At 37.7% G+C, this 60,948-nt stretch overlaps 3 protein-coding genes and 1 non-coding gene across 18 annotated transcripts; 3 read left to right on the top strand and 1 right to left on the bottom strand.

The window, feature by feature from the left end:
- Positions 1–2,470: 2,470 nt before the first annotated feature.
- On the bottom strand, positions 2,471–11,434 carry LOC114256744 (uncharacterized). Of its 15 annotated transcripts, none has more exons than XM_028196422.2 (9): positions 11,267–11,434; positions 10,830–10,975; positions 9,646–9,769; positions 8,918–9,152; positions 7,549–7,659; positions 7,029–7,277; positions 5,601–5,681; positions 5,236–5,336; positions 2,471–5,063 (listed from the first exon to the last, which is right to left on the bottom strand). In XM_028196422.2, exon 9 carries the CDS (start codon positions 4,946–4,948, stop codon positions 2,666–2,668), a length of 2,283 nt encoding a protein of 760 aa, XP_028052223.2. In that variant the 5' UTR covers positions 4,949–5,063; positions 5,236–5,336; positions 5,601–5,681; positions 7,029–7,277; positions 7,549–7,659; positions 8,918–9,152; positions 9,646–9,769; positions 10,830–10,975; positions 11,267–11,434; the 3' UTR covers positions 2,471–2,665. The 15 variants fall into 15 exon arrangements, with proteins under 15 accessions (XP_028052223.2, XP_082755613.1, XP_028052224.2 ...); XM_082899487.1 differs by having other exon boundaries at positions 7,549–7,670; positions 9,052–9,152; positions 11,267–11,387; XM_028196423.2 differs by having other exon boundaries at positions 9,052–9,152; positions 11,267–11,387.
- LOC114256798 (U1 spliceosomal RNA) lies at positions 11,259–11,419 on the top strand. The gene has a single exon (XR_003627325.1). It is a non-coding gene; the product is annotated as a U1 spliceosomal RNA (small nuclear RNA).
- Positions 11,435–33,352: 21,918 nt separating the features above from the next.
- LOC114316500 (cytochrome P450 94A2-like) lies at positions 33,353–35,403 on the top strand. The gene has a single exon (XM_082899482.1). The coding sequence runs from the start codon at positions 33,648–33,650 to the stop codon at positions 35,187–35,189; it is 1,542 nt and encodes a 513-aa protein (XP_082755608.1). The 5' UTR covers positions 33,353–33,647; the 3' UTR covers positions 35,190–35,403.
- Positions 35,404–41,402: 5,999 nt separating this feature from the next.
- On the top strand, positions 41,403–42,236 carry LOC145803790 (uncharacterized). Its single transcript, XM_082897137.1, has one exon. The coding sequence runs from the start codon at positions 41,403–41,405 to the stop codon at positions 42,234–42,236; it is 834 nt and encodes a 277-aa protein (XP_082753263.1).
- The last annotated feature ends 18,712 nt before the right edge of the window (positions 42,237–60,948 follow it).

The following is a 60,948-nucleotide window of genomic DNA, read 5'->3' as shown; positions in this document are numbered from 1 at the left end:
TTTTTAAGAATATCAATGTCATAATTGTACTTTTTATATTATTTATGAATTTAAAAGAAGGGCAAAATGGGAAATTTATATTATTTTTGTACTTGATTTTTGAAGAGGGACTAATATTTTGGGACAATGAAAAATGGAATAAGGGACTAATATTATGGGACGGAGGGAGTACATCTAATATTTTTCCAAACAAACTCATTAGTGAAAGTTTCATGCACTAAAATTATTTTTTTGTTAATTTTACTATAAGGTCAACGGAAATAGCTAGCTTCTAATCTAGTAAAAATAGCATTACACAAAAGGCTACATTCTACCCTCAAATAGCACTAACCTCTAGATCTGAATAATGTCTCATAATCACACAAGTGTAAAGTTATTATTATAGTAATTTGATTGATACTGCCATAGCAAAGTCAATAACAAAATAATTGATTGGCATCTTTGTCAGTTTGCCTAAGATTTTTTTGTAGTAGGCATGTTCCAGTGCATTTTTAAAAGATTTACTCACCTAATATAGTTATTTTTTAGCAAAATTTTAGGCAAATATCACAAAACAATGCTAATGCCACAGCTAAAGTTAGCTATTGGTATGGGCTGCTGTGGCTTTTCCAATCTTGTCTTGCGCTTAAGAATTAATTATGAAATTTTGTAAGGGAGTTTCAATTTGCATATTACAAAAATCTTAATTCACACTAGTTTTTGTTTGAATATTAATTATTAAATAAAATTTCAAAGTTCGAATATCAATTACCAAATAAAAGGACTTGTTTGATCTCAACAAGCAAGTGGTGTGAATTGAGAAAAAGATTGGTGTGCTGTTAGAAGCTCTCAATTTTCATTGCATATGATGAGAGGGGGTTTTGCATGTTTCTAAAAGTCAGTTAGTTTCCAAATGTTTGGAACTTGAGATTGTGAAACAGTGAAAGGATTTGTGGATAATTTTTTGAGTAGTGCTAGAGATCCCAAATATTCTACCAAAAGTTTTACCAAATGTCTCACATGGGTGTGGGACCCACACAATGTGGGTCCCATGTGGGTCCCACACCCATGTGAGACATTTGGTAAAACTTTTGGTAGAATTTTTGGGGCCTCTAGCATTTTTGTAATTTTTTTTTTTGAATGAAATAAATTCCTTCACAAAATTCATATTCTAAATTTAAAGACAACTTTGATGAATTGGGGAGAGGGTGGAAGGGGTGAAAAAAAAGGAAAGAAAACTAAATACTATGGCTTCATCTAACCTAGTCAAAGAGTATTGTTAAGTGCATTGTTCCATTAGATGCATTTTCACAAGCAGTTCTGTCAAAGAGGCAAAAAGGCTTCTCCAGCATACTTCCTTCTTGATGGTGCATGGAAGCAGGAAATGAATGAAAGTGGAGCGCATGGGTATATACGAATGATGGTGTGCAGATTCTGGCTTTTGAATCTGCAGCATTGCTCGGGCATGCCTTCTAGCAATGCAATGGGCAACAAGAAATGGCTTTGGTCGGATAGAAATTCACACTGATTGCCTGTTCATGATTTGGTGACTGAGTGTAACGAAGGATGGAACATTGGACCTATCATGGTTGATATTGAAGTAATTTTGGTTTGTGCGCATCAGCTAAGTTCCCAGGAAGGAGGTAAGATTCACTCACGATCTCGCCAAGTCAAGATTGGTGGCTGCTTCGGTGTGGTTCTGGGATCTTTTGTGTTGTTTTTTTTTTTTGTGTATGTGTTTTGGCTGATGTTGTTTGGGTATGATGTCTACTGTTATTGGAAGAGAACTCTTTGTATGTTGGATGGATTATCTGCTTAATATATTCTATAACCTTTTACTCCAAAAAAACAAAAGAGAGAGAAAACAAGGCTGCCAATGTCTCTTCTTTTATTTTTATTTTATAGATTTGCTGCCAATGTCTTAGAAACATAATTACTGAAATGACAAATTCCAATAATCCAAGAACAATAACAGGGGATGATTAAAATTGTGTTGACATATTTGTTAACTGACAAACAATGATAGAAGCAGAATGTGATTTTGTGTGTCTTGAGTGTAAGTGACTGAGTACTTTAATAATATAGTTAAAATGTGTGTTAAACAGATATAATAAAAATTTAAAAACATAAATTGTCGATCCTCTCTCTCTCTCCTCTCTTTGTTAAAATACTATTCACTATCACTCAACACAAAATCATAAATCTCATATTTTTTACCAATCACAATACTTTTAAAATATCACGTGACCGTACTCCAGGAGCACCAATAACTTCCCTTGCATAATAGGTATTGCTAAAAGCATCTAAATGTAGCATAGACTACATATATCACTTCATTTTTCAAAATATTTTTTCAGGTATTTTTTCCGGTATTTTTTCAAAATACATATATCTTTTGAAAACTCATAAGTCAAAACACCAAGAAGAACGTCTCAAGGTGAACATCCACAAGAATGAACATCATAGCACTAAAAAAACACAAAACAAAGCATGATGAATCATCACATTCCTCTAACAAATACACCCCATTGGGTAGCTATGCCGAAATTTATGCACTACTACTTCAATCTCCAGTTACATATAACAATTAAAAATAATAAAACTAAAAATCAAGGTAAATATAAGAATTTAAAAAAAGACCTAGAATTCTTTACAGAGAAAACGCAAATAAGCAGACAAATGAAATCTATATGGGAGCTGCACATGTTGTTCTAAAATGGCCTGTTTGATTGCAACGGCTACAATGGACAACCCGTTTTGCCCGACCTCGATCTTCTGTACGAACTCGCCTCTTCCTTGGTCGACCTGGCGGCCTAAGCGATTTTGGTGGGTTTATGACAATTTCAACTGCATTGGCTTCATTCTGAGAACCATCTGACATCTCCTTCCAAAGGGTTCTATCTGGAATTGGGTGTATCGTTTGAGAGTATGCCCTACGATACGTAGCCACGGTGAAACAACTTTCGGTGAACCGATGGACATTCTGCCTGCACGAAAGGAGAGCTGCCACGGCATGAGCGCAAGGCAGCCCATATAGTTGCCATCCTCGACAAAGACAACAACGATTTCGAATATCCACAACATTTGTTCCTTCATGGGATATAACTTCAAATTCAGCTTCATTTGCTCGGAGGACCTGGTAGGTACGTGCTCGCTCAAGAGCCTCCGACACATGCTTCTCAGCAGAAGGAACTAATATTGATGCCCACTGCATACTTGCTTCTCGCCGCTCATTGAACCAAGTCATCAGTTGCCGACGGATAGATTCCATCATTTGAATTATTGGAAGCCCAGAGGCTTCGAGTATCCAAGAATTTAAAGATTCGACTATGTTAGCAGTTAAATGACCAAACCTTGTTCCCTCAAAATATGCTGTGGCCCACAAGCGAGGTGGAACCCGACGAATCCAGTAAGCAGCTTCCTGAGATATCTCCTGAATTTCAAGGACTTTTGCTTCAAACTCAATAACAGTGAGAGCATTGGCAGCTTCCCAGAAAAGATTGACGAGCATGGTATTGTTGAACTCCTTTCGGAAACTGTCACTGAGATGGCTCATACAGAACCCATGAAAAGCAGTTGGGAAGTTTGTTTCCACTCCCTCTACAATACCCTTCTGTCTGTCAGACAAGATTGTAAGCCTTGGCATGTTTTCTGTGTTGGTTTCAAGCAGGTTGTGCAGCTCAGAAAGGAACCACATCCAGTTATCATCATTTTCCTCATCAACCACCCCAAATGCCAAAGGAAACAGGCCACCATCTCCATCAAAACCAGTGGCAAAAAGCAATGTCCCAAGGTACTTGCTTTTCAGGACACTTCTATCAAGCCCAAGAAGTGGGCGACATGCATTCAAAAACCCATAGATTGATGCTTGAAATGAAACAAACAGACGTTGGAAGCAGTTATCCACTGGATTCACATAAACTGATGAAATACTTCCTGGATTTGTTCGCCTAATCTGGTCACAATACATAGGAAGGAGGCGATAATCATCTTCAAATGACCCACGAACAGCTGCTATGATCCGTTCCTTACCTCTCCAGGCTTGCTTGTACGATAATGTTATCCCGTGAACACGATGAATCTCCTCCAATATCTCCTTCGGCTTGTAATGGGGGTTTTCCCTAAGGCTTTGTTCGACAGATTTCGCAACCCACTGGACTGAAGCTTGTTGATGGCCTAGATGGGTAATTCCACCACAGGTATGCTCCTCATGGATAGTCCTAATGGTGAAGGTAGGAACACCTGGAAGCTTTGCAGCATGAATCCGCCAAGGGCATCCCTCACTCGCACATTTGGCAGTAAAACGAGTCTTGTCAGACTTAACAGTCTGTATCTCAAAGTGCAGAGCAATTGCCGTGTCCCTTAGTGCCCTCCGGCAACTCTTGACATCAGGAAACTCTTGCCCAACAGTCAATTCATGTGTTGGAGCAGGAACCAAAGTTCGGGACTGAATGAAAGGAGTGACTACAAGGTGGGCATGCTCATCCGACATATCTGGAGTCAAGTCCTGATTCTCATCCAAAGCAAGCTCTAAGTTATCATCTATGTCATGGTTCTCAACAACAGCCAATTCATCATTCTCCAATAAACCCAATTCGGGATTCTGAGTAGTAAGAACCAACTGATGACCGTGGCTTTCAGGGTCAGTGTTGTCTTGATCAGCAGCCATTTTATCATCTTCACCTGAATTAATTCTATCGTCATGACTTTGTTCATATCTGTTCTCATGTTCATTGCCTTGAATTTGGGCATGCTGTAGAGCCATTTCATGGTCATGGGCCTGACCTAGCGCTAACTCGTGATCATGGGCATGCACTAAACCTAGATCATCATGATCATGGGTTTGTCCAAGTCCTAAATCTTGACCCTGTCCAATTATGAGATCATGATTATGCCCTAGTCCCAAATGTTGGTTCTGTAACAGTGAAAAATCCCGACTTTGCCCAAGAATCATATCATGGTTTGCCATGAATAATCTACTCAAAATATCGCAAACAATCTCAATACCCAAAAAAGAAAAGAAAAGACAAAGGTGCTCAAGCAACTGCTCAAAACTCTCGTCTACTAATTACGTCCAAGAAAACCTGTTCAAATAAAAGCTACACACCAATCAGAATCCACCTTTTTATTTTTATTTTTATTTTTATTTTTTATTCCCCTCTCTCTTCCACTCCCATCAGTTACAACAAACAAGCGAAAAAAAGGAAAAACAACTCTAGCATAACATATCGTCAAAACACAATATAACTTTGTTACCTAAATTTGCTTGTTGTTTGTTACTTTTCACAACAAATCAGGGACTTTGCAGGAAAAAAAATCTTCGAACTGCCCTGAAGCTTCCAGTGGTACATGAATTCCTATAATTCAAGCCATTCAATTAACATAGTTAACATGATAATCACAACTAAGAGCAAATGCTGGGTTGAGTTGCCAGTAAAAATGTAATGCAACTACATCAATTTTTAGAATCCTATGTTAATGTCAATAAGTGGGTGTACTCTAATAATCAAAACCATGACCAAATTCAGCTAAGTCCGGTTAAAAACATTAGATCCCTCATTTTCTCAGCAACCAAACAGCGAACAACGAATGAAAACCAAAAATCACGCAAAGAAGCTCACCGAGAAGCAAAACCCTAATTCTGAATGCACAGGAGAGAGTTCCCAGCACAACTTGTAAATCAGGAGGACAACCGAGAAAACCTGCAAAAATTGAGATAAAAGGTAACATATCATTAGGACAGTGATCAACCAAAGATTTCAAAATCACAAATTAGGGTTTACAGATGCATTGATATTGATGGGAGTGTATATAAATCCATAGAGAGAGAGAGAGAGAGAGAGAGAGAGAGAGAGACAGAGAGACAGAGAGCAGATAGTTATTTGTTTTGGTGGAGAAGAGAGAAGAAAATACCAGAGAGAGAGAGAGAGAGGAGAAGAGAGAATTGGGGAAGGGCAAAAGGGCAGAAGATGGGGTATCGGAGTTTTCCAAGGTCAAAATCTAGTGCCGCTACCAAAAACGGGGCATTTAGGTCCTCAAGGAATCTGATTAGGTTGAGTTTATTTTTATTTGTATTTTTATTATTATCAAGAATTGTGCCTCAAAAATTATACATTGAGTTTTCGTTTGGCAAGTGACTTTTTTAGTTAAAAAATCAAAAAGTCAACAATTTATACTAAAAAGTCAAAGATTCACTTTTCTCTCTTGTTTTTGCATATCTTTTCGTAAAAATTCAAAAAATAATCCTAAATATACTAGTTTTTTTACATAACATTTTAGTTAAAAAACCAAAAAGTTACTAAAAAAACTTGTTCCCAAACGAGGCTTGAGGCTCTTAAAATTTTATTTCACATAATAATTAATTATTTTTTATTAAAAAATATACATTAAATCATATTTATCATATATTATCTGAATTTTTTCTTTTTCTTTTCTTTTTTATTTACAAATATAATTAAAATTTTATTAAATTAAATCTATATTTATTTTTTTAATCTTTATTTTTATGATAAATTACACATACCTCCTTGAAGTTTAAAAATAAATATTAATGAACTTTACAAATTTAGTATAATTACATTAGACTCTCTTAATATTGTCATTTATATAACACTTTAATCTCCTTTCATTAATAATTCATTAGTTATATGTATAAAAATTGATAATATCCCATCATTTAAGCTGAAATGTATAATTTACCTTGTTAACATTTGTGGCATAATTTACCTTGTTAACCTTTGTGTTTTTATACCATATGTATTATTTTTGGTCAGTTTTACTAGAAGGAATATTGATATAATTATGTCAAAACTATGAAATTTATTGTATTTTCTCTAAAACTCAAGGGAGATTAGTGTAATTCACCCTTACTCATTAATAGGATTGGGAACCAAGCGAGTTAGTCGAGTGGTAGTTCATTTAAGTTTAACTTTTGTTTCAATAACGTGAGGTTGAGGATTACATAGAATCCAGGTCAGGTACCAAATTTGTCTAAAACCATGCTAAACCAGTGTCTGGGAATCTGTCGAGAAAAAGAAAACAGAACCTACAGCAGATAAACCACACATAGCAGAATTTAGTAATCTACAACTCCTTAAGTTGGCTTTGGAGTGGTGGTAGCAGCTTTACAGGTTTATCTCCGGTCAGAGTTGCAGTTGCTCGGACAATTCTTCAAGTTTGCTGCAATTTTACGAGTCACGTCATTGTATGCTTTGGAGACTGCAGGATCAGGATTTGATATTTACTACAGGGACACCTTCATCAGAGAACTACTCTTGATCTTCACTTCCAATGGTTATCTGAACAAGTAAAATACCGAGACACAATTCTTACTGTTTGCAGAAGTGCATTTGTAAGGAATGGAAAATATATCAAAAGCAAAGTTCTATGGAGATGCTGCTGTGATTTGATCCCAAATTCCCTCCTAGTGAAGCTTTCAAATTCCAATTTTTTAAAGGGATTTAAAAGATTCAGCAGAAGAGCCAGAAATTTACATTTGGAAATCATGGATGAATGGTGTCGGAACATAACCTAAGCAGTACTACAACAATCTTAAATAGGAACACATACCTCACCAAGAAATGGCAATCCCATTTCATCCGCCATTTGCGAGCTCCTCCTTTCCCAAAATTCACCGCGGTGTGGACACTTGAAGCTCATGCTCTACCGGACAACCAAAATCTGAAAAGCGACTGAACGTTTCAGAAAATGAAATAAACAGAAGAGATCAATTCATTTACTAAAAAATCATAACAGCCTATCATTGTATGAAAAATTTATTGCCATTATCAACAGACCATGTGCAAAAGTAATTATAAAAGATGACAGATTTATATTACACTAAAACATAAGGATATCCCTTATACTGATTGTGATTTTTGTCATTTGATTGTGCAAATGAGTTCCTTTTTTGTGCCTGATACTCAGCGTATTTGGGTTCTACCCCCTTTGTTTCTGTTCAGTGACTGAAATTAGATTTTGGAAGAAATTCTCCAACACTTGAAATATACAAGGTGTAAAAGTGTAATGTAATGACATGGATTTACAGACAAAAGGCATTATACCCCTAGGGAAGAAAATTTACAAATCCATGAGATGTAACAGTAACCATTCACATGTTTCACCCACAGCATTACAATAGAGGTTTAACTCACAAAAAAGCAGCCAGAGTTATACATGAATAGAATGTACTGCTAACTACTGTTTCAATTGTGAAAAGGACTGAACAAATGAAGGGAAATCAAATGAGAATGAAATCATCTGACTAAATACTTCTATTGTATTGAAGTACGCAATTTTAGTTCAGTAATACTATGAACCCACCCTTATCAACTCAGAAATGACTCAGAATCTTTAACTTGTAGTTCAGATTTATTCACACATGACTCCAAATGAACCCCACAGTACAAAAATTAATCTCTAGCACACAATCACCCACCTAGAATTTTCTGGGTGGATTAATCTGGGTCTCTAGATTAATTCATTTTAGTTATCTATAGCATTTGAGGAAAGTGCAATTAGTACTGAAAACGCAAAATCTCCAGGAGATAATAATCTCATCTCATCTATGGTTTTCAAGAAATTTGGGCTAACTCTTCAGATGGTCAGAAAAAAATAAAAAAAAGTGATTTAAATATCGCAGAGATGCCAGAGTCAACCTTTGCTGTAAGCTAAACACACAAAATCCCCTAAAACATCCTTGTATGGCAATCCCTGCATTAACTAGAGGATGTATAAAATTTCAAATATGATAATTCTAATAAAGGCATTGCTTCTTTGTGTGTGTGTGTGTGATAAGTAAATGAAGCATCACTCGCAACTTGACTTTTGATAGATTGGTAAACTAAAAAGAAGGAAATATATCAGCCTATGACATTTGGCTCTCTCAATTTCACACATAATCTGACTAGTAAATTCAGTATTGAGTATAAACCAAGACCTGAGACATGAATCTAACAAAGGTAGAGCCTTTGAGCCATAAATGTGTTTCCATGTCACTCTCCTGTGCTAATTGTTGATCCTCTAGTTGAAGCATCAAAACCTCTAAAACTGTATTCATATTCTTTTATCAACCTGATAATTGAAGCCTCTGAGAAATAGAAATCTGAGTGTCACTAGAATATCAAGTTTCCCCAATCCACTCCCCTTGACTCATGTTCAAGAGCTTTCATCACCTGCAAGAACAAAATCAACATAAGTTTTGGATAAAGAAACAACAATTAATAGTAAAATACATTTAACAGGTTAACCAAAAAAAAAAAAAATCACCAAATCCTTCAAAAGGAGTTACAGTTTGAAGCACAAATACTTCAAATCACATATGTACAATAAAATAAGAAAGCGGAAGTAACAGGTAAGGGAAGACAAGAAACCCCATTTACATACACACCAGATTCCATAGTCTTCAAATGGAATCATTTTCAAAAGGTACCAAATATGTTCAATCCAGCACCAATGTGACATAAGCAAGGCATATTCACATTAAAATGTGAGCAAGATGGGGATATTAAATTAACCAGTAAATCGTGAGCAATAAGTTAAAAGCAAATCTATATCTTTTAGAACTACCCTTAGCAATTCACTATCATGCATTCAGTGTACTTCACATCATTGACAACATAGATTGTTGGAACATGTCAGAAAGGATTCAGATGATTAAAGAACTACCTTCATATAATTCAGGCCCTGCCATTGAGTTTAATCATGGTAGGCATAGATGGCCCATACAAATCAGCATCAAGCAGCCTACTATTAAGGTTACACTTGTTGGCAAGTGCCACGGCCAAATTAACTGCAAATTCCACAAGTATACAAAGGTATATTTGCAATCTTAGTTAAGTAAAAATTTTCAGAGGGCACTTCACTCATTGAACATGCAAACTACATGATATATATATATATATATATGGAATATGGAGTGATAGTATTAGTGCCCCGATACATATACAAGAGAAGGTTCAACATATTGTTGTTTTAATACGCTTCATAATTTCCCAATTTGAACTCCTCATTTGTGTTGAATTGAATCTCAGTTGGATAATGAACATCATAAACTTTATATTAAGTACTGCGCACACAACTACATTTCTACTCCCACAAGAACTTTACATAGTATAATCCCCAAGCACTCAAAAACAAATTACACAATCAAACAAGAGAATGACATTAAAAGGGGGGAATCTAAATACTTCTCTAGTGAAAGGCATCATGAACTAAAAATCATGACATTTTGACCTCCTGTCTCCGATTTTTGGATATGTTAAGTTACTGCTATTGCCAAAGAAAGGTACAACGATCTAATGAAGCTGGCAAAAACCAATATTTTTTTTAAGTTGTGTTTGAATCTTGGATTGAGGAAGATTTGCGAAGGGAAAAGAAAAGTGAATGAAATAGATGCTAATGCGTGCGTGTGTTTTTTCCCCCACAAATTCCGCTCCTTTTCTTTTCCCTCCACAAATCTCTTCACAAATTCAATATCCAAACAGAACATATAAGTATTTTAAGGAGAATCAAACTTGAGCCTCTTCATTGGGTCAAGCGATTTAAGCCATTGAGGTGTCCTATTTTAACCCTCTAACCCAATAAAGGGAACACTCCAACACTTCACAGTGATGCGAAGAACTTTAAAGAACTGATTGGCAACACCCCACACATCAGATTCTAAATTCAAAAACAATTACTCAAGCTCAGCATCTAATCTAATTATCTGAAAACAAATTAACATTATCAATAATCAGGAACATTGCTTATTCCACCCAAATCGATCATCTAGACAGAAGCCCATATCTAATATAAAAAATCTTGATCAAGAACCATAAAAGAAAAACAGTTAGATAGAACCCAAAAGTCACCTGAAATAACTGTGAAGACCAAAACAATGTTTGCCCAACCAAAAAAAACCCAGTTCTTTATCTTCTTCAAAATGATGTAACCACGTGATTAGAACGAATGACAACACTACATCAAAGGACACTAAAGTCACAAATTCTTCTCAACCCTACAGCCAAAAAGCCCACTAACATCAGCAAGAAGCCTTGAATTTTTGCTTATTCCCCCAAAATGTAGCGTGTAAACAAGAACCCACATCATGTATCAAAGAAATCAAAAATCATTGTAATAAAGAGAGAGAGAGTTTTGGAAAGAAGTGAGCGAACAACCCCTTTGATGAATCGATCAAAGTTGTTGAAACCATATGTTTGGTTTCAGTCCCACATCGGTAGAAAGAGAAAATGGGAGAGGAGGGAGAGATGTGAAAAAGGAAGGGGGCGGGGAAGAGAAACATACTTACCTGGACGGGGTCGATGGGCGATCAACAAGGCCCATGGCCTAGGTTGGCGGCCTCCATTGCACGCAGGAGGGGCGCCCGCCTAAGGTCTACCCAAGTGGTGGAGCCTACGTCATAATTTGTGTTAGTGGGGGCCTGCGTTCGCGCGGCCCCTGCCCAATATTCTGAAACAAAATTTACTGTATTCTCCTCTTTGTTCTATTAGAGAGGTAGTTCGAAGTTAGAGCCCTAGGTCTCAACAGAAGCGGGCTAAATACGTTCTTTAATTTTAAGCCCAAAATGGCATCTCTATCTACTCCACAACTAGTGTAGACTTGAGATCCGAAGTCCCGATAAAAGGCCAAAATACTGTACGAGCCCACTACTATGAAAGAAGCCCAAAAAACTTTACAAGCCCAACATTTAGCCCTTAACAGAGATTGGAGAAGGCGGTGTGCCGAGGTTAGATTTTATTAGTTTGGGTCCTATACCACCCTCCAAGGAGATGGGTAACTGGGACTGGAAGACGTCCGATGTGGGATGTGGAAACAATCATGCTGATGTATTAGCTACCCTTGTTTCAAGACTTACATGTTAGATGGAAAAATTTATAGTAGTATCCGCATTATCAGAAGCCCAAAAAACTTTACAAGCCCAACATTTAGCCCTTAACAAGATTGGAGAAGGCAGTGTGCCGAGGTTAGATTGCTTGTTTATTAGTTTGGGTCCTATACCACCCTCCAAGGAGATGGGTAACTGGGGCTGGAAGACACGTCCGATGTGGGATGTGGAAACAATCATGCTGATGTATTAGCTACCCTTGTTTCAAGACTTACTATGTTAGATGGAAAAATTTATAGTAGTATCCGCATTATTAGAAGAGATCATCCTTCTTGGTTTGAACTGGAAAAAATGATCCGGTGGACGGCTCATTAATTGAATGTTTGGGTTGAATCAAAATTGAATTGTGACATTATAAATGTATTCGAAATACTTACGAGTTTGGGAGTGAGGATCGAAGTTCTAGGCAGGGAGGTGCTCCGACACATTGATGGCGAGACCAAGTCCACCAGAGAGATGCTTCGATGTAGGCAAGAGATACAGAGGCAAGAAATGCAGAAAATTAGGGTGGTTACTTTGTGGCTCTGGGTTGCTGGATCGTCGAAGTAAGAGGATGAACAAAGAAGGGAGAGATTTCAAGGGGTGAACAATGTATGTATAAGGAGAGAAGAGGTGCCAAAATTTGAAATTGAGAAGATAGCGTGGGGCGGCTAGGTTAGCGGCACAAGGCCAATGAGCAAATGACACGTGTCTGTGATAAGACCGGTGTCAGTACTGAAGAGACAGACGGAAAAGTCGAAACGTTGATCGAGCGAGTGATGAAGCCAAGCAAGGAAGTTAGCACGGCAAGTAAGTTGAGGATGCTAGTCGAGTAGATTAGTGGTCTTGGCTAGAGAAAGTAATTACAATCACGTTGGCGCGGATGGAATTAAGGGGCAATTGAGAGGGCGATTTCATAAATTGACACTGGATCGAGCTAAGCTGGGCCAAGCGCAGTTAGGCCGAGCTAAGTTCAAACGAATACTTGGCATGCTCGGTCAGGGCCCCAGTCTGGTCCAATCGAAGCAACCTTAGATCGTCAGCTCGGTTAATCATATTCGCTCCGCTGAGTTAGATTGGCATAGTCTTCCATAGATCAGTCTGATCGGGCAGTTTCTAGGTCAGAACTAAGAAGGTCGGCTAAGTCGTAGTGGGATCTTCCAGTTAAACCAGACGAGCATCACGGTCATGGCGTGGTCACGGTGTGATGGCAAGGAATCATGCTATCCGTTCGCGCCAAAGCCGTTTGGCGGTTTTGTTAGGTGGTGTTTAGTTGTATTTGCACTGACACGTAGGAAAATAGGAGAGGAGAGCAAGTCCACGCGTTCAAAGGCGAATGGACGCAGAGGCGTACGCAAAAGGTATATAAACGATGTTGCGCCCCCATACTCAAGGCTGGAACATCTTATGATCACAACTCACCTACGACTTTATCTCTCTCTCTCTCTCTCTCTCTCTCTGTGTATGTGTGCTAACTTAACCGTTGAAGGGTTTTTCAACAGTACACCGCCGGGTAGTTTACCGTCATTGTGTTTTCAGATCAATTGGAGTGAAGCGCAACTTAGACACAAAGAATACGGGCAACGACAGATATTTACACCCCGTACATTAAAGAAAAAGAAGTTCTAATTTCTATGGTAACAGCTTCGAGAATTCTTTACCCTGAAAAGAGACCTCATCATCTATCTTTTCAAGTGGATCTCATTTATTTAAGGTTTGTTTGGGAGTAACATTTTTAGTAATTATTTTTAAATGAAAAAAGTTGAAGTGACAATTCAAGGGCCTATTTGGGAAGTATCTTTTTGAGTAGCTTTTTAGTTTTTTTGATTAAAATATGATATTAAAAAAATTAATCAGTATGTTTGATTTTAATTTTTTGAATTCAGCTTTTTAAAAATTAAGCTTTCTTTTTTTTGTATTTTTTTATTTTTAGTGAATATTTTTTAAATTTTAAGCAAATTTTTTTTTTTTTACTTTTTTAGATACACCTTACTTAGATGTATCTAAATAGTAAAATATATGTGAAAAAATATTTTTAAAAATTAATAAATATACAAAAATACAAGAAAATGAACTAAATTTTCATTTTTTTTTATATTTTTTGGTATTTAGTGTATTTTTTAAAGATTTTTTTCATAAATATTATATTTTTTTAAGTATATTTATGTTAGGTGTGTCTAAATTTTTTTTTAAAAATTGCTTAAAATATTAAAAAAATTAATTAAAAACATTAAAATACGGAAAATAAAAAGTAAAATTTTTTGAAAACTGTTTTTTGAAAAACAAAACCAAACAAACTGAATATGTTTTAGAATATTTTTTTAACCTCTTATATAAAATAAAAATAAAAAATGTGCAAAAAGATAAAATAAAAATGAATGAAATTTTGATTTTTTTTGGTAAAAATTTAAATTTTTTCACTTTTTGACTTTTTAATTAAAATAGTCTTATCTCAAACTAATTCTAAGTTTTTTTTAACTAATGACAAACTATTTAACAACCTTTAAATTTTTGACTTCTTAAAAGAAAAAAGAAAATTAAGATGGAGTAATGAAAAAGCCACATCAACAAAAAGCAATTTGGATAATGATAAAAAAAAAAAAATTAATTATTTTGATAAAAGTCAAAAGAATAAAAATAAAAAGTCATTAAGCTGTTTGTTAGGAGCTAAAAGAAACTTTTTTAATTAATGATAAGAAAAATCAAAAAGTCATTATTCTATTTGTCATATTTAAATAATTTAAAATTAGTATATCACTCGTGTTATATATGGGATTGAATTTTAAAAAATTATTTATGGTATGTCAAACATATTTTTAAATTGTTACCATAAAATATAGGTAATTTAAAAATAAAAGGTTGACATTGCATAATTAAAGTAATAAAAATAAGAATTTATTACATTTGTTCGAAATTCACTGAATAAATAAAATAAAGTATAACTAAAATTTAAATTGTTGTGGGTCTTTCATCAGTGTTTCTGTATTGTCAACATGATACTTAGTATTATAATTTATTACAATGATTTTTTTTTAAAAGCATAATTAGTTAAAAATACAATCACAAATTAAACTAATTAATAGTTAAAAAACACAATCATTTTTAAAAAAAAATACAATGAGTTAAAAAACCTAATTACAAAATATAATCTAATCATCATCATCAATAGTGCGTAGTTTATGTGAGTCTAATGAATGCAATCTAATTTTTTTTCTTCAAAAAATATAGATTAAAAAAACAATCATCGTATTGAAAAATAAATTTAAGTCTAATTACAATCACAAAATACAATCCAATCATATCATCATTAATAGTGGGTGTTTTATATGAACCTAATAAATACAATCTAATTTTTGTTTTCAAAAAACATAAATTAAAAATACAATCACCGTGTGATTGTATTTAAAAAACATGAATACAATCTTTTCTTTTTTCAAAAAACACAGATTAAATGGAGTGTAAAACGATCATTAAGAAAATAAAATCACCGTGTGATCAAAATAGAGTGTAAAAAAACACAATCACAAATTAAACTAATTAATAGTTAAAAAGCAAATCCTTTTTTTTTTTTAAAAATACGAGTTAAAAAACCTAGTTATAAAACATAATCTAATCATCATCATCATTAGTGCATAGTTTATGTGAGCCTAGTTAATACAATCTATTTTTTTTTTTTTTTTCAAAAACCATAGATTAAAAAAATAATCACCGCATTGAAAAATAAATTAAGTCCAATTACAATCACAAAATACAATCCAATCATATCATCATTAATAGTGGGTATTTTATGTGAACCTAATAAATACAATCTAATTTTTGTTTTAAAAAAATATAGGGGAATTTTTTTTAAGGTCCCTGGTATTAAGATTTTACAGCATAAAGGATACTCAATATTTTCATAATGTCAAAGGTCCCTCAAGTTGATCCAGAGAAAATTAGTCTAGAGAAAATTCACGTCACAAAGAAATTTCCCACTGTAAATTTCTCTGCCTCACCATCTCCAAATTTCTCTGCCTCACCATCTCCAAATTTCTCTGCCTTCCATATACTTCCCAGTTTCCCAGAGAAATTTTTCTGCCTTTCCACAAAATTACATCTCTAGAGAAATTTTAAATTTCTCTGCCTTCCATGCCTCTCCTAGACTCAACATTGCAGAGAAATTTGAAAATTTCTCTAACTTCACCGGCCTTCAATTGATCAAAATGAATCCAGAGAAATTTAAAAACTTAGAGAAAATTGGTTAAAATGAACCCAGAGAAATTTGAATTTTCTCTGGATTTGATATGTATATAGGAACCAGTTTGATGTGTATGTGTATATAAGAACCTGTTTGGTCAAACACCAGTTTGATGTGTATATAAGAACCAGTTTGATGTGTATATAAGAACCTATTTGGCCACTGAAATATGTGTATATTTTGGTCAAGAACACTGAAATAAAATAACAACTCTGCTTGGTTTGTGAAATAAGTAAGAAAATTTTTAAGCATAAACTGTTCACTGTTGATGACCTCTAGAACAACATTTAGTCCACAAAGAAATTGAGATTAATAAATCAGTTATTTTCCTATCTTTCTCCTCTATTTTCTCAGCAACCGAACAAGAAATCAAGTTGGGGTTTTTGAGACAAGGGTTTACCTTTAAGAGAGCCAGTGAGCTGGAGTACGTTCTTGGCAACAGAGATGACTTCAGGGCCAATGCCATCACCTGGAAGCAGAGTGATGGTGTAGCGTTGTGTGGGTGTGGCAGCGGAGCAGCGGATCGTAGCAAATTTGGTGACGTGTTTGGATACAGGTTTAGAATTGAACTTTTGGAATCTGAAGGTTCTGCGATCGGGACACTAAGGAATCGAAGATGACTTGATGTTGGAAGATCTAGTCGCGGTAATGCATGGAGTTGTTGCGGAGTACAAATTCCATGCTTTTCAATCCAGCTCCACCGCCATTGAAGCTATATATATATATATATATATTTGTGTATGTATTCTAGAGAGAGAGAGAGAAGTGGGAAGCTGAGGTTTGATTTCAGTCAAATTTCTCTGTGATATATGGGTGTGGGAAGAGGGACCTTAGATATCATAAAATAATATTGTGGATCTCTTCTAATATTAAAAATGAGAGAGAGACCTTAGACTAATTTTTTCAAAAATATAAATTAAGAATACAATCACCGTGTGATTGTATCAAAAAAATATGAATATAATCTTTTTTTTTTTTTTTTCAAAAAGCATAGATTAAATAGTGTAAAAAAACACAATCATTTAAAAAAATAAAATCACCGCGTGGTCAAAATGGAATGTAAAAAAACACAATCATTAAAAAAAATAAAATCACCATGTGATCAAAATGGAATATAAAACAACACAATCACAAATTAAGCTAGTTACAAAAACGTAATAAAGTCAATTGATAATTGAAAACAATGGCGATACAGACCCCCTTAGATTCCCACCCCTACCACCCCCACACACACGTGGGGGCTGGTGAGTGGGGGAGAAGAAAAAAAAAAAAATTTGACCAATGAAAGGCAGGGGGGGTCGTGGGGGTTTCTTCCAAAAGGGGGTCTTAAGTCTTTTTTGAATTGAAAAATACAATTTTCTTCCCTCCCCCCCAAAAAAGCATAGTAAGTTAAAAATCCAATCACAAATTAAACTAATTAATAGTTAAAAAGCACAACATTTTAAAAAAAAAAGAATACAGTGAGTACGTTATGTGAATCTAATAAACAATTACAATTATAAAATACAATCCAATCATCATCAATCAAATAGAGTGTAAAAAAACAATCACCGTATTGAAAATCAATGAAGTCAATTGGTAATTAAAAAATAAAATTATAATTTTTTTTAAAAAACATACAAATTAAAGTTAATTGATAGCTAAAAAGCACAACCTTTTTTTAACCCAATCACAAATTAAGCTAATTAATATTTAAAAAGCACTACCATTTTTTAAAAAAAAAATATAATCAGTTGAAAAATCTAATTACAAAATATAATCTACTCATCATCATCAATAGTGTGTAGTTTATGTGAGCCTAATGAATACAATCTAATTTTTTTTTTTTCAAAAAAACATAGATTAAAAAAAAGTTACTGTATTAAAAAATAAATTAAGTCCAATCACAATCACAAAATACAATTCAATCATCATCAATTAAACAGAGTGTAAAAATACAATCACCGTATTAAAAAACAATGAAGTCAATTGGTAATTAAAAAATAAAATTATTTTAAAAAAAACATACAAATTAAGTTAATTAATAGTTAAAAACCACAACCTTTTTGTAAAAATAGAATACAGTAAGTGCGCTATGTGAATTTAATAAACAATCACAATCAAAAAATACAATCCAATCATCATCAATCAAATAGAGTGTAAAAATACAATCACCGTATTGAAAACGAATAAAGTCAATTGGTAATTAAAAAATAAAATTATTTTAAAAAAAGAAACATATAAATTAAGTTAATTGATAGTTAAAAAATACAACTTTTTTTTTAAAAAAAGAATACAGTGAGTACGTTACGTGAATCTAATAAATCTAACTTTTTTTCCAAAAAATATAGATTAAAAATACAATCACCATCTGATTGTATTCAAAAAAACATGAATACAATCTTTTTTTTTTTTTTTTTTCAAAAAACACATTAAATGGAGTGTAAAAAAACACAATTATTTTAAAAAATAAATTAAAAAACCCAATTACAAAAAATACTTTAATCATTATCATCAATAGTGCGTACTTTATGTGAACCTAGATTAAAAATAAAATATTGCAAAATAAATAAAATTTTAATCACAATCACAAAATGCAATCCAATCATCATCAATAATTAATATTTTATGTGAAGCTAATGAACATAATCATTCTTAATCAATTTAAAAATGTGAACCTAATAAATATAATTATTCATAATCAATTTAAAAATATAATCATTTACTCACATATTTTGAAATGTTTAATAAGGTGTAAAAAAAACACAATCATTTAGAAAAATAAATTAAAAAACCCAATTACAAAAATTAATCTAATCATTATCATTAGTAGTGCGTACCTTGAGATAATCTAAATAAGTGCACTTTTTGACTTTTTATGAAATATGAATTGAGTTTGGGTTGGGTTTGAAGTGATGTGTTAGAGAGGTGATGTGACTTAAATAAGATGATGTGACTTTAATAGGACAATGAATTTTTAATTTTTTAATTTTTTTTAAGTATGCCAAACCAACCCTTATAATTATTCTTAATCAATTTAAAAATATAACCACTATACGAAAAAATAAATAATTTATTCACAGATTTGAAATGCTTTTACTCTAAAATTCTGTCCCAAAACTCTGTTTGTCGCTGTGAATGAACTCTCTCTCTCTCTCTCTCTCATCCAAATTTTTTCTTTAGGTTGCTTCTGTGGTAATGGGTAAGAGCATTTAGGGTAATGTTTCAGAACCCCTTTCTCTCGCCCCTTTGACCCCCTCTCAACATGATTGGTCAATTTTTTTTTATTTTTTATTTCCTTCTCTTCCGATCACCACTCGTCATGTGTGTGTGTGAGTGGTGGGGATGGTAATTGAAGGGGTCTCAGTCATGACCCAATAGGGTAATAGGTAGCTTGTGTGGTAATAGGATAATAGGTAGCTAGGCTGGTTGCTTTGGTAGAGTCCGGATCCTCTCCTTGAGGCCCCTCCTCCATTCACTACTTGCAACGGTTCAGATGAGCCGTTGGACATCCAACGGCTGAGATTAAAAAAAAAAATTTGAAATTTCGTGGATCTCCTGCCCAAACAAAACACACCTCTCAACTCTAAAATCTCAAACAAAACACAACTCACACAGCCTTGAGTCTACCAGAAAAACATAAATCCAAAAAATTTGGGGAAAAAAATGGATTTCACCGTGATTTTCATGGTTAGCACCACACTGGCCCTTCTGTGTTCTCCATCAACACATGCCCAGACTGCTGCACCTCCATGACTAGCCCCGACTCCGGTGCCTGCACCAGCACCGGAGTTCGTGAACCTCACGAACTTACTCTCCGTCGCAGGCCCTTTCCAAACCTTCCTCAGTTACCTTGAGTCCACCAAAACCATTGAAACCTTCCAAAACCAAGCCAACAACACCGAAGAAGGATTGTGAACTTGTTTGGAGTCGGTTGGTTTTGGCAGTTGCTAGTGGGCTGGTTGTGTTCTTTTGAAAGAGGGTGTAATGGATATTTTTAATTTATGTTAAGAGAGTTCATTGATTCATTTGCTTTGATTTGAAGCCATTTTTTGGATTATATAGTGTTGAATACAGAGAGTATGAGAATGTGAGTTACTCTTGTAATTACTTTTTTTTATTTTTTATTTTTATTATTATTAATGAAAATGGCCTTTTGCTTGCTTTCTGGTTTAATTTGTGAATGGTTACGAGCATCTGAATAACACAACCAGCAACCAAGTTTTCAGATTTTGAATTCCAATTCTCTATGGGCACAAAATTTGATCACAAAACTGGACATAATCTGTAACCATTGCATAACCATTGCAAAATATAGATAAACTGTAACCATTGCAAAACCATGTCCATTTACAGAACCACAACCACAACCAACATGGACAACAATGATAAACTGTAAAATTTACCAGAATTCATACCAGATCAGAAGCATACCAGCAGAACCAGAATTCATGTATGTTCAATACAGAACCAGAATACATGCAGAATCAGAATCAGAATACCAGCAGAATCAGAATACATGCAGAATCAGAATTCATACAGAACCAGAATTCTGTTATATTCAAGCAACCAACATGGACACCAAGTTAAGTAAACATGAACAACAGAGGGCATGACTTCACTTTCTAGCCCAATTTCACCATCAGTTTGCTTTTGTTTCTGCTTCTGTTTTTGCTTCATAATTAGTTGTATTAGTTCAATTAGCCAATCTGTTAAACTCGTTATAATAGAAAGCAGAATGAAAATGCATAGCTTGTCTATTTAGAGAATGTAAATTACCACACAAAAAAAAAAACAAAAACAAATTATCAATAAAAATATATATATTGGCATCATCTCATAAAATCATAATTGTATCTGTTGCAATGGATTCAGAAATTGTAATTCTTTAACACTTTTGAACATGTAACTAAATCAACATTTCATTGAGGCATTTAAACAAACATCTCAAATTCACAAATAACTCAACCCAAAATTCTACAAATCAATAGCCATTGCAAATCCACAGACTTACAAATCATTATAAAAATAAGAAAAAAAAAACCCTAAAATGCAGATTTCTATTTCTCCAAGCAACTGCAAATCCACAGTCTTACAAATCATTATAAAAATAAGAAGAAAAAAAAAACTAAAATACAAATTTCTATTTCTTCAACCAATCAGTTTTCAGATTGACTCTTATTTTCTGGTGAAATCTCGTCAATGACTTTCAAATCAACGAACGATATTCTACAAATGAATAGCAACAGTTTCAGCAACTTGAACAGCATCAGTTTCAGCAACACTTTTCGAAAACTTTCATTTATGAGCTGCTATTGTTGAAGCTACAGAGACTGGTTTGCTCACAGGGGAACTCTGGTTCGCGAAGTGAGGGCAGAGAGAATAAGGGCAAAGCAATGGGTTAGGTTTGGGGAGTGGGTCTCCGTTAAGAGGCTTGCCGGTGAGACGGGTTCGGTGGTGATAAAATCTGAAGAACCAAAGCTGACCTTCTCGTTGAATTTGATCTAAATCTATAGATACAAATAGATAGATAGATAGATAGATAGATAGATAGATAGATAGTTAGATATAGATTCCAAAGAGAGAGAGAGAGAGACAAGGGTTTGAAATTTGTATAACCAAAATCTGTATAGGCTCTGTTTTGTGTCTTTGGACGGGAAGATGAAGATGAAAATGAAAATGAAATTTCAATTTTTTTTTTTTTTAATCTCAGCCGTTGGATGTCCAACGACTTATCTGAACCATTGCAAGTAGGGAATGGAGGAGGGGCCTCAAGGAGAGGATCCGGACTCGCTTTGGTAACGTGTAATAGGGCGGAAAGGTTTTTTTGGATTTAAGGTAACAAGCAAGGCCAGAAAATTCTTCTGTTTTTAGATAAAAAAAAATTCAAAAAATTAACAAATTAGGATTAAAATAATAGAATTCCCACGAAATTTGTAGATTAAGGATGTGTTTGTTTGGGACGGACTGGATAAGGAGGGATTGTAATTCATCGGACTGTTAGTCTTGGGATATATTGTTCCCGGACTATTTGGTTGGATTGGATTTGTATGTTATGTTTATTTAGTCATGGAATTAGATGTCTGGATTGGACTATTTTTAGTGAATTCAATGTTTGATTAAACGGACTAGATAAGGATAAATGTTCAAAAGACTATTTTATCCTTGTAATTTATAATTTTTATTTAATATACAATTTTAAATTTATAATTTAACAACACTAAAAAAATTTAATTTATAAGGCCATAATTTTTAATTTATTATTTTTAATTAAATTAAATTTATAATTTATAATTTATATTTTTTATTTAATATATAATTTAAATTAACGACAATAGAAAATAATTTTATTTAATATATAAATTAAAATTTCAGCAACACTAAAAAAATTTAATTTATAAGGCCATAATTTATAATTTATTATTTTTAAATTAACAACACTAAAAAAATAATTTTATTTAATATGTAAATTTAATTTTTTAACAACACTAAAAAAATTTAATTTATAAGGCCATAATTTTTAATTTATTATTTTTAATTAAATTAAAATTTTAATTTATAATTTATAATTTAAATTTTTTATTTAATATATAATTATAAATTAACAATACTAAAAAAATAATTTATAAATGTTCAAAAGACTATTTTACCATTTTCTAATTGTTTGCTAAGCAATAGCATGGGGTAAAATGGACATTTCAAAGTCTAATCTCATGGGATACCAATCTCATGGAAATAATCCCACCCCCCATAGGATAGGATAATCCCACAAATATGAGACTAATAGTCCGGAACAAAAAAATTGAAACAAACAATAAATTATTAGTCCGGTGGGACTAATAGTCCAATTCCACACCCTAATCCTTCTCATCAATTTTTTAAATCTAAAATAAATATTTTGTTGTAGCAATTAATTTGACAAAAAATAAAAATAAATAAATAACAAAGTGAAAATTTAATTTTTTTTAAAATTATATAAAAATGACTAGTATTTTTATTTATTATTTTTTTCATAGAATTGGTTTTTGATTTAAACAAAAAACTGTAAACTAAACGAATTAAATAAAGAATTTCAAAAAGATTACTTTATAACGAAAAGCATAATGGTCCATGCTCTTCAAACAGTGTGCCTTATATATATCTTATAACTAAAAAAATGATATAATTTTATTTTTTTGAGTCATAATTAAAAACAAGTCATAACTAAATATAACATGAGGTACAATTAAAGAATTCATGAGTCATATTAAAATGATATCAAAATTAAAGAAAAAAAATTAATAATAACTTAAAAAAATGGCATAATTAAGGGCACATTTGGCAACAACCTATTTAAGTAACTTTTTAGATTTTTGAATAAAATGTAATGTGAAAAAATATTGGTTGATTTCCAGTTTTTCAAAACACTTTTCAGAAAATTCTACTTTCGTATTTTTTTGTTTTTACTGAATTTTTTTAATATTTTAAGCAATTTTTTTACTTTTTAGACATACCTAACATAAATATACCTAAATAGTAAAAAAATTATAAAAAAAATCTTTTAAAAATTCACTAAATACCAAAAATACAAAAAAAAATACAAAAATTCAGTACATTTTTTTTTGTATTTTTATGTATTTATAAATTTTTTAAAATATTTTTTCACAAATTTTTTACTTTTTAGATATATCTAAGTAAGGTGCATCTAAAAAAGTAAAAAAAATGTTTAAAATTTAAAAAATATTCACTTAAAACAAAAAAACATAAAAACCAAAAAAATCAATTTTCAAAAAACTTAATTCAGAAAACTCAAACCAAACACAGTAAATATGTTTGAAATGAATTTTTTAATTTTTTATAAAAAAATATAAAAAGATATAATATAAAAATGTAAAAGTTGCTAACTTGGCAATTTTACCCTTGGCGTGTTCAGCCCGTGACATGCTTGTGACATGGCAGACTGCTGCCAACCTGCAAGTAGTCATATTATGTCGGTAGCTGGTTTTCTCTTTTTTTAATTAAATTTTTTTATTTTTTTAAATTTCGAACAAAAATGGACTTTGACTTGACAACATATATATATATCAATATATACTCCATTTGTTTTAAAATAATGTAGGTGTTTGGGAAGTGAATTTTTATGTTAGTTTTTTTAGTTGTAAGATATTATTGAAATTTTTTTTTTTAGTGTTTGAAAAGATAGTTGGATTTTTTTGTGGTATGATGTGATATTTGTGAGAGAAAAAGTGAAATGATTATGAGGTTGAATGTAATATTTTGTTTGAATTTATTTTTTTTGATTTTGCAAAAATTTTGAATATTTTGTAATGAATAATTCATCTTTTTTTATAGTGTAATAATTGCACTTAAAAAAATTAAAAAATTATCGTTTGATAGTATAATTTAAAAAAAATATCAATTGTCGTAATTATATTTTATTTGTTGTTAATGTTAAAAAAGGGCAACATAACAAGTTGATATTACTTTTTGGAAAATGTTTGGTGGCCACAAATTCTGTGCCTCAAATGGCTCGAAAATGCCAAAATGACGTCGTTTTGACATTTTTAGAGTTGTTTGTACCCAAAACGACGTCGTTTTGGCATTTTCGGACCATTTGAATCACATAATTTGTGACCATCAATCATTGCCCTTATTTTTTTGAGTAATTTTTGAGAAAGGAGTAATAGTTTGGCAGTGGACCAAATGGCTCAAAAACGTGTTTTCCCTCCGAAATAAAACATGCACGTGGAACCCACGTGTGCTTTAGAGATCAAACAAGTGAAAGAAAAATAATAAAACAGAACAAAAAAAGAGAGGAGAGGAGAGAGAGAGAGAGAGAGAGGGAAACCAGATGGAGGAGACTGTCGACCATTGACGACCACGACGACCACCGACCTGGGGTCCACCGACGACCGTTGCTGACCACCGCCCACCTCTCTTTTCCATTCCCACACTTGCAGCTTCTGAAGTAAGTTTTTTTTTTTTTTGATCTGAGATGCATTTGTGAAGGGAACAAATGGATATGCCAAATTGTGTGACATGATGTCTGTAAATTTTTTTTTTTTTTGGTTGTTCTGGAATCAGACCCTTTTTTAAACATCTTTCATTGTATTGATGCATTCCAAGTGTTTGATGAAAGTCCCCATTGGAGTCAGACCCTCTGGAATCAAACCCTCTTTATTAGTCCTCTTTATTAGTGGTACCTGTTATTGTTGTCTAAAAGTGAAGGTGTTTTAGACCTCCAATTGTATGTATCTAAAACCAGTATTCAAATCTCTTGGGCTTGGGAAAACAATTGCATTCTGTTTGATAGTTGATAATTGCAGAAAACAGGAATAGTCAAGGTTGCCCATTCATTGCATTTATGTTTGATAGTTGATAATGCTAATTGTATAGTTCAATCTTTACATGCATGGGATATAAAACTAGTATTATGTTTAACAGAGATTAAACATTCACAATCTTTACATGCATGGGATGTAAAACCAATATTATGTTTAACAGAGATTAAACATTTACAAATTGTATTCTATTTAACAGAGAATAAACATTCACAAATGATTCGGAGGTGACAGAATAACAACTTTCCACTTGAAATAATAGTTTGAGAGAGTGAGAGAGGATAGAGAGAGAGAGAGAGAGAGACACTGAATTGTTTCTGTAATTGTATATGTTATTTACACAGAGATGTACACTCTCTCTTTATAGAGAGGAGAAGACAACATAGGATGCCAATTGAGGCACAGAAAGCATAAAGCAAGGAGAGACGCTAATAATTAAAGCTAAGCACTAATAATATACTAACAATACTAACATATAATAATAATATACTAACATCCCCCCGCAAACTCAAGGAGGGAAAGCATCAACCAAGTTGAGTTTGGAAACAAGATCATTGAAGCGGCCAGGAGGATGAGCCTTAGTGAAGATATCAGCGGGTTGATCGACTGAAGCAATAGGGAGAAGATGAACAGAACCACAGGTAATATGCTGGTGAATGAAATGACAATCAATCTCAATATGTTTGGTGCGATCATGAAAAACATCATTGTGAGCAATCTGAATGGCACTCTGATTGTCACAATAGAGAGGGGTAGGACCAGAAGAAGAAACACTCATATCAGCAAGGAGCCAGTGAAGCCAGAGAAGTTCCTCAGGAGTATCAGCAAGAGCTCGGTATTCAGCTTTGGTGCTAGAGCGGGCAGTGAGGGATTGTTTTTTGCTACGCCAAGCAAGAAGAGAATCCCCTAAGAAGAAGCAGAAACCCGTGGTAGAGCGTCGATCCGTAGGATCCCTAGCCCAATTAGCATCGGAAAAGGCACGCAGTTCAAGAGAGGAGGAAGCAGAGAAGTGAAGGCCATGGAACAGAGTGCCTTTGAGGTAGCGAAGGATGCGGAGTAGAGCAGTATAGTGGGGAGTGCGGGGAGCCGACATGTACTGACTGACAATGTGAACAGTATAGGCAATGTCAGGACGAGTTATTGTGAGATAGACAAGACTGCCGATGAGCTGGCGATAAAGAGTAGCATCAGAGAGAAGAGTCCCATCGAGAGGAGTGAGACGAATCTGAGGATCAACTAGAGTAGAGGTAGTTTTGCAATCAGTAAGACCAGCACGAGCCAGAAGATCGGATGCATATTTGGTCTGGGACAAATAGGAACCAGTAGAATCATGAGAGACTTCAAGGCCTAAGAAGTAGTTAAGAGTACCAAGGTCCTTCATCTCAAACTGTCGGTGGAGAAACTGTTTGAGGTGGAGAATACCAGCTTCATCATTACTAGTGATAATCATATCATCCACATACAGAAGAAGAAGAGTGGTACCATGAGAAGTAGTCCGTATAAAAAGAGCAGAGTCATAGGAGCTAGAGGTGAACCCGAAATCAAGAATGGTAGAACTGAACGTAGCAAACCAAGCACGAGGCGCTTGCTTGAGGCCATAGAGAGCACGCTGTAGTTTGCAAACCTGATGAGGTGGAAAAGTGGACCCAGGTGGAGGTTGCATGTAGACCTCCTCAAAAAGATGACCATTGAGGAAAGCATTTTTGACATCCATCTGAAAGAGCCCCCAGTGGCGAGCAGCAGCAACAACAAGTAAACTGCGAACAGAGGTAAGCCGAGCAACAGGAGAGAATGTCTCCTCATAATCAATACCATATTCTTGGTTGAAACCCTTGGCAACAAGACGAGCTTTGTAGCGTTCAATAGAGCCATCAGAATGTGTTTTGATTTTGTAAATCCATTTGCAGCCAATCGCAGTCTTGCTAGGAGGAAGATCAACAAGATCCCAAGTATGAGCTTTGTCCAAGGCCTGGAGTTCATCAGTCATAGCTTGCTGCCAAAGAGGATTAATACAAGCCTCACGATAGGAGGTGGGTTCATAAGTAGAGAAGGCAGCAAATCCAACAATATAATCACGAAGATGGATAGGAGGTTGAGTTACCCGGCGTGGTCGACTCGTAGGGGGATCGGTGGGAAGAAGAACCGATGGAGAAGGAGATGTGGCAATAAGAGGTAGACCTTCAGGGAGAGCAGGCTGGACGGGATCAGGAGTGAGCAAGGGCGTCTCGATGAAGGAGGAACCTGTATCAAAATCAGTAGAGAAAAGATCTATGGAAGGATTAGTAAACAGTACAGTAGTCGAAAGTGCGGGTAAGTGAAAGGAGGATAATGAGGAAAATATTTGGTGCTCCCAGAAAACGACATGGCGGGAGATACAAAGACGTTTAGAGAGAGGATCCCAACAGCGAAAGCCTTTATGTTCAATTCCATACCCAAGAAAGCAACAAAGACGAGAACGAGGTTCAAGCTTGGTGTGTTCATGGGATTGAAGTAGAACAAAGCAGGCAGAGCCAAAAGCCCGGAGATTGGCGTAAGGAGGGGGAGTGCCATGCAGACGTTCAAAGGGAGTTTGATTATGGATGACAGGGGTAGGAGCACAGTTGATAGTGTAAACAGCAGTGAGGGTAGCTTCCCCCTAAAAGTTTTCAGGGCAGGAAGAAAAGAGAAGGAGAGCGCGAGTAGTGTCAAGAATATGCCTATGTTTCCGTTCAGCGCGGCCATTTTGCTGGGACGTGCCAGCACAAGAACGATGAGGCAGTGTACCATGATGCTGAAGAAAGGAAAGGAAATCTGAATCTCGATATTCCATAGCATTGTCAGAGCGAAAAATTTTGATGGCTTTGGAGAATTGGGTGTGGACCATTCGGGCAAATCTATAATAAATGTGTTTAAGTTCAGACCTATGTTTCATGAGAAAAAGCCAAGTAAACCGGGAAAAATCATCAATAAAAACAACAAAATAGCGGGATCCCCCCATAGTAGTAGTAGGGGAGGGTCCCTAAATATCCGAATGTATAAGATCAAAAGATGCAAGGGAAACAGAAGTACTTTTATTAAATGATAAAGCAGGCTGCTTGGCAAGTTGACAGGGTATACAATCGAAATGATCGGGAATTACATGACCCAATTGTCCACTAGAAACCAAAGACTTTAAGCGATTAACAGAAATATGCCCTAAGCGACAATGCCAAAGATAAAAGGGAGATAATGAGGAAGTAGATGTAGGAGCAGCGATCTGAGGAGAGGCAGGAACATGAAGGTGAATGAGTTCATAGAGACGTCCACGCTTACGGCCGATCCCAATATTCTGCCCCGTCTGAGGGTCCTGTACCAAACAAGCAGTAGCAGAAAATGTGACAGTTAGACCAAGTTCACATAATTGACCAATGGGAATAAGGTTTAAGGTGAGAGCAGGGATATGATAAACTTGAGGTATAGATAAAGAAGAGGTGGAAACAGTACCAACATGACAGACATACATGAGGGAACCATCAGCAGTATGAATTGAGGGAAAATGAGGAGATGAGGAGAAGGAAGAAAAAATAGTAGAACTGGAGGTCATATGATTACAACAGCAGAGTCAAAATACCAAGAAGAGTTACCTGGGATTACAGACAAAGCAGTAGGAGGAGGTGTACCAGAAGGGGAGAGAAGTTGTTTGAGCATGGCCTCTACATCCGTTGGAGAAAAGCGAGGGGTAGACGGAGCAGGTGACTCAGAGAACCCCGCAGAGGCAGAAGCATCAGTGTGATGAGACTGATTCCCGGAAGCAGTAGCAACAGTGTGATTAGACTGATTCCCGGAAGCAGCAGTAGCAGTGTGATGAGACTGATTCCCAGAACGATGAAAGCTTCCCCGGGAAGAGCCACCGCGAGAGGAGTGGCTATTGGAGGATGATCGAGATGGATTGCGAAAACAATCCTGTTGCAGATGACCAGGACCAAGTTTATTGCAGTAGTGGCAGAATCTAACAGGGCAATTGACCAGGAGATGGGTTGAAGGAAGGCCCCGATTCTGACAATAGAGGCAAGCAGTGGTCCGCTGGGTAAATGATGGCCGGTACGGAGGAGTGGCAAGAACAGAGTCCACATGATGAGTTTGAAGTGTACCGAGACGAGTCTCCTCTGATAGCAACTCAGAAATTGCTTGTTCAAGAGTGGGCAATGGATGGCGATGAAGTAGAGAGGCACGTACGGGCTCAAAAGAGGAAGTAAGAGCCATGAGAAAGGGCACCAACCTTTGCTGGTTGCGATAGATAGTAAATAAAACAGCATCTTCGTGGTTATACCAAGTTGGTTCTGAAAGAGCAAGCTGATCCCAAACAGAGTACATTTGGGAAAGGAAGTCATTAATGGACTGAGTGGATTCTTGGCGCATACGGTGAAGTTGGTTCTGAAGTTGATATTGATGGGCAAGACCAGTAGTCTGGTATCGTTCTTTCAAAAAATCCCAGATGTCTTTTGCAGGAGTAGTTACAGAGTCAAGCTGAAAGCGACCAAACTGAAGACTGATAGAGGTAACAGAGGTATTACGAAACCAGGTAATGATTTGGTAATTCTTACTGTCCCATTCCTCAAGTCGGTCTTCATATGTAGCAGTAGGAGCAGTAGTTTCATTAGGGGCACTGTCTTTCACCGGTTTAGTTACATCCCCGGTGACAATTCGCCAGAGCTTCTTGCCTTTGAGGAAGGAGGACATGGCTTGGGCCCACAGAACATAGTTTGAACCATTCAAAATAACGGAAATGGGATGAGAGGCATCATGATGATCCATAATCCTAGTTGAGTAGGGTTAAAGCAATAGGAATAGACCTGTAGGAGCAAAATTAGGTAAAACAGAGTGTACCAGTGAGTCCGGAAGGTCGAAAATAGCAAGGAAAGGTAGGCTGGATAGAAATGATGTCAGCAATGATGTCAGCAGCGCACGTTAGCAGAGTGCAGGGAGGAGCACGTTAGCAGGAAGGCGGCGGCGCACGGTAGCGGACAGGTGCAGGCGCGGCGCACGGTAGCTGTTTTGGCGCACGCGGGTGCACACTAGTGAAGCGGCGCACGAGAGGCGTACAGTAGCAGGCGCGGCGTACGGGAGAGGCAGGGCTGACGTCAGCCGCGGACGTGTGGGCGCGTGTGGGTGCGTGGCGGAAGTGAGCAACAACAGATGGCGCGTGCGGACGCGTGTGAGAGTGGTGGCGGAAGTGGTGACGCGCAGCGGACAAAGGCGGCGCGTGTGGGTGCGTGGAAGGTTTCTGAGAACGGGCTTGGTGCCATTGGAATCGTGAGGAAATTCTGAGCGGTTTGATGTAGTGCCACTGTGTACGGGACTAAACACCAAAATCGAAAATTGCCAGAAATGTAACACTGGGCTCTGATACCATGAAATAATAGTTTGAGAGAGTGAGAGAGGATAGAGAGAGAGAGAGAGAGACACTGAATTGTTTCTGTAATTGTATATGTTATTTACACAGAGATGTACACTCTCTCTTTATAGAGAGGAGAAGACAATAAAGGATGCCAATTGAGGCACCGAAAGCATAAAGCAAGGAGAGACACTAATAATTAAAGCTAAGCACTAATAATATACTAACAATACTAACATATAATAATAATATACTAACACCACCCTTGATTTCGGAGGAGATATCGAATGATTCGGAGATGCTTCGGAAGAACGATGACTTAGCAAGAGACAGAGCAATAGAGAGAGAGTTTGGATATGAGAAAAAAAAAAGAGGAGATAGAGTGAGATAGAGAGAGAGAGAGAGAGGTGTTAGCGCGTGAGCCCACGCTTTCAGGCCATTCGAGCCGCAGTGTTCGAGCCCTGAAGCATTTTCCTTTAGAATGGAGGGAATAACAAATTCTGTACGTTTTATTTGTGTTCCGATAAAATAGTGATATGGAATGTAATTTGTGTGCTGTAATAATGTTGTCAAATTTTTATTTGGAAAATACTTGGGACCCTCATTTTAGAGGATCCTTGTGACTCTAAAATGATTGTGATTGGTCATGTGTGTTTTTATTTTTGTTTTCCTATCTCTCTGACAAGTATATGTGAGGTCGTGAGGGTGGAGTATTTGTGATTGTTTGTATTATTTTTATTTTTATTTTAAGGCCTCATTTCAAGTCACAATCAAACTATTGGTAAAAGTCCGCATTCCAATGTAAAATCATAATTAAACTCTATTCATAGTAGTGATGGCTGTGATAAGCAAGGATTCCCTCTTTGACTCCCCTATTTGATGGGCCATTGGGTTCACTTTTGGGCTCAATTTCGATAATTAAAATTGTTCACATTTTAGATTTTGTCATGTACATCATATTTGTAAAAAATCAAATTGATCGAATATCGAAAAACCTAACAATTATTTATTAAAAAAAATTTAATAAATAGTTTTATTGTTTAATAAAACTTTTAGATCAAATGGTTTTTGATATCCGATCGACTTGATTTTTTACAGGTATGATATATATGACAAATTTTAAAATATAAATGGTTCGAATCATCAAAATTAGACCCAAAAGTCGGCTCAATGACCCATCAAGTAGGAAATTAAGTAAGGAAGTCAAGAAGGGGATCCTTGCTCGGCTATAATAGTCGTCCATTAATGTTTGACATAAAGGAGGGGTAAATACGAAATAAAGACACATCAATGAGGGGTAAAAATGTCTTTTTACATTGAATCTAGCACATTTCACGTGAAAGCGCGGTGTATAGAGTTGTAGGGTAAAAATTATAGATTTTTTTTTTATTTTTTTGATGATTTTTTAATTTTTTAACTAAAATTACCATTTGCCAAACAAGACCTAAGACCTTGTTTGTCATAACCTAAAAAAGTCAAAAAGTCACTATCCTATTTAAGCCTCCGTTTGGGAATGGGTTGGCTTTTTGGCTTTTTTAGCCTGGGCTAAAAAGTTCGGTTTGGGAAGTACTTTTGGGTTTTTTGACTTTTTGACTTTTTTGACTTTTTTTTTTTTTTTAGAGAATAGTGAAATGATTATGGGTTGGATGTGATGTTTTGTTTGTTGTGGCTAAAATAACTTATTTTGTCTTTTGTGGCCATTTTAGCCACAAACCAACTTGCCAAACCCCATCTAAGACATCGTTTGGGAAGAGCTAAAGTAGGCTTTTTGGGTTATTTTAGCCACAAAAGACAAAATAGGCTATTTTAGCCACAAAAAATAAAATATCACATCCAACCCATAATCATTACACTCTTCTCTCACAAAAAAATCAAAAAAGACAAAAAGTCAAAAAGCCCTTCCGAAACCAACCCTAAGTCACATTATCTTATTTAAGTCACTTCACCTTTTTACCACATCACTTCAAATCCAACTCATATTTTATAAAAAATTAAAAAATACACTTATTTAAAACATTCCAAACCACCCCTAAATAACTATATAATACACCCTTGTTAAAAGATATGTATATTAAAATTTCCCATACGACAATGCTACGTAACTCAAATTTTGTGGTTCAAAAGTGACTCAAATGGCCAAAACGACGTCGTTTTGAGTACAGAACAACATAAAAATGGCCAAAACGACGTCGTTTTGGCCATTTAAGCCACAAAATTTGAGTTACGAGACATTTTCTTAAACATTAGAAAGAAAGAAATCCACATAAAAGTCTTAAAGATGATTGGTGGTGTCCCACTAAAAAGAAAAAGAGGATTGGTGGAACACACGCGGTACTCTATGATTTTTGGGTTTTTTAAAACGGTGGTAATATATGTATCAATTAGTATATTAATTAGTGTATTAATACTAGTTATGATATTATTATTAATTTTATTTATTAATTACATTATAAATGTTAAAAATCTCTTAAATTATTTTATATCATCAATTGATATACTAATTAATACACTAATTAATACATATAACATTATTCTTTTTGAAAGTCAATGGACAAGAAAAAAATTCTGAAATTGTTTCAAAATATATAATAAAAATTGTTGTTGTGAAATAATGAAATAAATTTTTGAATTTTTTTACATAAGTGTATATTTAGAAAAATATTTTTAACTTAATGACAGATTTTATAAACAGTAAAAAAGTAAAATCATAAATTTGTACGTAAATTTTAAAAATACCTCTCACACGTAATTTTTTTTTCTAAATTCTTAAATTAAAATTTGAGAACAATTTTTTTTAAAAAAAATTTGTAGTGTTATTAATTTTTATTTATTTATTTTTTCTATAAATCCCCCATCACATCTGTTTTCAGTCCAGCAAACCCCCCTTGTTTTTGGGTCATCACTTTCACAGCAGCCATGTTAGACCTGGAGCTCTCAATTTCTTTGCTCCTTTGCCTTTTCTCCTTACTTTTCTTCTTCTTCATCATCAATTCCAAGTCTATTTTCACAAGCTTTTGTTCCTCCAACAAGTCCGCTAAGAGTCCAAGATCATACCCACTTATCGGCTCTTTCCTCTCAATCTATGCAAATCGAACCCGACTCATTCAATGGACATCAGATATTGTGACCAGCACATCCACTTCCACCTTCGTCCTTCACCGCCCTTTGGGCCGCCGCCAAGTCTTAACTGCCAATCCTTCCAATGTTCAGCATATTCTCAAGACCCATTTCCATATCTACCAAAAAGGCGAATTCTTTCGAACACACATCTTCGACCTACTTGGCGATGGCATCTTTAATGTGGACGGCGAGAACTGGAAGTTCCAGAGACAAGTTGCTAGCCATGAATTCAACACCAAATCTTTACGCAAATTTGTCGAAACTGTTGTCGACACGGAGCTCTCAGATCGCCTCATTCCTATCTTCTCCACCGCAGCTGCGAACAAAACTGTGTTTGATCTTCAGGACATTCTTCAGAGATTCGGATTTGACAACATATGCAAGATTGCTTTCGGACACGATCCTGCCTATTTGCTGCCATCTCTTCCTCAAGAAAAATTCGCTTTAGCCTTCGAAACTGCTGTTCAAATCAGCAGCGAAAGGTTCAGAGCCTTTCATCCCCTGATTTGGAAAACTAAACGGCTTCTCGACATTGGATCTGAGAAACAGCTTCGAATTTCTGTCAATGAAGTTCGGGAATTCGCCAGAGAAATAGTTAAAGAAAAGAAGCAAGAACTGAGTGAAAAATCATCGCTCGAGTCCGTTGATCTTTTATCACGATTCGTTAGTTCTGGACATTCAGATGAAAACTTCGTCACCGACATAGTCATCAGCTTCATATTGGCAGGTCGAGACACCACATCGGCGGCCTTGACATGGTTCTTCTGGCTAATCTCGAGACACCCAGATGTGGAAAATGAGATTCTGAAAGAGATCAATGAAAAGTCGGAAGATGCGAGTTTTGAGGAAGTGAAGGACATGGTTTACACGCACGCATCGTTGAGCGAGAGCATGAGACTATATCCGCCAGTCCCCATTGACTCAAAAGAAGCGATAGATGACGACGTGTTGCCGGATGGGACGGTAATCAAGAAAGGTACGAGGGTGGCTTACCATCCATACGCAATGGGGAGATCGGAGAAGTTGTGGGGGAGGGACTGGGCAGAGTTCCGGCCAGAGAGGTGGTTGGAAAAGAGAGACGAGGCGGCCGGAAAGTGGAGCTTCGTGGCAAGGGACCCATACACTTATCCGGTGTTCCAAGCTGGACCGAGGATATGCCTAGGGAAAGAGATGGCGTTCTTGCAAATGAAGAGGGTGGTTTCTGGTGTCTTGCGGCGGTTTCAAGTTGTGCCAGCTTTTGAGGAAGGTGAAGAGCCTATTTTAATAGCTCATCTGGCGTCCAAGATGAGAGCTGGTTTTCCGGTGAAAATTGAGGAGAGGGTTGAGAAGAATTTCTGACGCCGGCGACGTTGCGGCTGTAGCCGTTGCAACAGTTTGAAAGACTTCTGTATATATGGAATAATTATTTGGTCTTTCGAGGTATCACCATATAGCAAAATTATACAATAGTCCCAGTACCAGGTTGTGGAGTCAGATCCTCTCTAGTCCCTCCTGTTGACTTTTCTACTCATGTGATTTTAAAAAATAGAAATAATATAAAAGAATAACAAAATATGAATGATTAGCACATAGTCACCGCACACAATAATTTTTCCTGGATATGACTTACTGATCTGAATCTGTCCTACACGATGTATTGTTGTTTGTATATCTGAGGCCCCTGCAACTATATACCCTTCAACGTTAACTTCATGTGAAGGTAAGTCAAAAATATGACTATTAAGGTCAAGTTTGACATTTTAAAAATAATTTATTTTTTTTATTTTTTTTTATCAAATCATTTTTTTATTTTTTTATACATCTTTTAGTAAAAAGATAAAAAGTGTATTTATTTAGCTCATTCCAAACAACCCCTAAGTTAAGAATGTTTGACAACTTGGTAAAGGCTTAGGGGTTAAGACCCTCATCCTAAGTTCAAAATCCCTTGGTCCAATCTCTTGGCCGTAGGGCAGTTGGTTAGGAGGTTGGCCTCAAGTTATTGCTACCACAGCACTTGGTGTGAGCCCAATTCTCGAGTCCTGACTTAAGCGAAGCCTCCCTTAGGAGGTTGGGATAAATTCTCAAGTTATAGTCTCCTATTTCGGAACGGACAACGGGACACCTTGGTGATTTCTGCAAGGAGCACTGCCCTGGATCTGCGGGAGAGTGGGAGGAATTTCCTGTAACAAAAAAAAAAAATAAATAAAAATAAATAATGACTATAGTCTTATAGAAGTGTGATAAAAGTGTGCCTCTCTTGGACATGATTTTAGAATTTTGTTTTTAAAATTTGATACGTTGGGAAATATATATTAATGATTGTGATTTTGAATCTGGGCCTCATCATGTGTTCTGGTTCTTTTATTTTTTATTTTTTTGAATATAAATACAACAAATTAAATAGATAAGGATTATCAAATTGATTTAATTTTTTGATGAATGACATAGATGAAGAGTTTGACAAAATAAATAATTAAAATTATCGAAACAAGACTCATGATCAACCCTACGAGCCTAGACAACACCCTCAATTCTAAATTAGGGATAGACGGTAGGAAAGCCAGCTCCTATAATTAAGGTTGAGAAAGTGTTTACTTAGTTTGGACCACTATAAATTTTAATGTTATACATCAATAATAATATATATATTTTTTTATATAATGAGAATCAATAATGTAATGTTGACCACATTTATATATCATATTTAATTTACTATCTCATATGTAATTGCATTAGAAATAGACATGTGTGGTGAAACTCATCAAATTTTGAGTACTAGGGTGGTTTGGTAATTGTTGATGTAACCTTGCGCTATATATTGTTGCCTCCTGTATTCTCTCTTTTCATTCTCTTGATATAGTGAAATTGGTGTGAGATATAGTGAAATTGGTGTGAGCTGTGAACATAGACAATTTTTTTGAATCACATAAATCTCTATGCCTCATTTCTTGTGTAAGATTGTTTTGCTTTCTTGTTGCTATTGTTTGTGTGTTGGCTTATTTCACAACAATTGCAATTCAAATTCTATGGCATTTATGCTGGATTACTTTGGTTTCTCAAGAAATTTAGGAGAAGTAAAGAAATTGATCAGTGATAAAGGATTATGATATAAAAGGTTGGAAAAAAGGTACTTACTTAACTGGGTTCTGTAGTTTCATTTTCTCAGCAAGTGATCATAGCATTGGAACAATTCACTGCAAATTCATCCTTAATTGGCATTTTGGGAGATTAGAATAAGAAAATATTGTGTAAACATAAACACACAATCCGAAAAGGAATATTGGGGCGTTCTTCCTTATTTATGATTGCTAATTCATTCCCTTCATTTTTCGGATACTGTGTTTCTTTGATATGTGAGGTTTTATGGAAGTTAGATTAATCTGTCATTATAAGCCTATTTTAGTTATGGTTTCTTCAGATTTTTAGGACAATGAAAGCTTTATGAAACAATGAAGAGCCAATTATGCTTTACATCAAACTGCTGTAATTTTGTGAAGTAACACAACTCCCCCCATCACTACCTTGGAATTTGACATTGGTGGGCTCATAGAGGCTTTTGGCCCACCACTTAGAGTCTAATTCACGGTTTAAGAACTAAAGTCCAACACTACAGAAACCTAACGTTGTATTAAGAACCAATGACATCTAAACACTTGTCAAGAGGAGAACCAGCCACGTAAACAAACAAAGATCCTGTAGAGTTATTGCACCGCACATCAGCCATTAATGAGGTCCCTGCAACATTAAATACAATAATTCCTTCACGTCGAAATAGGCAGCCTCACCATGAACAAGGCAAGTTAGAGCATAGACTTTCGGCCAACATGACAGGTCAGAGTGGACAAGGAAATGATGAACAAAGGATATAAGGAGGCTTTCAAGACACACAAAAAGTTAAGTTCCCTATCATTATTCTCTCTCTACTGGCCATTAACCTCTCTCTCTTCTAACTTGATCGTTGGAGGGTTTGCTGGGGGACTCTCGTTCCCCACTAGGCATTTGTGTAGGTCCCTGTGGGGCTTAGTGAACAGAGAATGGTGTTGGAAGCATGGGTCAACCCGACCGGATCTCCAGGGATTAGCAGTATCATCAGTTGGTGCCATTTGTGGGAACACCACTCCGCGTGACAGTTGTGCTCATTGTTATCGGAGACCCGTTCCCGATAATTCTTCCCTGCCGGCTATCAAGGTGGATGGCCACAACGAGATCCATGGCTTCTCAACACAACATCGTCGACCCCCAGGCTGACCCTTCCAATCCAAACAACCCACTTCAGTGTTTCACATAACTCACCAATAACATCAACTGCTTGGCCGAGCAAAACCAGGCCTTGATCAACGCTTTGCTCCAGCAAAACCTCCCTATACCTCCTCCATCACCACAAGATATCCCTCTCAATCGGGAACAAACCCCAAGCCATTTTTTCCAACAAGCCCACCTCTCCAACTTAGAGGGTTGGCAAGCCCCACCCCAAGGCATGAACTTGCCACCTCGAGGTTTACATCCGTTTGCTCAAACACTTGTCCCCTAAAGGAGAGGCTAGTAGTGTTCAGCCTCCATTGCACTCAGGAGGTGACAATGTTCCTATTTGGGATGCGGAACTCTGAGCCATGAAACTCCAACTTCAAGGAGTCATGCAGAACATACAGAATAAACCCTCCACAACAACCAACTCCCCGTTTGTCGCCTCCATCAGGGACAAACCCTTACCTCCCAAGTTTAAAATGCCCTCGATCGACTCTTTCGACGGCACAATGGACTTAGTTGACCATTTGGAGACTTACAGGACCCTAATGATCCTCCATGCTTCTCCTGATGAGATCATGTGTCGGGCTTTCCCCGTGACGCTTAAGGGGTCGGCTCGACTATAGTTTAGTCAACTACCGCCGGACTCCGTCTCTATTTTCCAACACCTAAGTGATTCCTTTCTGAGTCATTTCATTGGCGCTCAGTTTCTTAATATCCGTCAGATGGAGGGGGAGTCGCGACGTAGCTTTGTCACCCGTTTTAACACTGAAGCCCTACAGGTGGCGGAAAACGACGACAAGGTCATCCTTACGACTTTCATGGCCGGTTTACGATCATACGATTTCCTTTTCAGTCTCTCCAAAAACCCTCCAATCTCCATGACCACCCTCCTTTCCAAAGTCCAAAAATATATGAACACCGAAGACACTTTAGCAGCCCACCAAGAGACTTCAACTAAAAATCAAACCCCCAGGGAGAAGAGAAAGGAATCTGAAACTAGAGCCTCCCAATATACACAACAAACCCTTCAGTATACCGACCGACCCGCTCGTGCCGACCAATCGGCACCTACCCGACCGTCCAGTTGGTTCGAGCAGTACACTTCCTTCAATCCCTCCATGGAACAAGTCTTGAACCAGATCCAACAAGATTACAACCTGAAATAGCCCCAACCGTCGCAGTCTCCCTTTTACCGGCGAGATCAATCCAAGTACTGCCGTTTCTATAAGTACCACGGCCACAACACTAAGGAATATGTTAACCTTAAAGACCAGGTGGAGGATTTGATTCGACAGGGTTGCCTTAGCCGATTCACGGCAGCCTGTCCCCAGCAGCGACCAAGAACCGACCCCCTTGGGGGGCACCGCAGACATACCCCTCCCTGACAACCAGCACAACCCAAGCGGGACAATGATCGGCCCCCACCACAACCCTGAGCACAAGGCAACCCTGCCCCCTCGGTCAAAGGTCCATCCCGTTCGGCCTAACGAGCCAAAATCAGAAAAAATCAGACAGGGCTCCGATAAGGAAGTCGCCACATTGGATCGCCCCTTCAAACACCCCAAGCAGCAGACTGAACCCATCGCCTTTACGGAGGACAACTGCACAGGCATCCGTTATCCCCACGACGAATCCCTTGTCATCTCTGTTCTCCTATCCAATTAAAAGTCAGACGGGTGCTTGTTGACAATGTCAGTTCTTCAGACACCATCTTCCTGAACGCCTATTGCCAGCTGAAGGTCGGAGAAGAAAAATTGTCCCTTCTCCAGACCCCGCTAGTCAGCTTCACAGGGGATCGGGTGACCTCTATAGGCTCTATCAATCTCCCCATCACCATCGGAGAGTATCCATGACACCACCAAGTTACTTACTTACCTTGTCGTCGACTGTCCTTCTGCTTATAACATAATCCTCAGACGCACAGCTCTTAACGCTTTCCAGGCTGTCACCTCCACATACTATCTAGCCATGAAATTCCCCACCAACCTTGGGATATGTACCGTGAGGGGAGCAGACGATGGCTAGAGAATGCTACGTCGCCTCACTAAAAGAGGTCAAGCTGAAGGAGGCTATGATCATCGAAGGACTCGATGTCAGAGACGAAGAAGAGTTAGTCAGAGGGGAACCAGTGGAAGAACTTGTCGAAGTCCCCATCGATTTTAAGAACTTAGCCAAAACAGCTAGGATCGGCAGCCAACTATCCTCCCAGGCCAAGGCCGACCTCACAGCTCTCCTAACCGAGCACAATGATGTGTTTACCTGGACCCATTCTGACATGCCGGGCATCGATCCCTCTTTCATCACTCACCGTCTCAGCATGGAGCCCCACTTCCGACCTTTTTGCTAGAGGCATCGTATTTTTCACCCGGAACGCAATGCCCTCATCGCCTCTGAGGTAGACAAACTACTGAAGGCGCAGTTCATCCAAAATGTGGACAACCCCAGGTGGCTGTCCAATGTAGTCTTGGTCCACAAAAACAATGGTAAATGGCGACTCTACGTCGACTATTCCGACCTTAATCGAGCTTGCTCCAAAGATAGTTATCCCCTTCCCTGGATAGATCTGCTAGTCGATGACACTGCCAGACATCAGATGCTTAGTTTCATGGATGCCTGCTCTGGCTACAATCAAATTCTGATGCACCCGGCAGACTAGGAACACACCTCCTTCATCACAGACAAAGGAACTTATCACTATCGTGTTATGCTGTTTGACTTGAAAAATGCTAGAGCAACTTACCAATGTTTGGTCAATGCCGTCTTTCACCACCAGATAGGCCGGAACATGGAAGTCTACGTCAATGACATGCTAGTCAAGAGTAAACTCTCCTCTGATCATTTGGCAAACCTGGAAGAAACCTTCAAAACCTTACGCAAACATCAGATGAAGCTAAATCTGGAGAAGTGTGCCTTCGGCGTAGGATCTCAGAAGTTCTTAGGCTTCATGGTTAGCCAACGGGGCATTGAGGCCAACCTCGAAAAGATCAAGGCCCTGATAGAAATGCAGTCTCCCAGAACGGTCTAGGAGGTTCAACGGCTCACCGATAGAGTTGTTGCCCTCAACAGTTTTATTTCCCGGGCAACAGACAAATGTCTTCCATTTTTTAAAGTCTTCCGACAGGCTTTTGAGTGGAACACCGAATCTGAGGAGGCTTTTGAACAACTGAAGCAGTGCATGGCCAACCCCCCTTCCTCTCTCAAGCGCTCTCAAGTGAAACCCTCTTCCTCTACTTAGCAATATCAAACACTGCAGTCAGTGCTTCCCTTATCAGGAAAGACGGCTCAATCCAGCGTCCAGTCTACTATATTAGCTGCGCTCTCAAGATGGCAGAACAGAACTATCCTCTGCTAGAAAAAATGGCCCTCACTTTAGTTATAGCCTCAAGGCGACTCCGACCTTATTTCCAAGCTCGCTCCATAGTGGTTCTCCCTGACCAGCCTTTGAAGAAGGTTATGCAACAGCCAGAGTTGTCGGGCAGACTTATGCAATGGTCTGTCGAGCTCAGTCAATTTAAAATTTCTTACCAACCTCGGACAGCGATCAAAGGACAGGCCGTCGCCGAATTTATCCTGGAATTCACTAATCTCACTCTGAACGTGCCCTCTCCGCCAACGCAATTCAACACTGAGGCAGAAGACCCCTATTCCTGGACCCTTAGTGTTGATGGATCGTCCCGTAAAGAAGGTAGTGGGGCCGGTCTCATCCTCACTGCCCTCAGGAGAGGGTATTTCAAGTGTGCCCTCCGTTTCCTATTCAACGCGAGCAATAATGAAGCAAAAAATGAGGCCTTGATAGCAGGTCTTCGACTGGCCAGAGACATTGGTGTAAGCCATCTCCAAGTGTTCAGTGATTCCCAATTGATCGTCGAACAGATTACTGGGGAATTCGACACAAAGGAAGACACGATGCGAGCCTACAGGGACATTGCACTCCCTCTTGTTCGCCTTTTCAATACTTTCCAGATCAGACACATCTCTAGGTCAGAAAACTCCAAGGTAGACGAAATGGCCCAATTGGCCTCGGCCGACCAGTCAGACCTTAACCATGGCATCCGCATTGAATACCTGACCCATCCGACTATTTCACCTAACCAGCAGGAGGTTCACTTCCTCCAAAACGAACCTATCCCATGGGCTGCAGACATCATTCTGTTTTGACGCGGGGGGAGTTACCAGACGATAAACAGCAGGCCGCCAAAGTCAGAGCCCTATCGTCCAATTACATCCCCACCAACGGCCTACTGTACAAACGAGGATTCTCATGCCCATAGCTCAGGTCTCTCAGTTCTGCTCAAACGACCTATGTGATGAGAGAAGTCCACGAGGGCATCTATGGTAATTATTCAGGTGCAAGGTCTTTGGCCTATAAAATCCTCCACACCAGCTACTTCTAGCCTACTCTCAACCAAGATGCCACCAAATTTGTGCTCAAGTATGATAAATGCCAGCGCTTTGCCAACATCTCCTATGCTCCACCAACAGAACTGATTATACTCACCAACCCCTACCCCTTCGCCAAGTAGGGCATCGACTTAGTCGATCCCTTGTCCACTGGTGGAGGCCAGACCAAATTCTCTGTGGTTGCCGTTGACTATTTCACCGAATGGGTAAAAGTAGAACCCCCCGCTACAATCACTGAACGAAACACCACCAGGTTCATCTGACAGTCGATCGTGTGCCGATTTGAAATCCCCCAAGCCATCGTTTCGGACAACGGCAAGGAATTCGACAATGTCAAGTTCAGGAAATTCTGTGCAGAGCTTCACATTAGGTCATGTTTCTTCTCCCCAGGTCATCCCTAAGCTAATGGGCAAGTTGAAGTCACCAATTCCTCCCTCCTGAAGATCATCAAAACTAAGTTAGAAGCCACTAAAAGACTCTGGGCTGAGGAATTACCGAATGTGCTTTGGGCTTATCGGACAACCGCCCGAACCCCTACTGGGGAGACCCCTTTTCGCCTAACATACGGTGCTGAGGCAGTCATCCCAGTGGAAATTGGTCTGCCGACCCCTCGGGTTTTATGCCGAATCCAGAGCTAAATGAAGAGTTGCGTCGGGCTAACTTGGACCTGATTGAAGAGCTCCGAGAGACAACTGCTGTTAGACGAGCGTCATATCAGCAGAAAATGAGAACACATTATAACCGCAAAGTCTGACCTCGAGAGTTCGCAGTGGGTGACCTAGTCTTGCGCGAAGCAACCCTTGCCACTAAAAATCCGACCAAGGGCAAGCTATCAGCCAAACAGGAAGGACCCTATGTTGTCAAGGCCAGACCCCGCCCTGGCACTTACCGTCTCCAAGATATGGAAGGCAGAGACCTCTTCCATCCATGGAATGCCGAGCACTTGAAGCGTTATTTCCAGTGAAATGACGTCTCCTGTTTTTGTATTGTTCAATTGTTGTATGTCATCTTTTGCCGATCTGCACACTTGTTCATTTTTGCCCTTTCCATACATGGTGTAAACTTGTGATCAATAGACTATGGCTTAAATGACAATAATTTGACATCTCCATTATTTGTGTTGCATTTCAATAACAACTTTTTGACCACGTCTCAGCTAGACTGAGTAAGAAAAGCTCAGCTAGACTGAGTGAATTAAAGCCTCAGCCAGACTAAGCACGAACTGCTCAGCCAGATTGAATTAACTAAAGCCTCAGCCCGACTAAGCAAGAAAAGCTCAGCTAGACTGAGTTAACTGAAGCCTCAGCCAAACTAAGTGAACTAAAGCCTCAGCCAGACTGACCATGAAGAACTCAGCCAGACTGAGATAGCTAAAGCCTCAGCCCGACTGAGCCCTCCAAGTCTCAGCCAAACTAAGCAAGAAAAGCTCAGCCAAATTGAGTTAACTCAAGCCTCAGCCAGACTGAGCGTGAAGAACTCAGCCAGATTGAGATAGCTAACGCCTCAGCCCGACTGAGCTCTTCAAGTCTCAACCAGACTGAGCATGAAGAACTCAGCCAGATTGAGCTAACTAAAGCCTCAGCCCAACTGAGCCCTTCCAGTCTCAGCCAGACTAAGCGCGAAGAACTCAGCCAGTCTGAGTCAAAACTAGTCTCATCTAAACAAAGTATGCAGTTACAATCAATTGTTGCCAGACTTAGTTAAAATCCTAGTTTATAATCATCCATTTTTACTAATTCATACAAATTAGCCTGCTTGCCCATTTTTACCATTTTTACAAGATAGGTTACTTATCAAATTTCATATTCCCAAATTTTTCTTACCTATTTTTATACAATTCTACTCAGCCATTTTTACCATTTAAACTTTACAAATCAAAGCAATAACAATAACAACAACAATAAGAGAATTCGTGGTATTATTAGCAAACTTGCACTTTTATACAATTCGTTACAAAAATTACATGTACAAAAAAAAAAAAAAATTTTTTTACACTTCATTATAGCGATTAATCCCCCTCGCTGGATGCGAGATCTTCCTCTTCAATCCCCTCATCCAAGGGAGTCTAGGCAACGTCATCTTCCCCTACCTTCACGAGATTGAAGTCCACGTCTGGGAACAACTCTTGTGCCTTGTACTTAAAGCTCATCCAGCCATTGTCCCAGTACTGGCTCATCTCGTGCTTGTAGAACTCTGACCGCTAAAATCTTTGGATCACTTCTTCTTCGCTCCTACCTTCAGCGGTCTGTAGACGTCCCCCGAACGCTCCTGGGAGGAACGAGCTCCCGTTCCGTTCGATATTGGGGTCACTACAGCTCAGCACTCTCAAATTGTCACGGTTCTAAATCTGAACCAAAGAGTCCAAATCCGGCAAATTGTTTTGAGAAAACAGATTTTTGAAAGAAGTGCCAAGCATGGACTGCTTTGCCAGATACAGAGTCCCCACCTAAATATTTTATTTTGGGAAATTTAGGAAACCCTGACTCGTTTGCCTAAGGCCACGTGTCCGTCATCACCAAAGTTGCCTCGGCTCGGGAACTTGGGTACGATTGGGGAAGGTCACTTCGTGAGCACCCTCGCTCGCCCGGTCAGAGACCGGCCTCTACTAACCATGATATCTATTTTTGAAAACATTGTATGTTCTTATTCTGGTTATTAGCCTAGGTTACTATGTGATGCGCACAGCATACAAGTATAGACTGAGTCGCCTGAATTGGAACAAAACATTTTATGTTTGTTTGTTTGAAAATGGTTTGATGATGCTACCCACAGGTAGGCTTAAAATGCAGATTTTGCCACTATCTAGTGGGCTTAAAGTAAACAGTTGATGATTTTATTCCAATCCAACTAACCCAACCTTCACCCACAGGCATTCAGGCAGTTATATCACATAAGCACATAGCCTCATGGTAAGCATACTATTCATGGCAGTCACTCACACGCATGCAAGGATGCTAAAGCATAGAACTTACCGAGTACTCCAAGCCAAAATAGAAACTACATTAGAAATCATGCATGATCCTAAGTATACAGAAATGCCTAATGCAACACATGCAAAAATGAAAACTGTAGTAGGCTCGGTTATTCTAAACATGGCATATGGAATGCTACAATTAACATGTATTCAATTTGGAATTGAAAGTACAATGCAGTTAGTATGGTGCGCCGAGCTCGGTGCATGCAAAACAGATGAATGATGCAAACATGCTATCATACTGTATGCTAATTGAAATATGCCCTAATCTAACCATCATAAGCGGATAAATAAAAGGGAGAAAGACGTGGGGTTGGAAGACATACAACACACACACGCACACTTATTACCGTTGTGCCCTCACGTAGAGGGTCCGAATAAATATACAATCCCGAATAAAAGAATATTACAGTCCAAATATTACAGTCCGAATAATGTACAAATTCCTAATTAATTAACAAATTAACTAAGAAAGCTGTAAAACTGGCGTGCAAGCCAGAGACTGCCTTGCTTCTGATGAATGATGCATGTCTGGGCTGCCTTGCGCGGAAATCCACTGGGATGCCCCAATTAGCCTCTGTTTGCACCTGTTCTTGAAATGCGTGCCAAGCCCCGGAAGACCGTTGATTCTCGATTTGCTGCAACAGAGAGCAGGAAAGGGGCATAGCAATGTATTTTCACAAATATATACATGTCTTGATCCTCGTGCCACCAATCACGCATATCGAGGCATGATGGCCGAGGAGTCGAATTGCACAATTCAATATGAAATGAATGCACATGAAAACACAACAAGACCTAACTCCATCGTGGATAATCCGGAGTGTCGGTGACTGGGGAATTGAGACACATTCCGTCACTCGGAGTACGGAATGCACCTCGTTTCCCGTGCCCGGGCTAACTCCTATCCCGAACACGATGCAATATGCATGACATGCATGAAATGCAACTAAGATACAATCCTAATATACACAATGTCATGGAATGGCATACACGCTACACGAGGTAATATACAACCGGGCATACACAATGCTATGGATGAAATGGCATACGCAATGCAATAATGGGCTTACACCAACATGAGAGAGCCTCAGCCACACTCACATAGGAGGCCATCAGATGAAAACAAGACAACTCGAAATGCGTGCACGCGTGCACGCAAATCGAGAACCGACCCTCAGGCACCGAAATGCCACTCTAATGAGACATGGCAAAGACATGGAATATGATATGCGAATATGCAAAAATCAGTAGCAAAATGAGGGGGAAAACAGCCCCGAAACAAGGCGAAATGACACCCGATGCATGGAATTTCTCCAGAAATGCAAAACTAGGTACATGAAATGGCCTACAGCTATACAAAGCATGCATAATTGATACATGGAATGAAAATACGGAAGCAAGGCAGCCCCAAAACAAGTATTTTTACAGTTCAAAGCATGGCCCAACAGCTAACAGAAACAGGGCAAAACTAGCATGCAAAAATGGCCCTAAATGTGAGATTAAGAAGCAACTCACAGCTGCTGCCCTCAAACAGATTAGGGCCCTTCAACAAAGTTGAAGAGGGGCCCAAAACATGATCTTTTACAGTTTATGGCAAACCACAAAAACCAGCACAGATATGGCTAAACTCTCATGCAAGAAATGGGCCAAAAAGATGGCCAAAGAAGCAAGTGGTGGTTGCTGGCCTTAAACACAAAGGGGACCTTCAACAACAGTGAATAGAGGCTAAAAATAATACACTTTACAGTTGATGGCCGGACCCAAAACAGTATGCATACAAGTCAAAAGTATCATGCAAAATATGGCCAAAAAAGAGAGATATAACACAAAGTATGTAGAGGATGCCTCAAATAGTGAAATATCCTCAATAAAACATGATTAGGGGGCCAAAATAAGACTATTTCCAGTTCTGTAAATCGCCCAAAAATAGAAGCAAAATAGGCTAATAAATCATGCAAAAAGGGGACCAAAGGAGAGATATAATACAAAGTGTATAAAATATGCCTCAAACCATGAAAGACCCTCAATGAAACATGAAGAGAAGGCCAAAATAAGACTTTTTTCAGTTCTGAAAATCGTCCAAAAATGGAAGCACAATAGGCTAATAAATCATGCAAAAATGGGGACCAAAGGAGAGATATAATGACAAGTGGCACATGGAGGTCCTAAACAGTGATGAGTTCTTCTTCAATGTTGAAGAGGGACTCAAAATAAGCCTATCTACAGTTTACATCATGCTCCAAAACAGATCACATATAAGCCAAAAATACTATGCAAGATTATGGCATACAAGATGGATAATGAAGAAAGTGCAAGATGGGGACCTCAAACAATGAGAGACCCTTAAGAAAAAGTGAAAAAAAGCTCAAAAGAAGGCCACTTTCAGTTAGGGCCGGAGCTCAAAACAGTAAGCATATATGGCTAAGAAATGTTGCAAAAATAAGCTCAAAAAGAGGGGATTGATACTCACCCTTGAAGACAAGTCTTTTGTTGCTTCTTGGCTTGAGAAGTGATGCCTCCTAGCTGCTGGAAAGCTCCCCAAGCTGCTGGAAATGGAGTAGTGGTGGTGATGCTTGGTGGTGATGAAGAAAGGGTGGTAGAACTTGGATGCTTTGCTTGAAAGAGAGAGATGGAGGGAGATTTGTATGCCAAGCTTCAAAGCAAATTTTTCTAACCCTTATTACAAATGCTGGAGGCTGGTTATCTGGACCAAGGAGAGGGGGAGCATGGAGGGAAAGGGTGGGGGAAAAGGACCAAGTCTTTTTCCCAAAGGCTGTCCCCCGGATGTAGATATTTTTGGGGGACAACAGCTATACAGCTGTAAAGTGTACATTGCAAGGATCATGACCGGCCAACTTTTGGAGTTGCAGGTGGCCGGCCGGCCACCCCCCATGGCCGGCCGGCTAGGGGTCAAAAGGGTCAACTGGAATTTCTGGCCGGCCACCACAAATAGGTGTCCTCCCAGGTGCCCTCAACACAACCCTGTGGTTCAAAATTGGAAACAGCAAAACAGGAGAGAGAATAGGCCATTTTTAGAAAGGGGTCAAAAGGGTCAGGTTGAATTACTGGCCGGCCACCAACTTTTAGTGTCCTCCCATATGTGTACAACACAAATATGTGGTTAAAAGTTCAAGAAAATGGCCCAAGGTTGTTCAACATTAGCTCGGAAGTAAGAAAAACGGGCGTCGGAGGGTGCCGGAGGAATATAACTGGTTGCTGAAACAATTGCTGGCCTTCCACCCTTCTACGGCCTTCCTGGTGATAAAACAGAGGTACCTGCCAAAAATGAACGAAAACCGATGCAAAACGAATGTTCGAGGGCCAAAACGCGCAGTTCGGGGCCCCGAAAACTGCCTGTTAAACACTGAAAGTGGCATTCGACCACGAAGTGGGTCTCTCAGACCTCAGTGTCCCTCAAAAGGGAGCAAATAAGATGTATGCCAAAATTTAGAGCAAACGGAGATAGTTAAGCGGTCCCGAACCGAGGCACACGGCCAACGGTCCCGAAAAACCGGAAACCGGACTCCGAAATGGGCAAAATGGCCTACGGCCACAAAATGTAGCCCACGGCCACTGAGAGATGGTCTACAGGACCTCTCCCTCCCCTCAGGAAAAGAAACAGAGAAAACTGAGTCTGGTTCGCAAACCGAGGCAAGGCACAAAAGAGGGTTCGGAAGTCTGGAGGCAGGGCTCACGGCCGCGACTCTGAAACTTCTGAACGAGCACATTATGCAACATCACCAAGCGCTCAATCGGTGACGTCTGAGTCTTAAGGTCGGTCAAAAATGGGGTGTCTACACGGTCACTCTCGACGGCCCAGCACCCCCTTCCCCCTCCTTCGCTAAGCTCCGAGTGACCGCGGCGTCAATGGCCATTTGGAATTCGGCGAACCCCTTAAATTGCTCCACAGTAGCCACACATAAATCGGGGTACACCGCCCTCTCAGATGCCAATTTGGCCCTCTTTTCTGCCAAGGCCTTCTCAAAGTCTGCAATTCGCTCATCTGCTTCCTCCTTGTCTCTGATTGCCTGGTCACGAAGATCTTCGTTGTTTGCCAGGGCTTCCTCCAACCTTTCCTTGGCGGTGGTGCAGGCTTCCTGGACTTCGCCTACCTTCCTCTGCTCGCCCGCCAGCTCGAACTCTAGCGATACCGCCCTGTGGCGCACCACTTCCAGCTCTAACTGGGTCACGGCGAGCTCGGCGGCAGCACGATCTGCCAAGTAGCTCTGCACCACCACCAGTACCTCCATCTTTTTTTCCCTCTGCGCATACTCCAGCTCCTTGGCACACACGCTCCTCGCGGCCTTCCTCCAGCCCACTATCTCAGCCCTTAGATTTTGTAGCTGCGCTTTCACTCCTTCCAGCTGGGCCCTTAGCGGCTCTACCTCCACCTTCGCGTGCGCTGCTTTATTCATCAGGGCAGCCGCCAGGGTCGCTGCCTCCATCTGTGCCGAGCAAAACCCTCTCGAGAGGTCAGCCTCTGTTAATCGAGCCATCGACTACACGGCCGCATCCTCCACCACTCCAATGAGATGGTCGGCTGTGACTCTAGCTTCCCCCCCTTCTTCTGCCGATCGACCGGCCACCGCGCCCACGTTGTATATAGCGGTGTTCAGCGCAGCACGTATCTCTGGCTTGCTCACTCCAATTTTTCCTTCTACAGGACTTGGGGCCACTTCTGATACAGGCCCCATCTTGAGTGGTTGCGCCTTTTGCTCTGGCTCCACCGCTCCCATCTCCACTTAGACACTTGGGCCCATCACTTCTTCCCTTACTGCCCTTATCTCCCCCACCTCCACTTCTGGGGTTTCCTCCGCCTTCCTCTCCTTCATCTTCTTCAAAAGCGGACCCCTCTTACCCTCTTCCGCCGGCGCTCTCTTTTTCTTCTTCTTCTTTAACACCGCCTCCACCTCCTGTTTGATCTTCTCCTTAAGCGGATCCACTGGGGGCGGCAGTGGTGCAAAGTCAGTCAGATCTTTGTCTCCTAACGACTTGGGCCGTGGTCGGACCCGCTCCCTTATCACCAGTTTAGGCGCAGGCCCCAACTGCGATTCCTTATACTTGCCCGCCTTGGCGAACGTTTTCCGCTCCTCTGTCTCCTGTGCCTTTCTCCTTGCCTCCAACTCCTCATATGTAGGATCCTCTTCAGCCGGCTGCGGCCCCAGACTCAAGGCAAACAGGGTTGAAGGTCGGATTAGGTCATCCTACTTCGCACCCTCCTTCTCCCTCCACTCTTTCACTTGTTTCACCTTGTTCTCAGCCTCCGCTTCTAGCCTTGGCTCCACCGACTTCGTGGGAACTTTCTATATGGTGCGAACCCCACTCCCACCATTTGTTGATACATAGAACCACCTCGGTCTCTACCCTTTCACCGACGATGGTAAGCCCACCACTAGTCCTCGGCCCGCCACCGCTTGTAAGGTCACCCACGTTTCTTGTTGACTGGAGGCCTTGTAGCACAAAAAGAATTCCTCCACTGTCATCGCCACCCCCCCGGTCCCCTGTGGCTATGCGATCGCACAGGCCATTAGTATTTTCCATGCGTTGGGCATCAGCTGCCCTGGCACCACCTCCAGTCGGTTCAGTACGTCCACTACTATTTTGGGGAGCGGCAGCCTCAACTCCCTCTCGCAACGCTTCTTCGTACAACATAAATTCCATCGGTCGTGCATCCGACGCCCTCTGTTTAGACGTGGGCAACTTCAGCTCTATCTCCGCCGGAATCTGGTACTTCCTTTGTACCTTCTCAAACTCCTCCACCGTGACGTAGACTTGTCGACCTTGGTGTGCCAGTGGTCCGGTTCCACTTGGCTAATTGGTCTTGCGGCTACGATCATCGTTGATGGGCGAGCTTGCGCCACTTACTCCACCCCTCTTTCCTCCCGCCTCCCTGCTCTATATTGTTCAGCCAACTCCACTGCGTCGTCCTCCCCCAATGCCTTTAGCCTGATGGTTGGCACTTCATCTCGAGCCATCTTTTCTACGTGTCTGCGTATTGCTTCGGACGCTGGCATAAAGAAGTTCGCAAAGTATTGGAGAGGTGTGTCACATGAAACAAATGCGTTCAACTCTAGGATGCATTGGTTTTTTGCGAAGAGGTACGTAAAACGAATAACTCCAAATGCCCACGGTTTGCCTATATTCCAAGGATCGAGATTAAATTTTCCTAGTTTGAAAATTTCAAAAGTTTCCGCCCTTGCCTTTTCCACGTCCTATATTAGTCCTAACCCTTCGCTTCCTGTTGACGTATCACCTCCATTATCACTGGATCATGCCACGTGTACAACCACGATTCACTACCCTTTTCCCCTTCCCTGTCTACTCCACTTCACATCACCACCGCGCGCCGCCACTTTTTCGCTCGGCCCCCCTTCGTAGCCGGCCCTCCCCTCGATCGGTCTTCTCGCTCTGTCCCCCTTTGCGATATGCCTTCCCAACAGTCGGTCTTCTCTCTCGGTCCCCCTTCGCGGTCGGCCCTCCTCTCGGTCCGTCTTCTCGCTCGGTCCCTCTTTGTGGTCGGCCCTCCTCTTGGCCGGTCTTCTCACTCGGCTACACACAATACTCGTCTCCCTTCTTATTCCTTCATTGGACTAAAGCTGCACTTGAGAATGGGAGACTACTGACATCGGTGGGCCCATAGAGGCTTTTGGCCCACCACTTAAAGCCCAATTTACAGTTTAAGCACTAGAGCTCAACACTACTGAAACCCAACGTTGTAACAAGAACCAATGGCATCTAAACACTTGTCAAGAGGAGAACCAGCCACGTAAGCCAACAAAGATCCTGTAGAGTTATTTCACCATACATCAACCATTAATGAGGTCCCTGTAGCATTAAATGCAATAATCCCTACACGTCAAAACAGACAACCTCACCATGAACAAGGCAAGCTAGAGCATAGACTTTCGGCTAACATGACAGGTTAGAGTAGACAAGGAAATGATAAACAAATGATATAAGGAAGCTTCCAAGACATACAAAAAGTTAAGTTCCCTATCACTATTCTCTCTTTACTGGCCATTAACCTCTCTCTCTTCTAATTTGATCGTCAGTGGATCCGCTGGGGGACTCCCGTTCTCCACTGGGCATTTGTGCAGGTACCCTGGGGGGCTTAGTGAACAGAGAACGGTGTTGGAAGCATGGGTCAGCCCGACTAGACCCCCAAGGATTAGCAGTATCATCAGAATTCTATTCTATCACAATGATGGAAAAGGGATAAAGGTATAGATGGTGATAATAAGATTTAGCCAAGGATAAAAGATATACATATGGCTTTGAAAATCAATATGAGTGTATTTGAAACTTTAGAAATATTTTAAATGATCAATAAAGAGCATAATTTTGGTTGAGAGTGGACCATGAGCCCTTAAGGGTAATTTACTTGTAGTCTTTGCTTAGGAATATCATGTTGCTTTCTGCTGAAAAAATGATTATTGAGTTGTCTTTAGAACATTTTAGTTTCCATATCTACTTACACATTCAAATCAATAAAGATACCATATCTTTTCATTCGTTTCTTGGGTCTCATATTATAATTCATGAATTCATTGCCACATTAATCATGTTGTGTCTCGATTGAAATCACAGTGTTGATAATGCCTTGCAGTCTTCATTTTATTTCATGGTTAAATTACACCGCAGTTTTGGCTGGATGTAATGACATAGTTTCTCAGAAGTTCTCTAGAATAAAAAAGCTTCATTTAAGAAAATTACTTCTTTTAATGTTATTTTGTAAACTTTTATTGCAAAAAAGGTAAACTTTTCTATGAATTGCAATTGTTTTTGTTTGTCTGTCTATCAAATGTTTGTTGTATTTTCTACATGGGTTTGAATTAATCCCCAGCAGGACGATCATTGTTAGAATTTATTTGATCAAGGATTGAAATTGTCTGCTTTTCTTATTCCTAATTGAGGCAATGCCGGAACAATGTACTTGTTCTCCTTGGAACAACTTGAAATCAATATGGTTAACTCGAAACTTGTCTTTGCCATATTGTTGTTCTTTTGTGGGTACTCGGCTGGTTAATGGAGTTGGATCATCTTTCTTTGGCTATTAGTGTCTCACAAACTGTAATTTACTAGTTTTTGTTCTTTTTTTTATTTTTATATTATTTATGGTTATTTTCTTGATAGAGAATTTATTGATTTGATTTTTAAGGCTTTAAGATCAGATTTATACATGCACTTTCACAAATTTTTCCTTGACAATGTTGGTTGATTCACCACAAATATGGTTACATTATTACAACATAGTTTGAGACTAAATTTACAACCAAGTAGTAATTGAAGATGTGGGGAATATTGGGCTACCATGTTGCAATTTGAGATAAGAGTTCCATTTCAAATTGAGATCAATACTTCAAAAGATGTCCAGGATAGGTTGGGAAAGCATTCTGCTGTATATAACAAGTAACACAATGATGGATCTGTGTGTGTGTGTGTGTGTGTGTTTGTTGGGGGGGGGGGGCAGGGGGGTTGCTAGGGAGGGCGGCCACATCTCCAAAAATTTTAAAAATATCATGTATTATATTAGAAATTTTAAAATAATTTAAAATTATAGTAGTGTTCGCATCTCCAATTTTTTTTATAGATAATTTCAAAATTATATAGAGTAGCTTCCTAGTTTTTCAAACTATAGAGCAGCCCCCCAAAGTCTCAATCCTCGATCCGTTTAGTAACATACATTAGAAAGAAATGAAAAAGTACTTTTTTTTTTTGTTTCCATGTTGTTGTCAATCGATTTGGAAGCAAATCATTTCTAGGTTGAGGGCTGGTTGTGCAAGTCCTCTTCACCCTGATTTATCTGTGACTATGTCTTTATCTTTTTTTCTTTTGGGGCTTAATATTTGTTTTGTTTTGTTATTTAAGCTTAATCGATCCTAAACTACTATTACAGATTCAGAAATGTAGAGATTACAATTTCATTCAACTTGGTTTAATAGGGTAACTTTTAAAGTCATTTGACTTATTTCTAAAATAGTACTTGTTTTGTTTCTTTCTTACCCAATATTGGGGGAAAGTCTGTAGTACATTTGTTAAAAAATATATGATACATAGAAAATTAATGGTTAAGATTGAGCCATATCATTAAAAGTGATTTGGTAAACAGGTCACTTTTTATAATTATGAGCCAAAATCATATTTCTTCATGACTATAATCAAATTGATCATAACTTAATCATAACCACATCTTATAACCAACACCATTTTATTCATAACTAATATCACATATTTCATAACCATAATCACATATCTCGTAACCACATCTCATAACCAACACTTTAAGTCATAACCACCATTATATATCTTATAACCATTAGTCACATATCTCATAACCAATATCGTCTTTTTTTTTTTTTTTCATAACCAATATCACATATCTCATAACCACTAGTCATATATTTTATAACTAACACCCTTTTACTCATAACCACACCATTTTAATCATAACTAATATCACATATCTCATAACTATTATCCATATGAATCATAACCACATCTCATAACCAACCCCTTTGAATTATAACCAATATCACATATCTCATAACCACCAGTCACATATCTCATAACTAACAATCTTTTTACTCATAACCACACCACTTTGATCATTACCAATATCTCATATCTTATATCTCATAACTACTAACACATATAGCATAACCAAACACTCTTTGACACCACTTTGCTCATAACCAAAATCATATATCTTATAATCACTAATCAAATATCTCATAACCATTACCCACATATCTCATAATCAACATCACATATCTCATAACCACACTACTTTGATCATAACCAACATTATATATCTCATAATCACTAATCACATATCTCATAACCAAACACCATTTGACTTGTAACTATACCACTCTGCTCATAACCAAAATCACATATCTAATAATCAGCAATCATATATCTCAAAACCTTTACCCACTTATGTCATAATCACATCTCATAACTAACACCATTTGCCTCATAACCAACATCACATATATTATAATCACTAATCACATATCTCATAACCACTACCCACATATAGGGGTGTAAATTTTGCCCACAAGCTCACGACACACTCCCAGTCTAGTCGCACCCTGGGTGGGCCCAACTAGGCCTGAGCCTAAGCCCAACCTAAAACCCTGGGCTATGTGTTCTAGAGCCCGACCCGACTCTGGTGTGTTATGGAGTGCGACCCATCTCGTGAGCTCGACCCAAAATTTTTTTCCCTATCTGGCCCGACCTCACCCCCATGGCTCCCTGCCCCTTGTTAGTGCAACGGTCAAAAATTAAAAAAAAAAAATTGAAACAGTCATATAACTGTTAATTCCATCAATAGTCAATTTTATTTTATTTATTTATATATATATAAATTAACCCCTCCCTCCCAAGTCTTATAAATACCACCCCTTTTTCATTTTATTTTTCACAAACAAATCTGTCTCTCAAACTTTTATTATCTCTGAACTCTCAACTCTCTCAATTAATTTTGAAGTGTCATCCCTAAGTGACAATTGCAATTGATCACCTATCTCTATTTTAGATTTATTTTTACTTATAGTATCTTCATTAAATATAATAGAAATAGTAATATACAAATGATATACTTTTTGAAATATCTATATACACTTATAAATAAAAATATATATATATATATATATATAATTTAACTAAATTTTAATAAAAAATATGTTGAAAAAAATTATCTATGACGTGATTTTATTTTGTTCTACTAGATAAATTTTCTCCTAAATTTTTTTCCCTAAACTTTCTTCGTTTTTTTCTCTACTCTATTTTTCCCCCTTAATTTGTCCTAGTTGTGCCTGAGCTCTCTCTATTTCTTACTCAGACTTCTCTATTTCGCTCAAATTATCGAACGACCATTGTTGATAGTTCTTCATTACTGGATTCTTCCTCTCTTTGCTCCTGTGTCTCTGCAATAGATCCTTGAACTCGTCACTGCTCTCTTTGTCTATTTCAACATTATTCAATCTAGTGATATTTCTATATCTAGTAAATGCATCTATATCGAAACTCTACCTCTTTCACATTAATATGTCATACATACGCAAACCTTTGGCCGTAGTTATGATTTAAAATATTTTGTTATCATCAATTTGTACATGTGTTATAGAATTGTTGAAAAATAAATATTACGCATTTTGTTGTACTATTTTGCTATCTCAGTTCTCTTCATCCCTCAAGCATCTCTCTCATTCTTTACTGTCATTGTAGATATCTTTGATGTTCCTTATCGGAAATGATAGCACCTTTGACATCATTTTCACAGGTGATAAGCCCGTTCAGTCTCTTTTTCTCATATTCCCTTTCCTCTCACTCTACTAGCTAATCTTCTCTAACTCTCATTTTCTGTTCATGGCTTTAAGTTGTTGCTTAAGTTAATTAATGATTGTCATTACATTTTGTTTTCTCTATATTATGAGAGATCCCGATTGGTGATTCTAAGATTTTTAGTTATTTGTTTAGTCATTTTATGATAATCGTTATGAAACTTTGTTGCTTGATTACAATATTTGTGATTTATGAAAAATTTGGATATTTTTGCTACATCAATTAGTTGTGTTATTACGCATTTTGTAATTGATGTTATGAAATTTTTTGGGTTGGTTATGACATTTGTGATTTGTAAAAATTTTATTATTTTTATTATGACAATTAGTGGTGCAGTTAAGAATTTTGTAGTTGATGTTATTAAATTTTGTGAGTTGGCTATGACATTTGTGATTTTTAAATTTTTTAGATGTTTTTGTTACACCAATTAATGGATAGTTACATAATTTTTGGTTAATGTTACGAAATTTTGGAAATTAGTTACGACATTTGTGATTTTCTATAATTTTAAACAATTTTGTTTCGCCCATTAGTGATGGCGTTATGCATTTTGTGTTTTATATTACAAAACTTTGTGACTTATTTATGATATTTGTGGTTTTTAAAATTTTAAATATTTTTATTACGCCAATTAATGGTGTGATTATACATTTTGTAGTTGATGAGTAAAATAGTCTTTTTTATTAATTTTATTTAATAAAAATAGATGAAGGATTTATATTAAAAATAAATAAATAAAATTTAAGTATAAATTGACAAAATTATAAATCAATAATTTATTTTATTATAAGTCTCTATTCATAAATGTTTTAATTTTATTTTTTATGATAGTTATTACATAATTTCGGCCCCATTTTCTCCAAAAATTTGGAACGAACATCCAAATTTTGTCAAAATTAAAATTCCCTCATTAATTTTTTGGGACAAATCCCTAGACTATTTCTTTAGCCCAAATGAGAGAGAGAGAGAGATTTCTGCACTTGGGGTGTGCCGTGAGCTTGTGGGCCAAATTTACACTCCTATATGTGGGTAGTGGTTATGAGATATGTGATTAATGGTTATGGTATATGTGATGTTGGTTATGATATGTGGTTATGACATAAGTGGGGTAAAAGTTATGAGATATCTGATTAGTGATTATTTGATATGTGATTTTGGTTATGAGCAGAGTGATATAGTTTTAAGTCAATGAATGTTTGGTTGTGAGATATGTGATTAGTAATTATGAGATATGTAATGTTAGTTATGATCAAAGTGATGTGATTATGAGATATGTGATTAGTAATTATGATATATGCAATGTCGGTTATGAGATATGTGGGTAATTATTATGAGATATTTGATTAGTGAATATAAGATATGCGATTTTGGTTATGAGCAAAGTGGTGTCAAAAGGTATTTGGTTATGCTATATGTGTTAGTGGTTATGAAATATGAGATATGGGTCATGATCAAAGTGGTGTAGTTATAAGTAAAATGATTGTTAATTATGAGATATATGACTAGTGGTTATGAAATATGTGATGTTAGTTATGACTCAAAGGGGTTGGTTATGAGATGTGGTTATGATTCATGTGGGTAATAGTTATGAGATATGTGATCAATGGTTATGGGATATGTGATATTGATAATGAACAAAGTGGTGTGGTTATGAGCAAAATGGTGTTAGTTATGAGACATGTGACTAGTGGTTATGAGATATGTGATGTTGATTATGAAAAAAATGTGTTAGTTATGATATATGTGACTAGTGGTTATGAGATATGCGATGTTGGAACCCCTGGACTCCTTTGATTTCTTTTGCCCTCTTTTTGGTAACCAGTTACATCGGTTGTCAATTCAAATTAAATTATTAAAATAATTTAGTTATGTGGTAGTTATGAGATAATGATGGTGTTTGGAAAGTGAGTTTTTATGTAGATTTTAGTAGATGTAGGTTTTTATGAGATAAAAAATTTTTGGTGTTTGGGAAGATAGTTGGGTTTTTATGTGGTTGGATTTGATGTTTGTGAGAGAAAAAGTGAAATGATTATGGGGTTGGATGTGATATTTTGTTTGGATGTGTTTTTTTTGGTTTTGCAAAACTTTTGTCTTTTAGTGGAAAAAATGAGAAAAAAATTTGGGAACTTGCTTCCCAAACACCACCAAGTTATGAGTTAATATGATAATAGTTATGATCCATATGATATTAATTATAATATAAAATCACATATCCTCATAACTGATATATAGTACATCTAAATGTACCATAGGATCACCCCATAATTGATAAATGTCGACTGATAAATGAACTTTGGAGACATTTGTTTTTTATTATAAATACTCGACAGATTTCTAGAGCAAAGATTGTCGTTCACAACTTACTCCCGTTGGCAGTGTGAACAGCATAACTCATGTTTACATATATTTAGAGTTTGTGAGCATCACTCATTGGCAAAAGGGGGGGGGGGGGGGGGGGGAAATTGATTGCTTTTATAAACAGAGACCATTGGATTGATTCAAAGTTGCTTCTTTGTCTGGAATTCTATATATTTTCATGCATATTACCCTCTCTCCACGGAAAATCATTTAGAAAACTCAATAAATGCATACTAAATCAATTGATTCAAAATACACCTCATGTACACTATTATTTTTAGCCAACTACAATGCAATTCCTGCTACGACTTTGAATGCATATACCCAAGTGCAGGTTGCCGCTAAGGGTAATGGGGTCAGTTGACCCCATCATGCGATGAGAAATCCTTAAAAATATATATATTTATATTATTAGTATTTTATTTAATACAGTTTAATCTAATCAAAAAATTAAGGGACCCCATTAGAGACTTGACTGTTTGAAAAGCTTTAAATCATTTGTTTGGTTAATAGTTTTTAAAAGGACCTGGTGCTGTTTTGGCTTATGGGACTTATCACGGGTCCCGTTTTGAAAATCTGAATTATTTATTTAATCAAGTATTTTGTGTATTTTATTTATACAAAAAATTAAATCGATCTGATAATCGTAATATATTCAATTTATCGTGTTTGTCACAAAAAAAATATACGACAGTTGTGTTTTTAAAAATATATCATTTTTTTTTTCTTTTTGGTGACAAACGCGATAAATTGAATAGGTTACAGTTATCGAATCGACTTAATTTTTTGTGTGATAAAAATACATAAAGTGCTCGACAAAATAAATAGTTCGAATTATCAAAATAAGGCCCGTGGTGAGCCTCATGGCCCCAAACATCACCCTCCCGTTCGGATTAATAACTGGAGGGGATCCGCTTCCTTTTTAAAAACAAATTTTGAGTATTTATTTTTGGTTTACTTTATTTATTTATTTATTTTTGTCTTTAATGAACTTTTTAAATATTCTCAACAATTTTTTAATTTTTAAATCCTCTTAATCTATATACATTTAAAAAGTAAAATATTTGTAAAAATTTATTTTAGAAATTCACTAAAAACACACACACACACACACACAAACTAAAATTCAATACATTTATTAATTTTTTTTTGTATTTATTGAAATTTTTTATAGATTTTTTCACAAATATTTTTACTTCTTAGGCATATCTAGGTTATGTGCATTTTAAAAATTAAAAAAAAGGGACTAAAATATGAAGACAAAATTCTAAAGATAACAAAACATGAAGAAAAAAAAAAAATCAATTTTTTTTTTTTGAAAGCTGACAATCAAATAAAGTGAATATTGTTCTTTTTTTTCTTCTTCCTTCTTGTACAATGTGCGGAACTTGAGCTTATAGAATGACCCCATCTATAAAAATTCTTGTTGTTTCGGTGAGTCCAAAGTCGAATCCAAGAGATCATAGTATTTTCGATTAAAGAAAATAAAATAAATTTAATTAAAAAAGATTTGAATGATTTGAGAGAAAAAAAAAAAAAAACTCAAGGGTTTTACGTGGTTTTTCAATTTAAACCCCAAGGTTCAATTGTAACAATGAAAACCCTAATGTTACTTCTGTTTCACATTTTAGCCCCTCCGTCTATCTCCATCTAATTGAACTAACGGAAATCTGGTCAAAATTTTCATATTCAAACCCACATAGTTATGCCCTTGCATCTCCCTCATTGTAACTCCATTTTACCTCATTTTCGCGTCGTTGGATTCACTTCATGGCCTAGCTTTCA

Source organism: Camellia sinensis, chromosome 12 (genome assembly GCF_055761805.1).
Source record: "Camellia sinensis isolate YWXY chromosome 12, ASM5576180v1, whole genome shotgun sequence".
Taxonomy (NCBI): Eukaryota; Viridiplantae; Streptophyta; class Magnoliopsida; order Ericales; family Theaceae; genus Camellia; species Camellia sinensis.
This window is presented reverse-complemented; position numbering and strand designations above follow the sequence as displayed.

What these genes read in the sequence shown, in the direction of transcription:
- LOC114256744 (XM_028196422.2), bottom strand. Translation starts at nt 4,948, where the DNA reads ATGGCAAACCATGATATGATTCTTGGGCAAAGTCGGGATTTTTCACTG.
- LOC114316500 (XM_082899482.1), top strand. Translation starts at nt 33,648, where the DNA reads ATGTTAGACCTGGAGCTCTCAATTTCTTTGCTCCTTTGCCTTTTCTCC.
- LOC145803790 (XM_082897137.1), top strand. Translation starts at nt 41,403, where the DNA reads ATGGCAGAACAGAACTATCCTCTGCTAGAAAAAATGGCCCTCACTTTA.